Source organism: Syngnathoides biaculeatus, chromosome 23, assembly GCF_019802595.1.
Source record: "Syngnathoides biaculeatus isolate LvHL_M chromosome 23, ASM1980259v1, whole genome shotgun sequence".
Taxonomy (NCBI): domain Eukaryota; kingdom Metazoa; phylum Chordata; class Actinopteri; order Syngnathiformes; family Syngnathidae; genus Syngnathoides; species Syngnathoides biaculeatus.
Window position 1 is genome coordinate 19,124,922 of NC_084662.1, and position 72,089 is coordinate 19,197,010.

The 72,089-nt window shown below is 41.2% G+C and overlaps 3 protein-coding genes across 3 annotated transcripts; 1 reads left to right on the forward strand and 2 right to left on the reverse strand.

Moving 5' to 3' along the window:
- Positions 1 to 24,889: 24,889 nt before the first annotated feature.
- On the reverse strand, positions 24,890 to 35,299 carry LOC133496853 (breast cancer metastasis-suppressor 1-like protein-A). The gene is made up of 10 exons (XM_061812889.1): positions 34,996 to 35,299; positions 34,752 to 34,842; positions 32,657 to 32,784; positions 30,202 to 30,281; positions 29,971 to 30,067; positions 29,105 to 29,194; positions 28,954 to 29,018; positions 28,839 to 28,878; positions 28,635 to 28,755; positions 24,890 to 26,188 (listed from the first exon to the last, which is right to left on the reverse strand). Exons 1-10 carry the CDS (start codon positions 35,129 to 35,131, stop codon positions 26,071 to 26,073), a joined length of 966 nt encoding a protein of 321 aa, XP_061668873.1. The 5' UTR covers positions 35,132 to 35,299; the 3' UTR covers positions 24,890 to 26,070.
- Positions 35,300 to 42,562: 7,263 nt separating this feature from the next.
- Positions 42,563 to 44,639, forward strand: LOC133496465 (NF-kappa-B inhibitor alpha-like). Its single transcript, XM_061812091.1, has 6 exons — positions 42,563 to 42,866; positions 43,316 to 43,421; positions 43,505 to 43,712; positions 43,798 to 43,886; positions 43,967 to 44,227; positions 44,304 to 44,639. The coding sequence occupies exons 1-6, from the start codon at positions 42,637 to 42,639 to the stop codon at positions 44,331 to 44,333; spliced, it is 924 nt and encodes a 307-aa protein (XP_061668075.1). The 5' UTR covers positions 42,563 to 42,636; the 3' UTR covers positions 44,334 to 44,639.
- A 1,502-nt stretch (positions 44,640 to 46,141) lies between these two features.
- On the reverse strand, positions 46,142 to 50,291 carry LOC133496906 (proteasome subunit alpha type-6). Its single transcript, XM_061812996.1, has 7 exons — positions 50,074 to 50,291; positions 49,208 to 49,302; positions 48,777 to 48,858; positions 48,447 to 48,602; positions 47,055 to 47,233; positions 46,826 to 46,920; positions 46,142 to 46,334 (listed from the first exon to the last, which is right to left on the reverse strand). The coding sequence occupies exons 1-7, from the start codon at positions 50,147 to 50,149 to the stop codon at positions 46,277 to 46,279; spliced, it is 741 nt and encodes a 246-aa protein (XP_061668980.1). The 5' UTR covers positions 50,150 to 50,291; the 3' UTR covers positions 46,142 to 46,276.
- Between the last annotated feature and the right edge of the window lie 21,798 nt (positions 50,292 to 72,089).

Below are 72,089 nucleotides of genomic sequence, written 5' to 3' on the forward strand. Positions count from 1 at the left end.
TTAATACTAAATAACTAATTTCCATGAAAATTTGTGGAGGGTTGGTAAATGAGTCAAGAGTCTCGAGGGGAGGGAGTACCATTGGAGATGTGCCCGGTGGAGTGACAATTTGGTGACAGAAAGTTGATCTAAACCTGCTCAAATCACATCCAGGTCTTGGTGCAAGTTAGACTGCTAGTCCAACCAAGCTCCGCTGTCATGTTTAAGTCTTTAAGTCGCCAGCGATTATTTCTACGTTTAATAAAGGTGAAATACTTCACTTACACATGGAAAGTTGCAATAGCACATCGTCCTCTTATGTACAGAGAATGGTGCCAAGTCTCTATGCCAGACAGAGCGAGCCCATTTAAAGGCAAGGAGAAGAGCCAACTTGATTGGTGGTGACTAAAATTGGCTGTCAACACTCCCAAACTGCCCACACTTAAATCTGCAGGCCTACACTCATCTATGAAATTACCAACACCTGTCTAAACCAATGTGTCACTTACTAAAGAGGGGTTACACAGTTTAAAAAAACATAAGCCCCAATGCAGCCCTATGGGGGCACAAACCAGTGCAATCTGTAGGCCGGTCCCAAGCCCGGATAAATGCAGAGGGTTGCGTCAGGAAGGGCATCCGGCGTAAAAACTGTGCCAAACAAATATGAGCGTTCATCTAAAGAATCCCATACCGGATCGGTCGTGGCCCGGGTTAACAACGCCCGCCCCCGGCACTGCTAACCTGCAGGACGTCGGTGGAAATTCAGCTACTGTGGGTCGAAGACAAAGAAGAGGAGGAAACCGGATCCAGCGTCAGAAGAAAAAGAGGAATGCACAGAGCCTACAACTGAGTGTAGGGACTTTGAATGTTGGGACTATGACAGGAAAAGCACAGGAGTTGGTTGACATGATGATTAGGAGAAAGGTTGATATTCTGTGCATCCAAGAGAGCAGGTGGAAAGGTAGTAAGGCTAGAAGTTTGGGAGCAGGGTTTAAATTATTCTACCACGGAGTAGATGGGAAGAGAAATGGAGTAGGGGTTATTTTAAAGGAAGAGCTGGCTAAGAATGTCTTGGAGGTGAAAAGAGTATCAGATCGAGTGATGAGACTAAAATTTGAAATTGAGGGTGTTATATAATGTGGTTAGCGGCTATGCCCCACAGGTAGGATGTGACCAAGAGTTGAAAGAGAAATTCTGGAAGGAACTAGATGAAGTAGTTCTGAGCATCCCAGACAGCGAGAGAGTTGTGATTGGTGCAGATTGTAATGGACATATTGGTAAAGGAAACAGGGGCGATGAAGAAGTGATGGGTAAGTACGGCATCCAGGAAAGGAACTTTGAAGGGCAGATGGTGGTGGACTTTGCAAAAAGGATGGAGATGGCTGTAGTGAACACTTATTTCCAGAAGAGGGAGGAACATATAGTGACCTACAAGAGCGGAGGTAGAACCACGCAGGTAGATTATATTTTGTGCAGAGACGATGTAATCTGAAGGAGGTTACTGACTGTAAAGTAGTGGTAGGGGAGAGTGTAGCTCGACAGCATAGGATGGTAGTATGTAGGATGATTCTGGTGGTGGGTAGGAGATTAAGAAGACAAAGGTAGAGCAGAGAACCATGTGGTGGAAGCTGAAAAAGGAAGAATGTTGTGCAGCCTTCCGGAAAGAGGTGAGACAGGCTCTCGATGGACAACCGAAGCTCCCGGAAGACTGGACGACGACAGCCAAGGTGATCAGAGAGACAGGCAGGAGAGTACTTGGTGTGTCATCTGGTAGGAAAGGGGAGAAGGAGACTTGGTGGTGGAACCCCAAAATACAGGGAGTCATACAAGGAAAGAGATTAGCGAAGAAGAAGTGGGATACTGAGAGGACTGAGGAGAGGCGAAAGGAGTACATCGAGATGCGACGTAGGGCAAAGGTAGAGGTGGCAAAGGCTAAACAAGAGGCATATGAAGACATGTACACCAGGTTGGACACGAAAGAAGGAGAAAAGGATCTCTACAGGTTGGCCAGACAGAGGGATAGAGATGGGAAGGATGTGCAGCAGGTCAGGGTGATTAAGGATAGAGATGGAAATGTGTTGACTGGTGCCGGTAGTGTACTAAATAGATGGAAAGAATACTTTGAGAAGTTGATGAATGAAGAAAATGAGAGAGAAGGAAGAGTTGAAGAGGCAAGAGTGAAGGACCAGGAAGTGAAAATGATTACTAAGGGGGAAGTCAGAAAGGCACTACAAAGGATGAAAACTGGAAAGGCAGTTGGTCCTGATGACATACCGGTAGAGGTATGGAAGCAATTTGGAGAGATGGCTGTGGAGTTTTTGACCAACTTATTCAACAGAATACTAGCGGGCGAAAAGATGCCTGAAGAATGGAGGAAAAGTGTTCTAGTTCCCATTTTTAAGAACAAAGGGGATGTTCAGAGCTGTGGGAACTATAGAGGAATAAAGTTGATGAGCCACACAATGAAGTTATGGGAAAGAGTAGTGGAGGCTAGACTCAGGACAGAAGTAAGTATCTGCGAGCAACAGTATGGTTTCATGCCTAGAAAGAGTACCACAGATGCATTATTTGCCTTGAGGATGCTCGTGGAAAAGTACAGAGAAGGTCAGAAGGAGCTACATTGCGTCTTTGTGGATCTAGAGAAAGCCTATGACAGAGTACCAAGAGAGGAACTGTGGTACTGCATGCGTAAGTCTGGTGTGGCAGAGAAGTATGTTAAAATAGTACAGGACATGTATGATGGCAGCAGAACAATGGTGAGGTGTGCCTTAGGTGTGACAGAGGAATTTAAGGTGGAGGTGGGACTGCATCAGGGATCAGCTCTGAGCCCCTTCCTGTTTGCAGTGGTAATGGATAGGCTGACAGATGAGGTTAGACTGGAATCCCCTTGGACCATGATGTTCGCAGATGATATTGTCATATGCAGTGAAAGCAGGGAGCATGCAGAGGAACAATTGGAAAGATGGAGACATGCACTGGAAAGGAGAGGAATGAAGATTAGCCGAAGTAAAACAGAATATATCTGCGTAAATAAGAGAGGTGGAGGGGGAAGAGTGAGGCTACAGGGAGAAGAGATAGCGAGGGTGGACGACTTCAAATACTTGGGGTCAACGATACAGAGCAATGGAGAGTGTGGTCAGGAAGTGAAGAAACGGGTCCAAGCAGGTTGGAACAGCTGGCGAAAGGTGTCTGGTGTGTTATGTGACAGAAGAGTCTCTGCTAGGATGAAGGGCAAAGTTTACAAAACAGTGGTGAGGCCGGCCATGATGTACGGATTAGAGACGGTGGCACTGAAGAAACAACAGGAAGCTGAACTGGAGGTGGCAGAAATGAAGATGTTGAGGTTCTCGCTCGGAGTGACCAGGTTGGATAGGATTAGAAATGAGCTCATTCGAGGGACAGCCAAAGCTGGATGTTTTGGAGACAAGATTCGAGAGAGCAGACTTCGATGGTTTGGACATGTTCAGAGGCGAGAGAGTGAGTATATTGGTAGAAGGATGCTGAGGATGGAGCTCCCAGGCAAAAGAGCGAGAGGAAGACCAAAGAGAAGGTTTATGGATGTGGTGAGGGAAGACATGAGGGCAGTTGGGGTTAGAGAGGAAGATGCAGGAGATAGGCTAAGATGGCAAAAGATGACACGCTGTGGCGACCCCTAACGGGACAAGCCGAAAGGAAAAGAAGAAGAAGAAGAAAAAAACATAAGCCCAGAATTTGTAATTAACTATCATACATGATGACAAGCTGTTTGGTCCATACAAAAAGGGAAATTTAATTGAAAACAGGGTTCTTAAATTCCTTAATTATTAGTAATAATGTGGTGAAAGTTGACCAATTAGTTTTCTTCATTCCAGTCAAGGTCAAAAAACACGTTTTAGTCTTTATTTTGAGCATAGTCACCATCTTGTTTTTGATGCACAATCCTGATGCTTTCTCTCTAATTACCACCTGGAAAATCTAATGAGATGCTCAATCAACATACTTTGTGGTCTGATTAGTAGTCACAGTGGGTTCTTCTTTGGCAGCCATTTTTGGCCTCTAAGAGATACAAATACGATAAAGACAATTTGGAAGACAAGGGGCGCATTGCTGCATCTTTTGGTTGTAGACTTGCTGTAAACAGAAATAGTCCATCCATCCATTTCCAGTACTGCTTATTCGGCTTCAAGGACCTGGAGGAGGCGTATTCTGCCCTGAACTGGTCAATCACTGTCATTCGCAGGGCATACAAAGAGGATACATTCACATGTACTCCCAATCACTGAGTGAGAATTGAAGCTACGCTGCCTGCGCTAAAGTCAGGGGATGGTACCACAAGAACATCAGCGAGCTCAAGAGAATCCCCCCCCCCCCCCGTTCTATTTAATAGTTGCAGTCATAATAAGCCATACTTTTTATATCACCTATCCTGTTCAAAGTCACGCAAGGGCTGAGAAGATTATGAAGTGTGCATTGAGTGAGTGTTGTTGTACAAAAGCCATCTATGTTAACTGCTGTATAACAATGTTTACTATTATTATTATATATTTATATCATCCATTTTTGACAAATGTACACTAAATTGCAACATCACTTGACCCAACTGTCCTCTTCATGCAGGGATGCAGTGAAGCATCTAATATTAACCACTTAATTCTCATAAATGACCCTTTTTTTTCTCATGCAATACCAACTTCAAATTTGAAAATGAATGACTTTTTCTTCTGTAATGCCAGTTAATCGAATGTCGAGCTTTTCACACATATACGCTCACGCACAAAGCAACAAAGGCCTTCAAACATACACTGAAGCTCTTAAAACACACTGGGTGGTAATGGAGTTGATCCATATAAGGTTACGACAGTCCAATTGAGTCCAGTTCCCGGGTCGGAAGATAAGCGCACACATGGGCACAGTTTGTTCATCTAAAAATAACCTTTTATGCTAGATTCCTCTGGGATATGGAGAGTAAAATTGTAAGTACACAGCGTTCATCTTTCTACAGTCGGCCTCAATCCCACAACACAAAGCACGACTGTTTGCTTCGTGGCGCCGAGCTGAGCGGCTCACATGGTGTCTGTTTTGTATTGGCACATGCACTTCCTCATGGTTGCCGCCAGGGGAACTTGGAAGATAACAACCCGAGACGACACCAATGGACCCTGAAATTTGTCACTGTCTAGGCATCTTCCCATTGGTGTACCTGAACTTAGCCGCCAATCGAGGCCGGTGACTAACAGCCAGCTGCTGATCAAGCGACCGGATGACAGCAGCAGGGGGCGACCCGCCCATGCCACAAAAGCAATATTGGAGGACACTGAATGGGCTCTGACACTCGATCCTAAATGATAACATGTTGTTTATGAGAAGTCACCTGAGATGGCAAATGAATAATGAACAGCCTGCGGCCTGGTCAGGTTGATGGTTAGAGCTCAGATCAGGGCTTATTGTCCTGACATTTGGAGGCTAACAGTGAGCCTTGAGGCAACAGGTAAGACGCAAACATAAGCCAGCAGGTCTATGGCCCGAGGAACACACTAACACGCTCAATGTTTGATCAGCCTGGTCCAGGTAATTAAATTACACATACAGTAAATTTAAAAAGCTTCTCATAACAAAGCATGTTTGAAAAGAAAGTGCAACTTAAAACTAAAACACTGGAAGATCTATAGTCAATTCCAGGATGCTGGGGGACCTCTTTTTTCCCTATTTGAAATCGCCTGTATTTAAAGGTCAAGTGTCATCCCTATAAACATTCTAAAATAGATAGTGAAATGAAAAAAACATATAACATTATTCACTTCAATGTCTACACGAAAAAATAGTTATGAGCAGAGAGCACGTCATCCATGCGCAAAGTTGCAGATGTCTCATTTGACATCCTAGTGGTCGCCATATTGGCTGCATTTACTGTCCATGACGGCACCCCGGGCGTTTGCCATTGAAAACACACTGTGGCCCCTACTGTGAGACACGCCCATTTAGACACGGAAGCTCTTTTTGAAGAAGAGAACGTCTCACAATCGAGTCAAGTGTCCGGGGCAATATTATCCTATCGTTTCGAGACATATTTACATTATATGCGGATCACTTCTAACTAACAACAGACTCCCTGAGAGTATGGCAGTATGTAGCGTACTCAGCCGCGTGCGATGACAACACCGTAAAGTGCCCAAAACATGCATTCATTGGAGACTCTAAATTCCCCCTAGGTGTGACATGAGAGCGACTGTTGTCTATCTCCATGTCCCCTGCGATTGGCTGGCAACCAGTTCAGGTTGTACCCCGCCTCCTGCCTGAAGATGGCTGGATTAGGCTCCAGCACTCCTCCAACCCCGGTGAGGACATGCGGTTCAGATAATGGATGGAGGGATTAGTGGACAACAACAAACGGACTTTTTTAATGAGCCAACAGAGGAACTGTTGGCTCAGTAAGAATTTGCTCTTTGACCTCAGTTACCTACACCACAGACCAGTTAGCATTCAAAATCAAACGTGTTTTCGCCTTTAAAACAAAGAAAGAAAATGTTCAGAAATTTTTCTTCGATACATTATTGTTGCCAAAATTATATATGTTGGAAAGCACCTTCATTTAGATGATGTGGGATTTATTTAAAAAAAAAAAAAACACGATCGAACACTTTCAAGGGGCTATTTATTCGCAATGCATTTATATTCTGGCAACGGAAGTTCGCTTTTAAAATCTGAGCATGGAGAAGATGTAAAAAAATGCTACATGAATAGAATAATTTCACTGTGACGGTTTGGGAAAACAAGGGCTTGTCATTCAAGACAATCTGACGTAGAAAGATGTTGAGCTGAAATTATGCGACCGTTGCCAATCCCACATCACCACATTCCTGAAACTCATCAGAAACCTCTTTTAGAATTTGGGAGTAGATGGATTGGAATGGCCTGCCAAACACGCTGCCCTGTAACCAAGTGAACAGTTGCAGGATGAATTTGGGTGTGCTGTTCGAGCTACAATGAGCAACCCAACTGGGTTTATTGACTTGCGACGACTCCTGCTGGAGGATTTGATTGCCATCTCACACCAGTGTGACCAAACTGGTGAACATCGTAAACTCATAAGAGGGTACCAAGCTGTCGTGGGTGTGTATGGTTCTTCCACACACAACTGAGGATTATGTTTCCTCCATGTTACTCATAAAACTTTAATAATCCAATCTAAAAAAAAAAAAAAAAGTCAATAGCAACAGCAGAATAATATGTCTGAAAATGATATGATTTGGTCCATATATGTAGCATGAATATACTGTTCATCAAGATGTTTCAACAAATCACAGTCATCATCAGTACGGCACTAATATTAGTTAATCTTTGTAGAGGATCAATAATATATGACTGTGACACCTGCTGTTATATTGTGTCTTTGAATATTCTCATTCATCCAAGTAATTTCATCCTCAGGGAATCGAATCGATTGCAACTGGACCATTCTGACTGTCTTAGAAGACGTTTTGCTTGTCATCTAAGCAGAATTCATCAGTTTATGCAATAAGCCTGGTTAGCTGTGACTGTGGGAAAATTCAACTATTTATGCTCAAAATGGAGGTACTCCCCAAACCATGAATGATATAATTCTTTTGGAATGAAATATGACAGTTCTTAAGATGCCTGGCCTCCCTCATTAATTTTCCGTTTTGTTGTAAAATGGTAGTGGAATTTTCTCCTGATCTAGGAACCTGTGTTTTTATGTTATTTATTGGAGGTAGGATTATTTCATTTCTTTGGATGGATGAAAGTACAGGATTCTGTACTGTTGTATTGTCTGTCTACATGTGTAGCAGCAGTCTTTGTGTTCAATCAGTTAAATCATAGCAACATAGAGGCTGTTTGGCATTAAACTAGAAGACTGAAAAGCTAACATCTATGATTGGTTTAAATGTACAAAGTGTAATTCTCTGTTTTGTTAAGTTAGAATAGTTCAGTCGGGACTGGCACTAAACAGGTGAAGCCTCATTTTGAAGCACTGCTTGTTGCGAAGTGGGTCGGGTTGAGTTCACTGCCACTATACAGCGCTCAAAGATAAAATATCAGCCAAACAATGGCCCGAATCTGGATAAACTCATAAATGGAGTTACATATCTGAAGGCGTCACGGTAGTGTATTTACTTGGGCTGAATAGGTTAAAAAAAAGTGTTTCCTGGTAATTCAAAAAAGGCTAATTTGACATTTTGACTTTTGACTAGAACTGTGGCATCTTCAGAATGGACCTTTGAAAATGTTTCCCAGTCAAGAAATGTGAGCTATAAAATGAGAGCGTGGACCCAATCCTGTGTACTGCCGTCCCATCACTTTGCGCATATTCTAATCATCTGGGGTTGTCACCTCGCTGCACATTCACACTCATGAATTAGTGGAGCTGCTCATCTGCTTGCTGCGCAAAGAAACCAAACACCTAAAGGAAACATGCAAATTCTATGCAAGCAAGCAATGGCTCTTGTGAGCCTTGAAGTAAGTCAAGCCTGTGCTGATTGCAGGTATTTATCAGCGACAATGTTCTAGTGGCACTTATCTATGAATCATTAATGAGAGCTGATGCACTCTTAATAACCCTGATGGAAAATCCTGCACTCAACCTTTAACGGAAGTGTGCACTCCTATTATTATCAAGCCACAACAAGGGAGCGTTACATCAGACTGTGTACACTTCTAATCGCCTCACAAGGACAGTGAATTGGTTGCCATAAAAAGCCTTTTGGAATGATTTGGAGTTGAAAATGATTGGATGATGTTACATTCCATTAGTGCCACCTTTTTCCTCACTCGCTCTCACATTCATGCTTCCTCCCTCGTTTCCTCAGTCTGACCCATTAAAAGCCACAATAAAAGCCCTTTTCGCCAGCGCCGACTCCCCCCCACCCCCACCACCTCGCATTAGTTCACTGACAGATAAAAGGAACAGAATGTCTTCTGATAAAGAGGTGCAGGCGCATTAAGCCTATTCATTTGCACTTTAAACATGCGTGTGGATGGATGGGTAAGGGACTTTAGAAGGAGGCTGCGGTTTTGCTCTGAGGGTTCACTCTTGTCTTTATATATGTTCCACTGCGCAGTTTGCAGGGTTTAACATGCACCTCTGGGCATGAGTGAGGCTCAATGAAGCCAGCACAGAAAGACAGCATGATCCTCCGCTTGCCCTCCTTCTTTCAGTTACATAAGAGTGGGAGATGTATTCGTGCAGGGCGGTGAGGAAGCCCCGAGGAGGAAGTAGGCCGCTTAAGCCAAAGGGGAAATAAGGGTGTGTATAGTATGTGTAAATATGTAGATTTCTGTGTCATGGTATTGGGGAACATGTGAGGAAAGGGGAAAAAAAATCTCAAAGTGGAGGGGGCAGGCTGACACAAATGGCACGTCTGTCTGCTGGAGAGGAAATTCTAATTACTTTTTCATAAACTGAGAGCACTCCAGGCCTTATTTTGCATGTGCGAGCACATTTTCATGTAAAGCAGAGCTAATGACACAAGCATGGCAGATAGATGACATCAAGATGTTCGGATACAACAATAATGATTGGTTATTGTCATATATTTCAATCAATAACAACACCAACACTAATTTATCATTAAAAAACAATCTATCTGGGTTTTGGATGGGTAAATGTCACAAAAGAGAGCAAATGGCTGTGGCTCATTGAAATACATTTTTAAGGATAGAAAAGACAAACAAACGTGCATAACGTAAGGACATAAGCAGCTTCATAAAAATCGGGTGAGTGGGATGATTTCTGCGTCGCCTTTAAAATTATGTGGAAACACGTGCATAAATGATCCAAACTAATTATTAAATCCTTGACATTAGATTACTTGCCTTTATAAAATTATAATAATGATAAAGACATCAAATAGTTACAATTTCACAAATTCATACATATTTATTCAGAACTCAGAAATAACACCACTTATTTTGCCGTCTGCTCTTGGATGAACACAAAATGCCTGCCTCATTTGGCCACTTCTGCTCACAGTCCCTCTGGTGTATTGTAACAACATAATCAGCACAATAAGATGCATTTGTGTTAAATTTCAAGAAAAATACAAAAAGAAGAAAAAAATCCAATGCAGCCAAAAATGTCATTTTAGCATCTTTAGAAAACTTAATTTTGGTCATCTATTGCGAAAGACATTTTTAGCATTACAATTTAAAAAAAAACACCTATTACATGATTTCTTTTTTTCTTTGAAACAATCATGAGTTTTGATGGACCACTGGCAACAATTCAGATGATCATATGAGTAAAATAAATTGATTTTCAAAAGTAAATTCAGTTGGGTATGTCTTTACCTTTATTGCTCAAATTGTTAAAAATGACCCAGACACACACCAACGCGCCGTTGCTGTGGCACTTTGACGACGAATTGGCAATAAAAGATTGATTTGCCGCGGCAAGGCACAAGCCCCCCCACCCCCACCCTCCCACTATGGCGTGGAACAACACGAGGCTTTTACAGAAGACAAGAGGACCTCGTGAATATTCATGTCACCACCTCTGCAAGAGGCGGGTGCAGAATTTGCTGAGATCAGCGCTGAGAAATCCCCATTGTGCAAAAAAAGAAAAACACAAAGTACACTTGCGGTACACTTTTCATGCATGCCGGTGCTCTCTTGCTTTCTCTATTTTACTCTACTTCCTCTGGCATCCCATCCGCCCACATGCACCCAAATGTTGAAACACATAAAGCACGCGCACACGCACACATGAATCTCTAAACCACCTACACACACACACACGCGTTCTCATGTTTTCTAATGGTCTGGCTGACAAATACTCTCTGGTATCAATTGTCATTATGATGATCCACATCTGGACCAGCACCACCAGCACCTCCACAACAACGATGGTAACAACCTCTCCACGACCTCATAAAAAAGTGATGTGGAAAGGCTGGGCAACATTTTGACAAGTTCACACAGTGTTCCCGCTCGTGTTCATGAGTCAGTGCTTCTCAGCATGTCCTCAGATGGCTCAGAACCACGTGCTCAGCACCTGCACTTTCAGCTCTCTGTGCCCGGGTTGCCACAGTAACTTTGAATCTACGGAGACAGGCTCTTGATCGTAAATGGGAACGACAACCAATCTGATGGTAGCTTCATAGAGCGTCGATGAGGCGAGACCAACGGGGGCTGGGACGCTGAAACCCCCCCCCCCCACCCCATTTTATTGTAATCCCCTGGTGCTGTTGTTCGGCTGACAGCTGGGACCTTTGCCGCCATACAGAAGGGGCTCAGATGTGGGAATCAATAAAGCAATGGAGAGGATGGTTTTCACTTGGATCTTTGTAAAAACTTACATTGACTACATATGAGTAAATGAATCTATGCTACCTTTTCTGTTTCTCCATTATGTATCTCAAGCTTGAAGTGTCCAAGTCTGATTTGATATCCATCTTTTCATCTATCACTCATATTTTGTACCACTTAGCCTTTTAGACTAGCGGGCATGTCGTAGCCAACACAATCGATCTTTAGGCAAAAGTGCACCCTGAATTGGTCGGCAGTCAATTGAAGGGCACATATAAACAATTACAACTACTCACACTCACATTCACGCCCAAGGGCAACTTGCATTCTTCAATTATTCTACCATGCATGTTTTGGGGATATTAAAGGAAACCAGAGTACCCAGCAAAAACACATGTAGGCTCGGGGAGAACATACAACGCCACACAGGTGAGGGCAGATTAGAACCTGAGGCCTCAGAACTGGACGGGAGATGTCCTAACACGTTGTCCACAATGCCGTCACGTCATTATTTGTAGCTCACTTCAGCAGATGAAATTTTTCTACTGCACGTCCAATTTTTTCATTTGGATTGAAGGTTTGTATCACCATTGAGAGTTTTCTCCAATTTTTACAGATACTACAAATATTTATTTCACCAAATCCCTTCTTAAAATAAATTGAACAATAGTATTCTTATTTAGTTGTCACTATTTTCCATGATTTCTGATTTAAAATTGAATTGAAAAGACTGACTACGATGAGTAAATTGAGCGAATCCCATTTTTCCTTGACGTGGGTCAGCAGGTCTGGACGTGGGCCTCGAATGCGAGCACCTGGTGCCTGCGTCTACACCCATGGGACCTGGCCAGGCACAGCCCAAAAGGGTAACATGGGTCCCCCTTCCTATGGCCTCACCACCTGTGGGAGGGGCCATAGGGGTCGGGTGCAGTGTGAGCTGGGCGGTGGCCAAAGGCAGGGGACCTTGCCGGTCCTATCCCCCATGACAAAAACAGGCTCTTGGGATGTGGAGTGTCACTTTTCTGCGAGGGAATGAGCTCAAGTTGGTCTGTAATGTTGAAACGTTCTGATGAAACATAGTCACACACACACATTGGGCTCGATTACCAGTCCTCTCAAAAGAATTTGGACTCTCTTCCACTTTGGAATGATGAAATGTGAGACGCATTGAGCAGGTGTGGGTATACTTTTTGCCCCCCAGCTCAGTGCCTGTACATTAGGGTTCACACCAGATTCGGAGAGGGTAACCTCCCTCTACCTTTGGATGATGGGACAGCTCATGCCTGTTGTTTGTGGCTATGCACCAAACAACAGTTCAGTGTAGACACTCTTATTGAAGTCCTTGGAAGGGGTGCTGGAGAGCACTCAGACTGGGGACTCCATTGTTCTGCTGGGGGACTTCAATGCTCACGTGGGGAGTCAGTGAAACCTGGAAGGGCATAAATGGGAGTGAATATCATCAGGCTTGACAACAAACAACAGTAAGTCATCAGACTTCCAGCTGCATGTCTGCCAGGAGTCTGATGACAGGTCTGATGAAACTTGTTGGGGACTTCAAAGCTCACTAGGGTAATTACAGTAAAACCTGGGAGGGCATGATTGGGAGGAAAAGACCCCCTTCCCTACCCTCCCCAGACCAGGCTTGGCCTAACGGTTAAGATAATCAAGCCAGCGTAGGGGACCTAGGTTCAAGACCCCGACTGGACAGATGTCCAACTGTGCATTTGGCACAAGGGCACCCGAGGCTGCAGTTTGATGATCAACTTCATGGTGGTGTCATGAGACTTCCAGCTGAAAGTCTGCAAGTCTGATGACATATCTGATGCCGTCTGATGTCAAGTCTGATGACAAGTCAACTTTATGGTGTTGTCATCAGACTTGCAGCTCCATGTCTGCCGCAAGTCTGATGTCAAGTCTGATAAAATTGCTGGAGGACTTCAATGCTCACGTGGGCAATGACAGTAAAACCTGGAAGGACACGAGCAGGATGTCTGCTGCAAGTTTGGAAACTGCTGGTGGAATTTAATGGTGACGAAAGGCGAAAGACCTGGAAGGGCGTGATGGTGAGGAAAAGTTCTCCAGGGGTGGATGAGATCCGGTCCGAGTTCCTCAAGCCAGCATCAGTACTGGTATAATATGGCGCTATGTTAGTGCCAATGGCACATCTGTGAACCTGAACGATAAGGAACATGAGTGCTGAACGATACCTACAGGTTTTGGAGAAACATATGCTGGCATCCAAGCAACATCTTTTCCATGAACATTGATGCTTATTTCAGGTAGAGAATCGCAAACCAAAATTCTGCACGTGTTACGACAACTTGGCTTTGTGATAAAAGTGTAGGTATTAGATTGGCCCACCTGCAGTCCAGACCTGTCTCCAACTGAAAATATGTTGTGGATTATGAAGCGTGAAATATGACAACGGAGACCCCACACTCTTGAACAGGTGAAGCTGATTGGGAAAAAATTCTCCCTATCTTCAACAATTATTGTCTTCAGTTCAGAAATTAGTGTCGTTAGTTCCCAAACATTTATTGTATGTTGTTAAAAGAAAAAAAAGGTTATATAACAGTGCTAAACATGACCTTGCCCAGCTTTTTTTGGAAACTGTTGCGGCCATAAAATTCCAAGTTAATAATCATTTGCGGAAAGTGATAAAGTTGATCAGTTTGAACATTAAATATCTTGTCTTTGTAGTGTATTAAAATAAATATATGATGGACATGATTTGCAAATAATTGCATTCTGTCTTTTTATTTTTTGTTATAAAGCGTTCCAACTTCAATGCAATTTGGAATATACAGTGAAGAAAATAAGTATTTGAAGACAATGCTATATTGCAAGTTCTAAGTTAGAAATCATGGAGGGGTCTGAAATTTTCATAGTAGGTGCATGTCCACTGTGAGAGAGATAATCTAAAAAAAATCCAGAAATCACAATGTATGATTTTTAATTATTTATTTGTGTGATACAGCTGCAAATGAGTATTTGAACACCTATCAGCTAGAATTCTGAACCCTCAAAGACCTGATAGTCCACCTTTAAAAGTCCACCTCCACTCCATCTATAATCCTGAATCAGATGCACCTGTGTGAGGTCGTTAGCTGCATAAAGACACCTGTCTACCCCATACAATCAGTAAGACTTGTAACATGGCCAATACCAAAGAGCTGTCCAAAGACACCAGAAACAAAATTGTACAAATCCACACAGGTGGAAAGGGCAACGAAGAAATTGCCAAGCATCTTGGTGAAAAAAGCGCCACTGTTGGAGCAATCATTAGAAAATGGAAGAAGCTAAACATGACTGAGTGGAGCTCCATGCAAGATATCACCTTGTGGGGTCTCAATGAGCCTTAGAAAGTGAGGAATCACCCCAGGACTACGCGACAGAACTTGGTCAATAACCTGAAAAGGGCTGGGAGCACCGTTTCCAAGGTGACTGTTGGTAATACACTAAGACGTTTGGTTTGAAATCATACATGGCACGGAAGGTTCCCCTGCTTAAACCAGCACATGTCAAGGCCTGTCTTAAGTTTGCTAATGACCATTTGGATGATACAGAGTAGTCATGGGAAAAGGTTTTGTGGTCAGATGAGACCAATATGGAACTTTTTGGTTACAATTCCACTAACCGTGTTTGGAGGAAGACGAATGATGAGTTTCCATCCCAAGAACACCATCCCTACTGTGAAGCATGAGGTTCGCAGCATCATGCTTTGGGGGTGTTTTTCTGCACATGGGACAGGACGACTGCACTGTATCAAGGAGAGGATGACCGCGGCCATGTATTGTAAGATTTTGGGGAACAACCTCTTTCCCTCAGTCAGAGCATTGAAGATGGGTCGTGGTTGGGTCTTTCAACATGACAATGACCCGAAGCACACAGCCAGGAAAACCAAGGAGTGGCTCCATAAGAAGCATATGAAGGTTCTGGCGTTGCCAAGCTAGTCTCCAAACCTAAAGGCAATAGAAGATCTTTGGAGGGAGCTGTTGATCTAGAGAAGATCTGTGTGGAGGAGTGGGCCAAAATCCCCCCTGCATTGTGTGCAAACCTGGTGAACAACTACAGGAAACGTTGGAACTCTGTAATTGCAAACAAAGGCTACTGTACCAAATATTAACATTGGTTTTCTCAGGTGTTCAAATACTCTTTTGCAGCTATATAATAAATCATTAAAATTTCATACATTGTGATTTATGCATATTTCTTTTTAGAATATCTCTCTCACAGTGGACATGCACCTACGATGAACATTTTACCCCTCCATGATTTCTAAGTGGAAGAACTTGCAATATAGCAGGGTGTTCAAAAACTCATTTTCTTCACTGTATTTTTGTATGTTGGTGATTTGTGAGATTTTTCTCATCTGAAATTGATGCCTAAGCACAATAAATTGTTGAAAATACTGCTGTTTCTGGCCCCCACCGTCTGGCCAGTTGACAGGCCTAATGAAGATGTAAAGTATTTGTGCAACCTCCCAACTTGTACTCTTGTTCTCTTGATTTCTATAATTCATCTAATTAATCCCAACATACTTTAGTTGTATAGTGGGCTGACTTCGCAACCCTTGTCCTGCATGCTTCTTCTTCTGTCCCTGACCTGTCCTATCCTGTCCTTCCCTCCCAAGGTGTCGCGCTACAATCCCATGCCATCCATCCATCCATTATACAAGCCGCTTATCCTGACTGGTTGAGGGATTGCTGAAACCAAACCCAGCTATCTTCAGGCAGCTGGCAGGGTACACCATGAGCTGGTTGCCAGCCAATCGCAGGGCACACATAAAAACCCCATGCAACGTCCATATTTAATGTTTATTTGTTATAGATAAGTAATGATTTACTTTACTCATCCTGTTTACAATTAGCGCTTTCTCTTAGTATTCTCCCTGATCGACTGATTCTCAGGTTTGTAAACCTAAATTATAATACTAAGAAACCACAGAGGAAGCTTAAAAACTCCTCTGTGACACAGTGAGACTGTTGTGGCATAAAGAGGATATGGATCCTCTACTTTGCTTGACCTAACACCTGAACAGGACAAAAAAAAAATGCTGTAGACAACACATTGATTATGGCGCAGCCCATTGAGACAAGAGCTATTTGAGATGATACATGACTTGTTGATTATTGTGTGGTCAAGCTCAAATATCTTCCAGGACGTCAAGAATGAGAGGACTATGATGATGCAAAAGTTATATACACTAACCGGAACAAGCCTGTGAAATAATTTTTTTTTAAAGCTGATTCAAAAAATTCCGCCTATTCAGAGATAATAACGTGGTTTTGATTGACACTTCCATTAGTGTGCTTTATGGTACAGACCATGGCGCTCTGTAATTATAGGGAGGTGCCATAGTGCTGGTTGCTCCCTATTCCACTAAAAATGCAGAACAGAAAGACAAGCGCCAGTGAATTTACTAAGCTTTGTTATTTGTTCTTGTTTACTGTAATTTTAGTCATGGAGTTTGAAGAAGAAGAAGCAATGATGAGAGTCATCATTTTGGGAGTACTGTACATCACCGCTTCAAATGCAAAAAAAGCCCAGCTGAATTTTGTAAAGTGGGAAAGGCGGATAGTGGACCTCCTTTGTGTCCACAGGCCAGACGAACCTCACAGGGGTGGTGCCTCTTCAACATCCAGTTAAACCGCTATAAAGGCACTTAAGTGCCACTAAATATACTGTAAGTCCTCCCCAAGAGCCTTCAACACCTTTTTTTTTTGGTCTTCTTAGCAAATATTTCTTAAAGGAAAAGGAGACATCTGCTCGGAACTGACAGAATAAATAAACGATAGACGAGCTTGATGATTTAGTATTTACTGCCCACACATTATGTTTAATATGGTTATTGCTGTAAGACAAGAAATTTCATCAATGGCAACAAGCATGAATTTACTCGTTAATGTCTGTAATTCATCAACGAATTGAGGCAAATTCAGAACTACAATTCAACGTTTAGCTGGGAGGGATTTCGTGGCCTAAACATTCGGCACTCCAGCACAATCTACTGTGATCAAATACAGGAGTCGATATCATGTCCTTTTTCATCATTTAAGGCAACAAATACAGTACCTTTCATTTGGATGAAGTATAGTTCAACAGACTTTAGCTCAACCTTGAAGTGGTGTAACAGTGAAAGTACATTTTTTCCTCACAGAGCCATACTGTGCACTGTCGTGTACACCAATCCACTTACTGGTACTGACAGGGTATGACATAACTTCACAGAAGTTGAAAGTATGCAAAAGTACACGTGAAGGCGTATGTAGACATGTTTACATTTGTGATTGCGAGAGAAGTGCATGAAAAGTAATATTGTTGTGACCCATCCAAGCGACGTGTCAAGTGAAAGCACCCTGGGGGAGGATTCTTCTCCATCTGCAGCCATGCTTCATTTCCAATATTGCATGCGCCCGCCCCCCACCCCCCCACGTCCTTCCTGCCTCTTATTTGCACTCCAGACAGCCAGTAAAAGCGCAAGTGTGCAAGTGCGAGTCAAAACGCATCAGTAATCCCACTTCCACTTTTCAATTTCTCTTTGGCATTTAAGCACACCATCCAAGCAAATATATTTTAAAACAACAGTTTACAAAGTGTGCTACACTAGTAACATCTTATTTGTGAAAAACATTTTTTATTTGTTTCCCACTGTAAAATCTATTGGGGCTTCTAAAAGAACGAATAGAACCTCTAATTATCCATCCCTCCATCCATCCATTTTCTTAGCCGCTTATCATCACAAGGGTCGCGGGAGTGCTCGAACTTATTCCATGAGTCATTGGGCAGGAGGCGCGGTACACCCTGAACTAGTTGCCAGCCAATCACAGGGCACACGGAGACAGACAACAGTCGCATTCATAATCACACCCAGGGGCAATTTCGACTGTCTAATGTTGCATGTTTTGAGGATTTGGGAGGAAACCGGAGTGCCTGGAGAAAACCCATGCAGGCACGGGGAGAACATGCAAACTCCACACAGGTGGGCCTGGGATTGAACCTGGGTCCTCAGAACTGTGAGGCCAACGCTTTACAGCTGCTACACCGTGCCGCCCTCTCTAATTATCAATATTGATAAAAGTTATGTGTAAAGTTACATTTGGACATTCAATACATACTACAGTTTTTTTTTATCTCAACCGTATGAATAATTAGGGCAATAGGTGTCATTTTTTTGTCTTTAGTACCTGCCTGAAAAAATGCCTATGCACGTGCCAGAAAAAAAGATAAGCAAGGTGTAAATTTTAGAAATTCCTCCATGTATTTTCTCCAGGGCTTATCTGTTCACGGTGGAGCCAACAGGTGAAAGAATACATCCTGGATTGGTCAGCAGTCATTCACAGGGTCAATTCAAACTCACATTCACACTGAATGGGAACTGAACAAACATACACACGCATGCATGTGCACCCCACACCCCCTACAGCACCCCACACCCACACGTGCATGCACACGAGTGAAATGGAAGCCAATAAAGACACAAAAGTCTCATTCAGAACAGCTTACATCCAGCATCTCAATTCCCTCTTTGTATCATAACCGTTTTTGTAACTTGTCAAAGGGCACCAAGCTTAAAGTTGGAAAAATTAAAAGCATATAATAAGAGAGAATACCTCTGAGGATAAATTATATACACATATATAAAGACAAAATCAAGAGGGTTGGGATACCTGTGTGTGCTTGTGTGATGTGCTCTGTCAGCATCCTGTCAACAGGGCCCAGCTAATTAGGACTCAAGCCAAATGGCTGGGTGAGCTTTTCCTTCACACTCCGCTGATTGTCTGCAGGAAACAAAGCAGCCCAGAAAAAAAAATGGAAAAGCACATACATTCAAGTGAAATAATATATACTTTACACAGTGCCTGTGTGTGTCCGTCTTGCAGAGGGCCAACAGACTAAATAGAGTCTTTAGTCATCTGAGCACATTTGTAGACTAACCTTGCAGTATTGTAGAGGCTACATCACCAAGACATGAAGGTGGGTCTGTTTTACCACAGATATTTTGTGCCGTAACTATTGGTGGCTGGTATTGGCAGTTTTCACAAGTACATTTTGCCTTAAACTAAGGCCAGTATGTATTCGATACTGATACCTGGTAATGGTCCTCGTCATTCCCTAGTTCAATCACAACAGACCTCTGAGGAATTTGAGTTTCCAAAGTGTATCGTGAAACATCCATCCATCCATTTTCTTAGCCGCTTATCCTCACCATGGTCCCGTGAGTGCTGGAGCCTATCCCAGCCGCACTCACAATCACACCTCGGGGCAATTTAGAGTGTCCAAGTATTGTTGCATGTTTTTGGGATGTGGGAGGAAACCGGAGTGTCCGGAGAAAACACACACAGGCACGGGGAGAACATGCAAACTCCACACAGGTGGGTCCAGGATTGAACACGGGACCTCAGAAATGTGAGGCCAACGCTTTCCAGATGATCCATCGTGCCGCCCTATCGTGAAACACTGCTGAAAATATCACAGAATGCTGATTTGTGAAAAAGAAATTGGAGAGCCAAAGCTAATGTATGGTCAACATTCCGTGACTTGAGCTTGTATATTACACAAAAAGATGGCAAAGACAACCATTCCACGGGTGACCCAGGATATCATCAAGTAAAGATTTTTGTGGAAAAAGAACAACTATATAGTTTTGATCTTTAGAAGTATGCAAAATGCTCAGATGAGTCATCGCTCACTATGCTTTCTACAAGTGGGTGAGTGCATGTGTAACATCAAGAGAACGGCACAAGATTGAGTACCACTACTTTGAAGGAAGTTTATGGTGATATGGCTTGGTTCGCACTTTGGGTCACAGTAGAGAAAGATGCCCTTAGTCGTACATCACTGAGCGTTCAGGCCGACATCATTAAGATTGGACCTGAAGGTGCCCAGTAAAACTATCCAGAATGTTGCAACCTGATCGGACAAAGGTGTGAACGCTGTCGTTTTAACACTGGCTTGTCTCTTTGATTTATGTAGCGTGATCCAATGATAAACAATCAATTCCGGTCAGTAGTCATGGTTTGCCTCAGAGGGCCATTATGACTGTGAAAGCAGAGAAGTCTTTAATCGCCTCATCATATATATACAGGAAATTGATGAACTAGTTTTGGAGTCAGAAATCAAGGGTAATGCATTTTTCAACCATTGTTCATGTTTTGTAACACAAAAAGGCTTATATCTGATCGTCATTTACAGATTTTCACAAGAACAGAACAGCGGTGAGTTGAGGTGTGCCGTTGGTGTGACAGAGGAATTTAAGGTGGAGGTGGGACTGCATCAGGGATCAGCTCTGAGACCCTTCCTGTTTGCAGTGGTAATGGATAAGCTGACAGATGAGGTTAGACTGGAATCCCCTTGGACCATGATGTTTGCAGATGATATTGTGATCTGCAGTGAAAGCAGGGAGCAGGTGGAGGAAGAATTAGAAAGATGGAGCCACGGAGTGGAAAGGAGAGGAATGAAAATTAGCTGAAGTAAAACAGAATATATGTACATGAATGTGAGGGGCGGAGGAGGAGTGAAGCTTCAGGGAGAAGAGATAGCGAGGGTGGATGACTTCAATACTTGGGGTCAACAATAGAGAGCAATGGAGAGTGTCGTAAAGAAGTGGGTCCAAGCAGGTTGAAACAGCTGGCGGAAGGTGTCTGGTATGTCATGTGACAGAAGAGTCTCTGCTAGGATGAAGGGAAAAGTTTATAAAATTGTGGTGAGGCTGGCCATGAAGTACGAATTAGAGACAGTGGGACTGAAGAAACAACAGGGAGCAGAACTGGAGGTAGCAGAAATGAAGATGCTGAGGTTCTCGCTTGGAGTGAACGGGTAAGATAGGATTAGAAACGAGCTCGTTAGAGGGACAGCCAAAGTTGGATCTTTTGGAGACAAGGTAAGAGAGAGCAGACTCAGATGGTTTGGATATGTTCAGAGACGAGAGAGTGAGTATATTGGTAGAAGGGTGCTGAGGATGGTGCTGCCAGGCAAAAGAGCGAGAGGAAGACCAAAGAAAAGGTTGATGGATTTTGTAAGGGAGGACATGAGGACAGTGAGTGTTAAAGAAAAAGATGCTCGAGGTAGGATTAGATGTAAAAAGATGACACATTGTGGCGACTCCTAACAAGACAAGCCAAAAGGAAAAGAAGAAGAAGAAGATTTTCACAAGAATCACGGGAGATGACACATGATTTGCCTTCGCAGGCCACATAAAAGTCATGTGGCGGGCCAGATCCGGCCCCTGGGGCTTGAGTTTGACACCTGTGGTTTAAGCAGTCCAGACCAGTAAAGCAAAACACAACATGGCAGAATAACTACTGTGTCACTTTGATTTGTCCTTCTAATTTGTCACCTGTGTGTAATCTATTTCAGTACACGAGCAGTCACGCTTGTGTTTAGAACTGCTCCTATGTAGCCAGAACATGCTGACGTGCACTGCATTAACATAACCATGATTTTGGAGCGCTGAGGTAATTATTGATAATCAAGGTAAATATCCTCATAATCCACATTTGGAAGACAAAGTGAAGAGTAAGAGAGAAAGTAAAGTGAAGTGTCCCTCGAGTACTGCATTAAAAGCTTGATGTTTGTGACAAGCATCTTTATTTGAACAATCCAGCCATCCATTTGATGAGCTGCTTATCCTCACAAGGGTCGCAGAAGTGCTAGAGCCTATCCTAGCTATCATTGCGGACGAGGCTGGATAGACCTTGAATTGGTTGAACATGCAAACTCCACACAGCTGGGGCCCGGATTTCAAACCCAGTCCTCAGAACTGTGCGGCCAAGCCTCTATCCAGGTAGTCCCCCATCCCACCAAAAATAAATGCTGCAAGAGTTATGAGTTATATTATTAGGGGGAACGTTCATCCAAACTGGTTTGCGTTCCCCACAGTTTGAATCACTTATTTGTAGCTGATAGTAGACATGAAACACGAAGACAAGTCACAAATACCTGGTTTCCCCTAAATCACAAAATACATAAAACCCTCAATACACTGTAAATTCCTGCATACTAAGAGTTTCAATTCTGAATCAAAAGGATCCCTTCTGGGCTCAGAATTAGTACAATGGAACTTGTTTCAGGTCAAAGACAACCCAGTTGCTGTATTTGGCACCTCCTTCATCCCTGCAATTGTTTAAGCAAATTTTTACACAATGAAAGTAAATTGAGTATTCTTAACTGTCAGACAAATGTAAAAACATAACCACCATTTCAAGCGATCTTAAATTAAATGTATTTCATGTACAGTGTTCCCTCGCGATATCACGGCTCATTGATTCTGGATTTCAGATTTTTTTCCATATTCATATCGCATATAATTTGCAGTCTTGCAGGATTTTGTATTCTATATCCATCCATCCATTTTCTTTGCCACTTATCCTCACCAGGGTCGGGGAGTGTATTCGATGTGTGTGTAAAGTAAATGTAAGTGCTTCTTATCCTGAGATTTTAAAACTAGAAAGAAAAAAGACAAACATTAAAAGACATTACAAGAGAAAACATGTACAGTACTACTGTGTATTATTGTACGTGTAAGAGTTTGAAAGGTGTTTAAGAAAATAGAAGGGGGTTTGACAATGAATTAAAGTATAGACATTCATTGCAAACGTTCTTGTTTTCTCTGATTTAAATTACTCAGATGATTTTATCTATGTTAGAAAAAGAACTGCGAAAAAAAAAAATTTCATCCACATGTTGCATGCAGGATGGACAGCAAAATGAATGTCAGTGTCATAGAGTGACACAAGTTTATTAAGGACAGATTTCTCATGAAGTATATCTTTGACACTACAGTATTTACGGTAGCAGCATGACAAAGTACCACACCTGCTGATTAGTCGATGCTTAAAGAACACAACTGACTGGTTAAAGTGTGCCGATTCAATTACCGCAAACAATAATGCAAACAAAATCACTTGTGTTATGATTTTGCATCTTAAATTCCACTAAATGCCGCTTCCTCATTTAAGTATGCAGAAAACTTTATCCGAGCACTGTGACTAATGTCATCTCCACAAAAGGAGTCACGGCTGGTCCACCATAATTACAACCCCCTTAAGTAGGTAAACGGGTATTGTCATGGCAATGGTGGATGCTTTATTGATATAATATGCCATGAAATGATTTTGAAGGCTAGACCGTTTATTAGTCATTTAATAGCACCTAGTTAAGTATAACTTTGTTTTCACGTCGTTTTACAGATCAGTCAAGCATGCATTTACAGCGGCTGCAAGAAGAAAGAAATGGTGAGCGGGCAAAATGCTCCCAGTGAGCTCCAAGCCTGTGAAAACAACACCCCTTGGCGAGGGGATTCCATGTTCTTGACTAGAGCCATGTGGCTCCATATGGACATGAATCCGCCTCTCATCTTGTTCTACTTCCTCTCCCTCGGCATCCAAACTCATCTTTCTGCATGTTAACTTGGAGATGCATGCGTTGACTGTTCTCTTACACAATCAGCATCAAAGGTGCAAACCCACGCATGCATAGGCCTGCAGCGCAAGCACACTTCACGCGTGCTCCAAGAAAACCACATAAGGAGTGAGTCTCGCACACACACGTGCATCCACAAATGTACATCGCGCACTCAAGGGGGGAGCGATAAGTAATTCAGCATTGTGTGACACTTTCACGGTTTAATTAGCCCCACTGTTGCAGTAAACACGTCCCACTGACCCTCCACTTCTGGATACTCATTAAGAATGGATAGCGCCCATGGCCGGGCCTGCCGCATCCATCATGAACTGATTCATCACATGACGACGTCCCTCAGAAGCGTCAAGAATGTTCCAAATAGATGAAACAAGGAAAGCCTTTCTCTCTGCCAGTGTGTGTGGTTGTTGTGGTGGTGGTTGTGGAGGGAGGGAATCGGGGCATGTTTTAGAGAGGTTTTCTTGTCAGGACCACGTTGACAACAAGCAGACTGAAGGAATGCTCTGGAGAGATGCTGCATAGCGTGTAGAGATAGACAGCTCTGTTGCATACTGTCTTTGATGGCTTGATGGGGATTTTCCTTTCTCTCTCGCTCCCTCGCTCTGTTTCTCTTGCTGCAGCAGTAGCAGCAGATGCAGACAAGGCCGGCGAGCTGTGATCAAGCTGTGGCTCCGTCCTCCCCACTCGCTTTCTCTCTCATCAGCTGGATGGCTTCAACAGCAGGGTGCCCCAGATTCAAAGAGCACCTCCCTCCTCCCATCCTTTGCGAACACCTGCAGCCTCTCCAATGTGGAGCATCGCTGACGCCTGGTGGTCAAAGGCTGCATTGCAACTAGAGTACGAGATTGCGTTGGGAGGCAAAATGTGTGTACACGTGCACACACAGTTTTGATATTATACATACACAAACACAGCAATTCTTGACCGGATTTTGAAAGCTGCAGTTTGAATAAAATGTATTATTGTTTTTAAATTAACATTTGTTAGTTTATTGTTTTCAACCATGAAATTGGAGACCAGGCAAGCGAGGGCCTGACCAACTAGATTGATGGTCAGGCCTTTGGTGTTTATGAAAGCTCAATTTAGTTTCATGGGCACAGCGTGGACAAGAAAATCTGATCAGAAACCTGGGAGAGACTTTTTTTCTCACAAAGGCATTCTCCAAAATGGGGTAGGTCGAGTGTAACAAACGGGACGGTGTGTAAGCTTGTGACCAGAGGGTTGGATCCAAAAATCTAATTCTCTATAAATGATAGCAGCAAAGTCTTTAATCAGCCGCAACATGCATTGTACAGTGGAACTTCTGTTTTTCTTCTGATGTAGAACGTAAAAAATAGATGTACAAAATTTCCAATGGATAAAATGTAGAAAAAAACAAAAACAAAGGGGAATTTTCAAACCTCTACACATCAGCCTTAATACAATTTTGCTGCTTTTATGTTCCAGCCACTTGTTGACATTGTAAAAGGTACAGTTATGGTAATAATAGGCAATAGCAAGTAATAGCAAAGTATGTATCCAATTGCAGTCTGCAATTCTAAAATAATGCCAGTCTTTTTTTAAATTATATGTGTATACATATAAATACACGTCTGTGTGTGTTAAATATAAGGTTAAATCAATGCAGCCTGACCAGGTAAAGCCTGGATAAAGCCTTATATTTTCAACCCTGGTCACCATCAGGCACATGAACGGAGCATCACAGTGACATTTACTCAAAACAGTCTTCCAAATATGGGGAACAGGCTGCAACTCATCTCTTACCACTTGCTGTGCTCAGTGCCATAATTCAGTGCTACAAAGACATCAAAACAAAGTCATAACCTCAAAATATGTCCAACAGTGATTCCTCACAAACTAAACAGCTTGTTGCATGATGTTTCGGTTCATCATACAGCTTTTACCTTGTGCATCCTTCGTCACACCCTCAACATGAACTCAATGCAGGCATCTTCATGTATGTTGAAAAGACTGGAGGGAAGTCCTTGCTGGTTGCAGGATAACAAATTGACCCATTTTGACCCACTTCCAGTCCTTTAAGAGTGCTGCCACATTCCACAGTCAAGACCTGCTGTGTAGTTGTGGATGTCGTTTTTCAGTCAAGGCTTTGTCCCGTCTCAGAAAGGCACACGACTGAGCTCCATATGTCACAGTCAAAGACAGGTGCGCTTTACCCGCCTTTGTTTGTAACAAGTGCGTTGCAATGATCCTCCATTTTAAGTGAAGGCTTAAATGTCCTTTTATATCTACATAGGCACACATTTACATGGATCATTGATAGTTGTCTCATTAAGGACCAAAAAAACAAAACAAACCAAAAAAAAAACCAAAGGGTGTGACGTGAGGTGTATCGTATTTTAAGGACGTATGCAGTAGCATAAAAGGACGCGTGCAGAATTTTCTGGATAGTTTCCTGTTCTTGGGTTTTCACGAGTGTTTGATGGTGTATTTGCCTTTCTGCAGTTGGGAGATGTACAGCTTGGACTTGGTGCCATCCAGTCGTTTGAACCACACCTCATCATTGTTGATGGTGGTGATGATGGCACTGTGTGGACAAGACAAAATAACATGAGAGAAATACCACTTGAGTGGACATTTCCACTGCCCCAGAATTCACCAATACGACAATTGGCATTGTGCTTGGTAACACTGTATAACACTGGCATCTATCTGCTTGTGCTTAGCCGTGGTAATCAATGTCATGAAGCTCTTAACACAACATTTTTATGACCTCATTCTCTTTTGAAGTCTTTCTGCAGTGGCATGTTGGCATGGTCTGACCAATTTTTTCAAAAGAGATAGTGCCCAAATGTGTCCAAGATATGCCCGAATAATTCAGCAGATGTAAAATAGATCACAGTACACTCAACAAAGAATTAGAGGCCTGGCAACAAAACCTTGAGGATGGAAGCCCCAGTAGTAAGAACAAAACAGAACTATGCCCGACAACACAGTATGTTTGTTTGTATTGCAATGTTTTCAACACTTTGTGAAAACTATTATGATCATGTTGTTGGAGGTGAACTGACCTCGTCTAGCATTATAACACGGGTGTGACCTCTGATAACAATGTCATGTGACAGATGCTACAAACAGCTGGAGGTGAATAAAAAGCTTGGTGCTTTGCCAATGTTGTCACAATCCTCCCTGTTTGTGTCCTTACGGGAAAGCAATAAAAGTACTACTTTGGCACCTTATTGCTGCATCTTAGTGTCAAGTCAGTTAAGGACGTAGATATAGCCATCCATTTTCCAGACCACTTACCCTCCCCAGGGATGTGGGTGTGCTGATGAAAAAAATGAACACTCCACACAGGGGAGCCTGGATTTTTTCCTCTGAACTGTGAGGCAGTTATGCTAACCAATCGTTCATCGTTCCACTAAGGAGATACAATTGAAATTCAAATAGCGCTTCGCTGCCATATTTTGGCATCTACAAGCAATTGTGCTCGCTATTTGCAAAAGAGCTCTGGCTACATTGCAATTGAATAGAGGTGGTTATTTCAATGTGCCATTATACACTTTCTTTTGAAGACCTTTCAGTTTGTGCTTTCAATTCATCACTCATCTGTGAGTAAATTGTTGAAATACTCCATGGTCCACAAACTATAGCCCGTCTGGGGCATAGAGTAGTAATACGTGTAGGTATGATCCTTTAATGTTTAGCTACTATTGTGTCTCAATGATGTGGCTGTTCTATGACCTCAATATAAGACCTGGAAGTACATGGAAAGTCCAGAAAATACTAATTGCTTTTTTTGTTTTCAATTTTTTCAATAGTAGTAATAATAATAATTTTGGTGTATATGATTTTCTGTCATTATTAAAATAGAACATTCTATTGTAATGTCTGATGTAAATTATGTTCTACTGCTCCATAGCAGGCGGCACAGTGACAGTGTGAATGACTGCTGATCAATCCAGGATGTATTCTTTCACTTGTTGGCTCCACCCTGAACAGATAAACACTGGAGAAAATAGATGGATGAATTTCTAAAATTTACACCTTGTCTTTTTCTGGCACGTGCATAGGCATCTTTTCAGGCAGGTACTAAAGACAAAAAATAACACCTATTGCCCTAATTATTCACATGGTTAAGAAAAAAACTGTAGTATGTATTTAATGTCCAAATGTAACTTTACAGATATCTTAGAGAGGGCGGCACGGTGGATCAGCTGTTAAGCGTTGGCCTCACAGTTCTGAGGACCTGGGTTCGATCCAGGCCCCACGTGTGTGGAGTTCGCATGTTCTCTCCGTGCCTGTGTGGATTTTCTCTTGGCACTCCAGTTTCCTCCCACATCACAAAAACATGCAACGTTAATTGGACACTCTAAATTACTCCTAGGTGTGATTGTGGGTGTGGCTGTCTCTATGTGCCCTGCGATTGGCTGGCAACCAGTTCAGGGTGTACCCTGCCTTCTGCCCGTTGACAGCTGGGATAGGCTCTATCCAGCACTCCCCGGCACCCTCGTGAGGATAAGCGGCAAAGAAAAAGGATGGATGGATGGATGGATGGATGATAGCAAAGTGTGTGATGTACAGCTCAACAATTAAGTAACCATCCATCCATTTTCTTCACCACTTATCTTGAGTTTAGGTTCCTGGGTGAGCTGGCGCCTTTTCTTTGACTTTGTGTGAGAGGCTAGGTCTACTTGGATAGTTCAGGATCCAGTCGCAAGGCACATAGACCATCATGAACAATTTAGTTTTCAATTAAGGTAAAATGGATGGTTGCGGAATGTGGGAGGAAGGCAGAGTGCCCAGTGAAAACCCACGCAAGCAATGATAATGTGCAAAGTGCACCCAGAAAGGCCAGAGTCAAGGCTATAACAGCAAACATTAAATATGTAAGTCAGATGTGGGATGTGTGACCAAATGTTTTTTTTTCGTCATTCATTAAGACAAAACCTGGAACAACCACTTCCATTTGTATATTGCACAAACTAAAATGTGGTGAAGTACATCAAGAACCTATCCTCCTGCACACAAACCTGGTGGGAAACTCATCTTTCATGTTGATACAGATGGTCTGGCCCCTGGAGTACCACTGGCTGTCATAGAAAAGCCGTCCATCTTCAGACCGCGCAACATGGTGGTGCCGTTCTGTTTTGGCTGTGGGAGTTTGGAGGGAAAACGTGAAAAATGTGCATCTTAAAAAAAATACATTACAGTATATGGTCTTGTGCAATCCTAACCATCAGCCTTCCCCCTATGCGGCCCGAGAGATGCCATCGCCTGAGAAGAGATGACACAGCAACACATGACATATCTTGGTTAGACACTTCCAACTCATCTTTTTCTGAATATTACTTTTCTTATTGCAGTCCAGTCTTCTAGAATATCCAGATCCTGGAGCATGTAAACAATATAAGGCCGTGAATGAGCAGTTAAAGAAAAGGGTGAGGCAACATGGCAACAGACATGGTGTAACAGTGAATTGCAAGATGAACAAAAAGGATATCAGAAACAACGACAGGCTTCTTCTTCTTGATGGGGCAGAATGGGTCTTTCTTCTTATTTTTCCGGGAATGCAATCCATCATTCCACAACTCTGAAAGAACAAAGTTACCCGGGTCAGCTGGTTTTATAATATTCTACAGCAAAACTCTTCAAAATTCACCATCTATTCACATACTATTTTTCATTTATTCCAGACAACGACAATCACAGATGCACAATAAAGACAAAATATTAAATTGAATAAGCTATCAGTGGTTTGGAGTCTTTTGTTCCACTTAAATCAACCTTCTAAGACATTTTGAAAAAAGTTTTGAAGTTTGTGGGAAAACGATTGGGAAAGGCCTTTTATGTTCCCAGGTCCACCAAGCAGGGTCCATGAAGGAATGCTTGCCGTTTGGTATGAAAGGTCAAACCCCACACCTTAACCCCCTGAAAACCTTTGGGATGTTTTATTTCCCCCTGGAAGTACCGAACAAATTGTTACTATTGTTAAATTTCATGTTAAATGAAAATTAATTTTTGTTTGATAACCATTCTTTGCTGCCAGAATGAGCATGTTCTCAATTACATTCATCAGGCAGAGATGAACTATGTTCTATGTACAGTTCACGTTCACACAAAATGTGATGTTGTTCATAGGTTTTTGTTTCACTGTAGGTTTGTACTGAGCAAATCAAAGGGCAATCATTTCATTATGATTTTCATGACCAAGTAGTGTTTGAAAACTTCATCCAGGAAAGTGATTAATATGATCGATTGTAAGATTTTTGAATGATAAGGACTAAGTGATAACGTTTCACTGACTTAACAACGATTGACTAAACATGCTGTAATAGTGTAGTGTCCTGATGGGTCACTCTTCAGTACCTGAGGTAATGTCGATACTGTGTCGATCTTCCTCCAATCGTCTTATCTTCTCCTCCAGCTCGGTCTGCACGGTGTCAAACAGCAGCAGCTTCTCGCTCTGGGAAAATACATGGGAAACACATATAAGGAAGCGTTCATATAATGCCACAAACACTGAGAAAAGAAAAAAATCTATCGTGTATTGCAAAATTACATATTGCCTCATTTTATCAGTTTTTGTTTTTTTTTTACCTCCCAATGCTGGGAGGCTGCCTGGATCTCACAGTCATACTTGTTCTTCACCGACTCCAAACACAACTCTTTATAGATGCCTGCAAAAAAAAAAAATCAAATCAAACATTTTGCAGAAGAGAAGAGAAATTCTTTCAGATCTGTTGAGCTACTGACACATGACCACATTACTTTTTATATGAAATGCAAATGCATTTGTTTTGGTTTCTTTTTTTTGTTTGCTTTTAGCTCAATTTTACTCTGCTTGGGTTTCCTCAACAATTGTCCAGTACTTCCATAGTTTCATCACTGCCATTGTCATATTATCAATTGGGGAATACATTGTGTACTTGAAGTTTTGAAAAGTGTTGTAAAAACCTTGATTAATTTGACCATAAGAAGATAGCTCTGTCAACCATGGCATTTGTAGAATACAAAGTTCAACCATAACGGGGTGCTTGCATTTAGTTTAACAAAGAGCAGAAAAGGTTACAAACTTTCTCTTATTCTTTCACGACACCTTTTTAGGCGGCGCACGCTGGACGACTGGTTTAGCACATCTGCCACACAGTTCTGAGGACTGTGGTTAAAAATAATGGCCCTGCATGTGTGGAGTTTGCATGTTCTCCACGTCCCTGTGTGGGTTTTCTCTGGGTACTCAGGTTTCCTCCCACATCCCAAAACATGCATGGTAGTTTCTAAATTGCCCGTAGGTGTGAATGTGACTGCGAATCATTGTTTGTTTGTTTGTTTAAATGTGCCCTGCGATTGGCTGGTTTAGGGTGTACCCTGCCAATTTCCCAAAGAAAGCTGGGATAAGCTCTGGGTCATCCACAACCTGAGGGAGGATAAGCAATACAAAAATGAATGGATGGATAGATGGACTCCTTTTCACCGACAGGAGCCAATAACTATGCTGTACTGATCCACACACAAACTGGCCACAAAACCAAGTTCAGCTGCGTAATGTAAAATGATGAAATAATTGCTGAATCCAAATAAATCCAGTATTTACAAAAACAATTTTACTCAGTTTTGACTGGCCATGGCAGTATTTTTGCTTATTCATATGGTGCAGATATCACCTAACAGAGTTGACTTTGGGTTGATTTGTGTATAATTAAAACCAACGTCAAGAATGTGATGCAGATGACCATCACACTGCGGGTTTGGGTGGGGAATAACCGTTACAAGGGTGAGGCTGGAAATTGTTTGAGGAAGATGGTGGATAGTCAGTCTGGGTTGCAGCACAAAAATATGAACTTAAATAAACTTGGATGGTGTCGGTGGGGAACTCTGGAAAGGAATATTTGTTTCCCCAGGCCTAGCTAGCCAAGAGGGAGAAGGTTAGGCTACATTAAGTGGGGCCATTTTTGTCCTGTCTGTCTGTTATTTTTCCCCATGAGTCACCTAACTACCTGTAACCACACTTGGGCAAAGACACAGTCACTGCTTGTCTCAGAGGTTCTCATAGATGTTCTTTTCTTTTTGACTAAAAATCACATATATTCATTTGGACAAATTCGAGCTGCACCGTAACTACGACAAAAAGAAGTGAGCTTCCCGCTGCTAGCATTACTCCTGGAGAAAAAGTAAGCTTCACTCTCCTGTCCACTTTACGGGGCCAGGGAAATTTGTTCTCCATGTTGATTGTCAATACACAAGCACACATATTGCATATACACATTTTTAACCTTTTGTTGTTGCAACCGAGCACTTTGGAAATTAAAACTGTTGTGGTTGTAGTTTGTAGAGTTGTAAAACTTGAATGCATTATGGTCAAAGTTATTCAATTGCAAGTTGTTTTTCCAAATATAAAACACGAGTCTGAGAGGGTGTGTGTATCTGTGTACGGGTAACATTGCAAAAAGTGTCCTACCGCCCTGACATGCAGCCCGTTCGCAGTCTCTGATCATTATAAAATCAAAGTAAAATGTAAAACACGTTTGATTTTGTTTTGATAGTAATGCTTTCATTTTGAAAGTGTCTTACCTAATTAATACAGAAATGACAAGGTTATTTATGTGTTTGTGTATGTGCATGTGCATGCGTGTGGGTGGTTGAACAAGTGTTAACAAAATTGTGTGTCCAAAACTGACAGCTTATGTTCTCATGTTAGTCACATTTTTTCCCCTGCACCATGGAGGAGGAAGATGATTTTCCCTAACAATTTGAATTTTAATATCACTAGTTAACATTGTGTTTCAATTGAATTTTATTTTTGCTGGTTAAAATTGTGTTGAATATGTTCATTTCCTTAATGTAACAACATTCTATACACCATATTTACACATGTAGCAGGTCGTGAAAAGAGTACAATTACAGTTTTACTTTAAGACTGTCAATTAATATTGAACACAAAGGTTACTGCATTGGCGTGGCCCTTGACAACCACTCCAATTTTTTACGTGACCTTGGAAAAATTTATGGCCCACTCCTGCTCTAAAATTAACTGCTCATGTCAACAGGTCCATACCTGCCACTTTGGTTCTGATCTGCATGTTCTCCTGTAGGTTGGCTAAAGGTTCCAGGTATTCCTGGGCACATCCATCCATCACTTCCTGCAGCTTCACGTCCACCTGGCTCAGACGTTCCTTATACAATCTACACAACATTTGAAAGAAAAGCACCACAACATGAGATTCAAAGGATGGTTGGATGTTTATTTTTTGGTACCATTTCATTCCTCTTTTGCTGTGGCTCAACATTTACAGTTGTACTCATATGTTTACATATCCTGGCAGAATTTGACTTCTTGGGCATTTTTCAGAGAATACGAATCATAAAACAATTTTTTCTCTCACTTATGGCTAGTGCTTTGGTGAAGCCATTTATTATAAAAACAACTGTTTACTCTTTTTAAGTCGTAATGACAACAGAAACCACACAAATGACTAAGACGTTAACGTACCCAAGTTTTTATATTTGGTGTATTGACCGATTTAACATCAATGGCATCTTGGAGTCTTTTGTGATTGTTGTGGATAATGCTCTTAATTTTCTCTGATGGTAAAGCTGCCCATTCTTCTTCCAAAAGGCCTCCAGTTCCGTCAATTTCTGAGCTGTCTTATATGAAATGCACGGTTGAGATCTCCCCATAGTGCCTCAAAAGTATTGCGGTCATGGTGAGACTGTCATGGCCACTCCAGAAACTTCACTTTATTCTGCTGTAGCCAATGACTTGGCTTTGTGTTTTGGATCATTATCATTTTGGAATATCCAAGTATGTCACGAGTGCAGCTTCTGGGTTTATGAGTGCAAATTTTCCTTTTGTATTTTTTGACAACATGCTGCATTCATCTTGCCATTAACTTTGACTAATTTTCCCATAACTTGTAGCCCACATATCCCCAAAACAACACTCCAGGTGTTTCACAGGAAGAAACTTTCATCATAGGTCTTTGTTGATTCCTCTCCAAATGTAATGTTTATGGTTGTAGGCAGAAGGTTCAGTTTTGGTCTTGTCCCTCCAAGCGACTTTGTTGCAGAAGTTTTGAGGCTTGCCGCTGAGCCGTTTGGCATCCCAAAAGCATTTTTGTGTGTGTGTGTGTGTGTGTCATTGGGATAGTAATGGCTTTCTTCTGACAATGCAACCATGCAGCCCAGTTTTCTTCAAGTGCCTTCTTATTGTGAATCTTGAAACACCACACCACTTTTTTTCCCCCCAGAAGGTCTTGTATTTCAGTTGAAGTCATTTGTGGGTTTTTCTTTGCATATCAAACAATTTTCCTGGGCGTTGTGGCAGAAATTTTAGTTGGTCGAACTGATCGTGGTTTGGTTTCAACAGAATCTGTCATTTGCCAATTCTTAGAGTTTGAACACTGCTGATTAACATGCTCAGTTCCTTGGATATTCTTTTCTGTTCCTTTCCAGTTTTATAGAGTTTAGTTACTTTTTCTTGCAGATATTTTGACAATTCTTTTGCTTTCCCTCTGACACAGAATGCAGGGATATCAATAAAGATTTGTCAACTCACGGTACCTTTATACACACACTGATTATAAGTAAACAGATCATGCATGTGGATGGTTATTTGTAGTAGCCATTCAAACACATTTGCGTCAACTTGTGTGGATGTTACCAGGCCAAAATCTGAAAGGTACTTAGACTTTTGATCAGGGTCGTTTGTGTAGTTTCTGTTGTCATTATGATTTCAAAATAGTAAACAGTTGTTTGACAGCAAATAGCTTCAACCAAGCACTAACCATAAGTGAAATAAATGTTCATCATTCGCATTCTATATTGATATAAATTCATATTCCAAGAAATCATAAATTCTCCAGGGAAATGTATGTAAACTTATGAGCACAACTGTAAATATCCTTTATCAGATTTGACAGTTAAGTAACAAGTTTTCCTAAAACTGTTGCTTTTTTTTTCTCTCCACAGAAATATTGGAATAAAATTCAGTTCAAATGTATACAACTGAAAATTATCTTCACTGCTCGGGCGTTCCACATCCCTAATAGCTCTGACCCGAGAATTACCCCTGCTAACGTGTAATAAAATGGCATTAAAACAAAGTAGGAAATGCCTTCCTCTCATTTCTGACACTTGGAGAGGAAACTTACTGCTCCTTCAAGTCTGTGAACTGTTTCTCAAGAGTGGTCATCTCGTCCAAGCACTCCATCCTCCTCCTCTCACAGTCTTCATCGTCCATCTCTGTTCACACATGAAGTAGACATGGCAGGTTGGACATGGGAATTCAGCCATTGTAACAATAGCAACTTCCCACAATGTATAAAGAGATTTAGAACTCAAGGGCTACATAGTGACTACGACGGTAGTGTGTGAGCTTTGGGCCTTTATTCCTACCCGAGCTGTCTCCATCTTCAGACACAGACGTGCTAACCGTGTCCTCCTCGTCTGTACTGCTCCCGTCTTGCTCCGGGAAATCCACCTCCATTTCCTCGTGGTTGCTTTCTTTCTTCTCCCGGGAGTGAACCGGCATTACGACTTACAACCGACGCACTGTAACACCGTGGCAAATCTTGTTGTGAGTTGTAACAGCGTTGTGAGGTTACCTTGTAGCTCAGACAGCTAACCGGTTAGCAATAACGCATCAAGACAGCTGGGAATGCAAACACGGCCCCAGTAAACCAATCGGAAGACGTTTTACTCACACTGTCCAATAACATGGCTGTATGTGAAACCAGTGGCAAAGGCGTTTGTAATGGGATTTGTAGTTTAACGTACACGTGTGAAGGGACGTCGCCTAAGTCAAAAATTCCTAGCCCCTTTTACAAAAAAATAAAAATACGCCCAAATCAGCATAAAGAAAACGTGCACACATAGTTTAATACATTCATTCGGAGATTAATGAGACTAATACAAATTAGTTTTGGCCACTACAATTACAAGAGTAGTAGTGGCCGTTAGCTCCATACATTTAGAGTGTCATGAAAAGTATTGGCCCCCTTCTCAAGTTATTTGTTTTCGCATAGTTTCTCCCACTTTAATCTTTCAGATGATCAAAAAATGTAAATATCAAATATAATCCGAATGAAATTAAATTGTTGTTTTTAAATGCCGATTTAATTTATTAAGGGGGGGGGGTATCTGGCCCTGTGTGGATAAACCTAATACCTTGTTGGGTCATCCTCACCAGCAACTAATTAAATCAAGCATTTTCTATAACTGGCAATGAGTCTTTCACATCACCGTGGGGATAGTTTGGTACAATAGACCTTACAGAATTAATTGTATTCATTTATTCATTATTGTTGTTATTATTTTTAACATAAACGGCCTTTTTAAGGTTCTGCCGCTGCATTTCAATCAGGTTCAAGTCAGGACTTTGACTAGACCAGTCCAAACCCTTAATTAAAATTGTTTTAATGGCATTCAGAAGTTGAGGTACTGCTCTGTTTTGGATCATTGGCCTGTTAGAGAACCCAAGTAGGCTTAATCTTAAAGTCCCAAACTGATTGCTGAAGATTCTCCAATAGGATTTTCTGTTAAAGAGCAGAATTCATGGTTCCATCATTTCCAGAAAATTGTCTAAGTCCTGAATGAACTAGGCAGCCCAAGACCATCATTCTACTACATACAAATTTAACTGTTGCTAGTATGTACTTTCTGGCGATTTGGTGAGAGTGCCAGTATTGAAATTCACCAACATTCGGTAGGTTGCCAGGTGTTCACGTCAAAATCTGATCATTTATCAACAGCAAATATCAAAAATACCAGTAAGACCAAAGATACACTGTCAATAGTTAAGAATCAATAATTAAGAATAAAATGAGAATTTTAGGACCAATTATTTGAAATAGAAAAATTTCCAGTGATAATTTCATAAATTTGGTGACTACATCAAACTACAACTGTTCCTCCTCACAAAATAAGTGCATACATTCATAATAATAAATGTATAGGAGAACATTATGAACCACAGTGGAATTAGGTGCAGGTGGATGACCCATAACCGAAAGCAGGAATGTCTCATTTTCAGCGATTGGTTTCAACAGTCGAGTCATACAGATTACACAAATAGCTAGCAATGGAAGCATGAGGTAATTTTGTCATTGTACTTTCTCCTACAGTATTTTCAATCCAGTACTAGCAGACTGACTTGATGAATGCTTCAAGCACCCAAAGGCAAAAAGGTGTAAAATTCTGCCTCTTCATTCCTTCCTACTTATCTAGATCTGGTCGTGATGTCAAGATGGAGGTGAAAAGTGATGGGTGAATTATCTACGGTAATCTCTTACAGTGACAGACAGTGAAAAATTTTAAATGTTGAAAATATTTTTGTAAAACAAAATAAGGGTCAGACATCCCTCAATTTTGAACCACACCCTTTCATGATACAATACATATTTTTTCATTTTAAAAATATTTTAATAGGTTGGTTGGTGTGTACACATTTATTACTTCATCAATTAATGTTATGTAATGTTGTTTTTGTACAGTCAAGAACAAGTGTAAAAATGACAAACTGAGATAAGTACCATAAAACTGAACAAAAGTCAAAGTTCCACTGCGAAAACAATGAAGGGAGGCTCCCGTGATATCATCACCCATTAGAAACCACAGTTGCGCAAGCATCTATGCTACCAGGCATAACCTTTAGCCTGTAGATAAAAAAAAGAAAAAAAAAATAAAAAAAAATAAAAAATATATATATATATATACAAATCAGGGTACATTTGATGCAGCAAAGCGAGTTAGTCGTTGGGTTGTTGTTTGTCACGCAACCCCAATAATTCCGTGTTGTGTCTGCCAAAGTGATCCATTTTCATTGCATGTGGGTCAGGAAACTTTGCTGTCTAATCTGTGTAGCATTACAGTGCGCAAGCAGAAAGTCTGAGCTTTCACAACCCCAAGTTTGCGTCCTCTCAAATACCTGGAGGTAAAGTTATGTCGACATGGACTAGCACCAACTATGTAGATGCGAACAAAGGAATGTTAAATGTCTAGATGAGAGCAAACAGAAGATGAGTTAACCCACAAGTTATACACTAGCCCCGCCAAAACAGTGAAACCGACTTCCTACATGTTGGAAATTGTTGAGATTATTATGCGGTTCTGCACGTAGGTTTGATGATACACCTCCAAATTCCATCCATAACATTACAAAATCTTCAGTGCTACCCGAATTGCTAGATGGAGCTACAGTAGTTAATCTCTGTAGGCTACGAATATTATGCTTCCACTCAAGATCTAAATATACTGTAGGATGATTGACGTCAATCACGGTCAACCTCAAAACTCAATTGAGTTTATGCGACTATTTACGACACGAAATCAACAATTGGATCAGTTAACGATGACTGTGAGAGATGCCAAGAAGTAGTAGGTCAACAGATCATATTGCAGAGAATAAATGTGTGTACATGTAACACAGCAAGAGTACCTCAGGATGGAAATACACGGGGATTGATGAAATAACTGAGTGGCACATCCCTACAGAAAACAAGAGGGACAGTTTTAGAACTGATACACACGCATTTGGAGAGTTGATGGTACTTTCAGTCAGATAAGGGATATATATGTTTGATGTATATTTCAGATGGACTTCTGACCTGTTGACACTGACAGGTTCCAAATTAACTATAACATTAGAGCCTTTTGTCATAAATCACTGTAGAGAGACAATAATTAAAGATGACAAAATACAAACTGCACTTGTTTTTAAAAATGAAAACTACGTGACATGAAATAATAATCATTATATTATGGATGTGGTCTTAACAATATCAAAGATAAGTTTTGATGGCCGTAACTTTATTGTTTTGTATTTCATTGGATGCTAAATTAATAATTAAAAAACCGGTGCTGAGAACCAAGAGGAATTGCCGAGGTCCAAACCAAACATTTGCAAAGTATTGATTTGAGCAATTTTGGCTTGCTATATAAATCAAATAGCAAACCTGTAAATATGTCTTCCAATCAAAATTAATCATGAATTTATATTAAAAGTACTCAAATTCTCCACATTTTTTGTCTAATGAATAATGAACACACGTGTTTTTACTTTTGCTTTTTTTTCCTATTCAAAACACAGAAACAAACCACGAGAGAGGATATTTTTGGGTCTGGAACTTTTTCTGCATCAAAACTCAGTGGTTTCAACTTTTCCCCGTGACCAATCTTTCTTTTGGAAATCAGTCGTGGAGCATTCACGATTGTATATTTCTCAAGTCTCAGGATTTATTTGGACCCATGTGAGACCTTGGGTATCCCATTTCCTGTTCCACGTTGTTATCTACCCCATACCATATTTGCTACTTGTCACTAAGTGACTGAACAGGAAGTAGCTTGGTGCTTCTTCCAACTGGATTGGATGAAAAATAGACCACTGAGGTCCAATATACATTTGTCACTTATCATGGAAATAAATGACCTGACTAATAATTAGGAGGAGGATGAAATGTGATAGAAGTGAAGCATGTGTATGTTTTTGTGTGTATGTGTTTAACATATTGTTAGAAAAAGCTAAAAGAACTCTTTTCTACCCCTTTCCACCAACATGGTAGATGCAAATTAGTGGTGCCAATAATACAGTACAACTATATTTGGACGAAACATTCTCCAGTAAATGCATTAATGACTTGCTTAACTGAACTCATAATCTCCGACGATGGATTAAAATAGCATCAGTAACAGGAAAACAAGAGTCTAACCTGGAAACAGGTCTAGCTCTCGCGTAAAGGTGAACAATGACTGTGAGAGTGGAGAAGAGGGAGGGAGAGCACAAACGCTGCAATACCTGATGCAGGGTTTGGTTGGTGTCCTCGATCACTAATCACAAGTGCATGGAAATGGAAATTTGAGCAACAGTAGTCAAATCATCCATCCATCCATTCATTCATTTTCTTTGCCGCTTATCCTTACGAGGGTCGCGGGGAGTGCTGGACCCTATCCCAGCTGTCAACGGGCAGGAGGCGGGGCACACCCTGAACTGGTTGCCAGGCAATCGAAGGGAACATACAGACAGACAGCCGTACTGACAATCACACCTAGGGGCAATTTAGAGTGTCCAATTAATGTTGCATGTTTCTGGGCTGTGGGAAGAAACCAGAGTGCCCGGAGGAAACCCACGCAGGCACGGGGAGAACATGCAAACTCCACACACGCGGGTCCGGGATTGAACCCGAGACATCAGAAGTGTGAGGCCAATGCTTTACCAGCTGAGCCACAGTGCCGACTAGTCAAATGAAATGAAATAATAAAAATTAAAAAAAAACATGACAGAACAGTGCTTATTTGGAGTGATGAAAAATTAATTTACCACCCTGGTTGAAACCTGCACGGGCTGTTTCTATTTAGAGTGACGAGAAAGGGTTTTCTCTCCTTGTATTCTCACAAAAAAAATGAGTACTTTGAAAAGTTTGACTAGTTTTGAAGTGTTACCCCTTAAATGGCCCCCAGTCATCGGCAAGATGCTGATGGGTAGTGTCTGGACAGGATGATGAAAGGATGATGATGATGATGATGATGCCTAGTAATATACTGTTTTATATTTAATACATGTTTACAGCAGGACATTACAGCGTACTTAACACAATTGCGCGACACCACGTTTTTACACGATAGCACCAAACTCAAACATTTCCCCTTAATTAGGACATACGCAAAAAATTAGCACCACATTTTAAGCAAACTTTTCATGACGTCAACACTAGGGAATGTTATGAGTGAATAGATTGTGATGCCCAGACAAGTAGAGATTTGCTGACGCACAGAACGCAATGTATTTCACTTGACATTCGATCGGCAGCGTTGGACTCCATAGCAACAAGATGTAAACACACAGCAAAAGTACTTGCTTGCGTTGTCTTTGCAACAACCCTCCCAATTTCCAGAGTTGTAATTTAGTGGGAGTTCCAGTATTTCATGTATCGTGTCAGACCAGACGTTTTATCAGGGTTAAAGCCTGGAACTCAGTGTAGGGCTGCAAATAGAACAGAGACAACATGCACACTTTTTTTTTTTTTTTTTTGCGTTATAACACTTGGCAGAGATTAAAGATTGCTTGGAATTAAATGCCAAAGGCGAAGATTGCGTGCATGTTTGTACGAGTGGCATTTCCCTGATGTGACTCACACTAAAACAAAGACACACAACACCCTAGTGGGTGTGTATGTTCAGTGTGTTTTGTTGTGTAGAAATCCCACTGTGTACTGTAGCTATGAATGCTTGGATACCGCTTTTCTTGTATCTTAGCAGAAGTAAATCCCCGGGAAAGGTACAGCAATTCGAACACCTACTACATTTCGATATTGTGCAACATTCTGCATCTATGATACATCAATTTTAGGATTTTTGCAAAAAAGTAATCAACACCCCTATCCATTTTCTGAGCTGCTTATCCTCCCAAGGGTTGCGGGAGTGCTGGAGCCGAACCCAGCTCTCATCGGGTAGGAGGCGGGGTACACCCTGAACTAGTTGCCGGCCAAAAAGCCGCAATCACAATCACACCTAGGTACAATTTACAGTCTCAAATTAATGTTGCGTGTTTTGGGGAAGTGAGAGGAAACCGGAGTGCCCGGAGAAAACCCACGCAGGCTCGGGGAGAACATGCAAACTACACACAGGTGTGGGGATTTGAACCCAGGTCCTCAGAACCCGTGAATCCAACCCTCTACAGCTGCTCCACCGTGCTGCTTGTGTGAAATATATTTAAAAAAAAAAAGCTGCAGTGTGTTAAACATTGACAAAGACAGGCAAGTCCCAAACATCCTCTTGTGGCGGATGAAGTGATGTGTTGGTTTCACAAGAGTTGCACTGTACAAACTCAAGAATTTTCCCTCGTCTGCAGATACAATGTGCAGACACAGGAGAGTTTTGAAATGCTATATCGCTAATACCTTAATCCCACGAATTTGAAATTGAGAGCTGTAAAATCAATGTTGAATAAAAATAAAAAGTAGATTTTGAAATTGATGCCTAATTAAATTGGAGAAATTATTATTAAGTACATTCAATCCCGCCCACCGCCTGTGTGGAATTTGCATGTTAGGCTCCAACATTCTCGCAACCCTTGTAAGGATAAGTGGCTCTGATAATGAATGGATGAATTATTAATTATACACACACATTTATATATATATATATATATATATATATATATATATATATAGAGAGAGAGAGAGAGAGAGAGAGAGAGAGAGAGAGAGAAGAGAGAGAGAGAGAGAGAGAGAGAGAGAGAGAGAGAGTCTATATGATGCACTGTAGGTTTTACACCAGTAAAAACTGCAATCACAATATTGAACATGTTCAGTTACTTTCAATCTTGTGTATGCTTTACTGGAGTAATAAAGCGCATACATTTGAACAAGATACCTAGCAAAGTAAACAAATACATTGGAACCATTTGGTCCACTGATACCTTTTATATTTAATTCATAATCATTGTAATTAACAAAAATTAAATCCGCTTTTTTATTATTCCAATTGCTATTATAACACACAAGCTATGGTAAAGAAAAAAAAAAGACGTAAGTGAATTTGCCATACACGCTTTGGTGCACTTTGTTAGAAATATTTCAAACATACGCATTCACTTTAAATCGTTGAAAAAAAGAATTGCAAATATTACTGAAAAGTAACTCAAAGGAAACGTTTTTGTTTTTTTTTTAAAGCCGAATTTCCCCAGGCAAAAGGGAATTCTTGAATAGACTAACAGAGGTTGTCCCCGTTTCATTCATGGCCATCATTCACAATCGAACACCCCCTTCGATGGAATGAACGCGCTGTAGGTGTCTAATAGGAAACTACAAGTTTTTATTTTGACTTTAGGGTTGGAGGGATGAAGAGGGGGGGATTTTTCTCTCTCACACAAAAGCACAGCCCTGCCTGTGTGATTTCCCTGTTTTAGATAAATCAATTGGAAATCCCCACGCAGGCTCCTCCCAGCCGAGCGCACAAAACCCAGTGCGCCTGCCTCCTCACAGCCACACTCGTTTCTGACCTTTGGACTGTACGCGTGTAACTTGTCTCGTGACAGCCATCATGGACGTCCACGGAGTATCAAACTGCGATCGCATGGATTACGGCGACCTCGACCACATGGAGCCCAAACACGGGAAAATGTTACCCTGCCAAGACGACCGCTTCGACAGTGGCCTGGAATCGCTGAAGGAGGATGATCTGGTGAACGATTTGGAAGAGTTGCGCGTGCGCGAAGATCTCGTTCACGAATACGAGCCTTGGAGAGGTGTCGTGACCGACGACGGCGACACGTAAGTGGATTCATTTTTTATATATAATAATGGCCGTTTGCAAAAGACAGTCTTGCGCATCTTAAAAAAAAAAAAAAAAAAAAATCAAAATGGCCCACTCGTGCAACATAACCTTTGTATGACCAGTTTCAAAATAAATGCAACAACAAAAAGCATGCAACTTTCAAAGGGTTGCACGAAAAATGTCCAGAGCGTTTGCGTGAGTTGTGTGGATTTCAGGCTGAGTCTGGGCGGTGCTTAAACTGAGCTCTGTGGGCTCAGGAAAGTCCCTGGCGCAGTGCCAGTAACTGATAAAGCATCAGATGTGTCAAGCCACAACTGGTGGAAACAACCCAACAAAAGTCCACTCTTGCGAAACGTTCCTGTTGCACAGGCCTTGTTTCTTATGACTTGACTGGAGCTACTTCCTCAGAGCGTTCATTTGACTAAAATCTTCCTTTTTCTGACAGGCTTCTCCACTTGGCCATCATTCATGAAGCCTCCGATCAAGCCCAACAGATGATCAAACTGTCTCACAATCACCCCTTTCTGAACGCACAGAACCACCAAAGACAGGTACTAATCCACTCACATTCTCTGAAATCAAACACGAGGCTGACATTGAAGTCAGAGACCTAACGCGGTAAATGTTTCTGCAGACGGCGCTGCATTTAGCTGTGATCACCGAGCAGCCCCAGCTGGTGGAACGGCTCCTGAAGGCGGGCTGCGACCCGCGGCTGACCGACGACTGCGGTAACACGCCGTTGCACATAGCCTGCAAGAGAGGCTCCCTCGCCTGCTTCGGCGTCATCACTCAGACAAGCCAGCGCTACCTCACCTCCATCATCTCCTTCCCCAACTACAGCGGTAAGCTCGGAAGTCCGCCAAGAAAATTATGCAAATCCGGTTTTGGGTTTGACTGACTTAACTGAACTGTCTTTTTGCCTTCCAGGACATAACTGTCTTCACCTTGCGTCAATTCACGGCTACATTTCATTAGTGGAGAATCTAGTTGGGCTGGGCGCAGACATCAATGCCCAAGTGGGTGTGATCGACCGCAATTAATGTTTGCCAGTTTGGAGCCATTTTCCGACGTAACCGTTCATTTTGTCTTGTTATAGGAACAATGCAGCGGGAGGGCAGCTCTCCATCTGGCTGTGGATGTCCAAAACCCAGCACTGGTCCGTCGCCTTCTTGACCTTGGCGCTGACGTAAATTGCCTCAACTACGGTGGTTTCACGGCGTACCACCTCACCTACGGCAGACAAAATGATGATATACGCCAGCAGTTATACGAGAAAACAGCACAGGAGCTGAGGGCCTTGCCCGACAGCGAATCCGACGAGAGCGATATGGACGATCTGGACTTGACTGAAGATGAGGTGAGTTTCCATCTCGGAGAACTGCTAAATATTGGACATGTTCTAATGTTAACCAAGGTTTCCTCTACCTATGCAGTTATATGATGACATCAAGTTTGGAAAGTAAAGTCCAACGAAATCCTGCCACTGGGGGTGTCAGAAGAGCTGCTAGTGGGTCCCCGAACCACGGCCCAATGAAAGGACAAACACCTGCCTAGGATGTCCAAAAAGTGCTGGCCCGGGATCACAAGAAGGAAGACGTCGTCTGCGCTGGTCTAATTGATCCAGAAAACAGAACTCAATTCCCAGAACACACAGCGAGACCAGCATATATGTTCATGTGTTCTCTCTGCAATACTGTATAAGGATACCATGATGTGAATATACCAGACTGGTCATTTGTAGTAAATTGTAAATACAGAGATATTATTTTTGTACCTGTAAATATGTTGTGAAATGAAACACTATCAGTTAAATAGAATAAAAATAAGCTTATGAAGAATGAATTACGGGCCTCTTCTGTCTGAGGCATTTTTACTGGAACACAACCACAGTTAGTCACTACACATAAACTGACAGGGCTGAGAATTATAAGCCACACTTTCAAAGACATGGGCCAAAATGATCCCATTCAACCCTATGGAACAGTCTGGGATTTCCTTGCATGAGGTGAGGTCAGTGTGTGACTCACATTGTAAAGTCCCACGGCGCCACGCATAGAACATACTGTGCTGAATATTCCAACCTACCATTGAATGGATAGCACAACACAAGCAACACAAGACATACTTTCAAAGAAGGAAATGCCAGTTTTACACAACTGATCCACTTTTTAGTCACAGTAAGCAGGAAGTATTCAATGAAAGTACAGTACATCCAAATCTCTGTCATCTGATATGCATTCCTCCCTGAAGAATGACCTCAATTAACCAGTAGAACTATGAACCCTGCCTTTAGTTGGCACCTTTTGGAAGATCCCAGAATGATTAGGTTTAATAGCAGTGTACACATTACCTATAATTGTCCCTAGGGGTGTAAACCTTGGGGCTGTACGGTCATATAAATGTGCGTGGGACTTCAGGGGGTTTTCCACAGACTCATCTGCTTCCTTTTAAAATCACATCTAATTGCACATGACAGGGGAGCTCCGATGATGATTCCTTGATTTAGGAAAACATGACATCTGAGAGGGGATTTATACAATTTTGATTTGTGATTCAGAGATAGGTGTGGCAGATGATAAATTCGTTGATGACTGGAGGAAACTGGACTGGGTAACTGTGATACACTTTCTGATCAACAGTGCATGACGAAAGCTTTAGTGTAAAGCTGTCATTTCCCCAAAATACACTATTACTACAATGTAAGTGCAAGATTCCCACAAGCAAAGGACGCAAAAAAGTATGTAAATCTGCTGAACTGGAATTTAAATATTGTGGCGAAACCTGTGTGGGATCCAATTCATGTTTTACCAGCTACCTTACCCTTACAAGGATAATGCTGCTGATTTCTTATATAAAAGATGTTCTTCATTCCCGCCCTTCACATTTGGTCTAAGAAACTACCAGAAACAGCTCTCACTATGATCCATTCAATGCACTACCATAATGAACCACAACTAAACTTCTTGGATCTCGATTGAACAAATTACTGTGCATTGACGAAATAAGGTCAAATCTGCTCGTGTCGTGAAAGAAACAAAACCACTGTATACTGCTTCAATGAGTCATGTGATACATCAGGAAGCAGCGTTGTGAACTGCTCATGTTCCCATAGACACCCTACCCTGCCGCTTCTAAATTTGACACATGAAACCAATTCTGATGAAACAGGATGCAGTTATAGGACCGTCACCTTAAAAAAACCCAGTTTTGAAACTGCAAACAACTTGCATGGAATTCCCTGAGGATAAAAACCGCATTTGACGTTATATTATTCAAAAACATTTTTATTGTTCAATGTATTGGTGAGTGCAATGTACAGTAAACCAAGATAATGTCTGTTTCCATGTGAGAATTGCTGATCCCATCACGCTCTAACTTAATTCAAAAAGGGCACACTTTCTTCGGCTTAGTCCCGCTCTGCCAGAGACATCAGGTGAGTATCGACTTCAGCCTCAGTCAGAATCCTAGAAAGAGGAAATATGTTGGTAACTGTAGCCCCTCTTCAAACAGATGTCCCATTTTCCTTTTCTGTTCTGGTCTTTTGCATACGCTCTTTTAGTGTATGATCCTATTGGCTGTCAGGCATGAGCGCACCATTAGTAGCTTTGGTGTGGGATTAACAGCCTCATGTGGTGCCATATTTTTTTTATTGCTCTTGTTAGCGTACAAAACCAGACATTTATATAGCTATATACATGGGTATATGGGTTTTTTTTCCTTAAGGAAGTAGCATTCTTCCAGTTTTCTTAAACTGTAGTCATACTTTCAAATGCAATGTAAATTCCACACATGCCAAAGAAATAAATCACATCCTCCTTTGTAATTATATCTTACTGCTTGATTCAGGTTCCACCCACACATGGCGGATAACCATTTCTGACTGATGGGTACTCATTACTTTGCGTAAATGCCTTTCCCTTTGTTTTTTTAAAGAGAAATAATGAGCCACCTTTACCTGAACTTGTGGTCCTGTGTTGTGACCACACCCACCTCAAGTTCAGAGGGCTTAAAATCAATGGAGAGGACAGTTGACAGACAAGCAATCGCCGTCTGGAGCAGTGGGGAGGGGGAAGGAGAAAAAAAAATACAATAATTTCTAGGACAACTCAAGTGGTGGTGAGAAGATTAGAAGATTGTAATAGTAAGTCGCTTGATATTTTAAAGGCCGCTTTCATATCACATACCTCGATAGTTTGTTCGAAGGTCCAGTCCAATTTCTTTTTCACCTTTTTCTCTAGGAAGCTGGTGGCTTCTGTCTGCTTCACTCCAGCAGCAGTGGCTTTGAAGCCACAGTAGTAGCCTGCTGGGTCACATTTGTAGACCTGCGGGCCGCATTCTGCATCAATGCCGATCACAATCATACCTGCGGGTTAGAAATGACAAATGCACTGCTGCTCTGGCTACAGAGTATTGTTTTTAGTAGCAATGGACCAGGAGAGATTCCCAAAGACTTATTTAGTGTTTGCTACAATGAACCTGATCAGCTACAGGACAACTTGTTGTTGTATTGGACCTTGGCTTTGTATACCGAAGTCTTCTACTGTACCAAAGCTGTCCATTACTATAAGCAATCTAAGAGTAAATATTCAGCCAGTCACACACCTTCATCCTAGCAGAATTCTCACAACAAATTGGATTGGCTGACAGTTACTTGATCCATTCTATTGTCATTCCTGTGTTGTTTAAACCGCCTTCCATTGGTCGCTTTTATTTGTGCGTCACTTATGATGAGGTACTAACTTAACTGAATAAAGTAAATTAATACATATGAGATTATGCATCTATCCATTCCTTTTCTACATTATCTATATTAGAGACTTTGATGTGCTGCTGGACCCTATCCCAGTTGACTCTGGCAAAGACGGGGGTGGACCCTGGTCGTGTCCCCAGTCTTTAATGAACCTAACAAGCATATTTTTGGAATGTGTGGGGAGGCTGGAATACCCCAGCAACCACCCACACAAGGATAGAGAAAAAAAATGTAAACTCCACACAGAAGGTTTAAGGTGAAATTCAAACTCCAAACTACAGTACTGTCTAGTATAGACAGCATACAACAATTAACTTCACATTTATTTACCAGCAAAAAGTTTGTATTCACATTTTCACATTGTATCACCACAAGAAAGCGTAACCTAATCTATTAACTAATTATAATAATTGTGACTAAACTAATTACATGATTTGTTTCTTTTAAACCCAGTTCTCCTGGTTTGTTCTTTCAAAAGAATAAAGCCTCTTTTTTTTTTTAACCAAGACTTTTAGATTTGTGAGCTACTTGAAAAATATTCAGCCTGCAAGTGCAATCCTTCATGGGATTAACAAAAAAAAAAAAAAAAAAAAAAAAAACGTTTGTTGTTTACAGAGAATGTCCAGTTGTTCTCCTTTGTTTAATTTACTGGCAAGTTATCGGTAACAAGGAGTAATGATCTCACATTACTTTAGGGTGTAGTGTACAAGAACAAGTATAATACTTTGTGCTACCTAGTGTTTAAGTGGGTGACACACCCAGCAAAGACATCTATTAGACGGGTGGCAACTAGTAGACGACTTGTTCGATTCTAACCTATACTTACAGCAACCCAGCGGTCGCATCTCAGCATTCTGTGTGTAGACTTGAGAGATGTCTGCAATCCTTTTACAAAGCATGTCCACTGGGATCTCATAGCCGTACTTGTACTGCCAGTTAGCTGCTTCATAGCGAGCGCGCTGAACTTGGGAACGGCTGTCAGCTGTCGATGTTGTTTGGTGAGGGGAGAAAAGAAGTAATTAGCCTGACAGCATAGCTGTTTTTTAAATATTTGATGGCTAGCACTCATTTAATTAACGGATTCATTAATTATTATTCACACCGTTTCCTGCATCTTCTAGAACAAATTTGTGTTGATAGTCGCTTGTTCGTTTACCTGTCATTCCGGACATTACACATCCAATGTTATCTGTTATTCTGAAAAGGTGGGTCACTGTGGAGGAATCTAGAAGCTTGTCCTGTTAAAATGGTTCAAAAATGGTGTCATAGATAACTAATTATTCATAGTAAAAAGGCATTTAATAACTCACAAAAAAGTGGAGAAAGGCTAAAGCAGTTACGCTAATTAACCAGAGTACGTTCATGTACAGCTCTAAACACTACAGCACACCGTAGCATCAATGCTTAGTCTACAAGTAGTGCAAGCAATGCACCTGGGCTTCTCAGAAATACTGACAATGGCCAATATAATATGCCTCAAGTTGGAAACCAGTGAATGTACAAAACAAAGTCATAAATCACTACTCTAATGTTAAAAGTTACAACTCGAAAGACATAGAGCAGTACAATACAGCAATGTGAGCTTACCGGTACTTTTTTCTGTGTCACAACAACTGCACAGTCCCTTCCACGAACAGCGACTGATGTGAGTCCACCTTGATTTATAGCCTTGAAAGCATATTCTGTGAGAAAAAGGAAAATGGTAATATATTATCATATATAAGACACTTGTTTTGTATGGTTTACATGTGGACAAAAATAAAGCATGGCAAATTGAAAGTTTTTAATGAGTTAAGGGTGTCACGACCCCCACATCCCCTAAAAAAAGTTCATTTTTGTGCCGCCTGAATATGGATTGCCTATATAAAATACAATGTCATAGATTAACACAATAATGACCACAGACCTATTTATTTTAGTAAAATTATCGTTAGTTGATAAAAGGACGAAACCACAATATATCAGTGTAATTACTCAGCGCTATTTTTTTCACTACATGCGTTCAAACTGGTGATGCTTCCACTTTCAACTTCCTTCAAACTAGTAAAGCATTTGCCATATAACTGAAATTTGATATCGTCAATCAAAAGATCGGCACTTTCAACATGTTAACGCCAATCACAATGCGTTTCTTCTTTTCCTATCGTCAATCCTGTTAAAAATGCAACAACAATGTAGTCAGTGGTTGCCTGACAGGCTAAAGGTTAGCAAGTATCACAGCAGATAGCCATTAAACTGCTGGTTCATGGGGTTTAACTTTCTTAGGAATATATAATCTTTCAAAACACGACCCTGTCAAGGAAAATTAGCTTCATATGGATTCATAAAATACATTTATTGCCAGGTGGTGATGTGCTATCAGCCAGCTAAGGGTGCAAAGCGAACCATGACAGAGCATTTCGCTAGCTAGCTAGCAAACAAGACGGACTTTATCAAAAACAGTGCATACTGACCGACTTGATAAAGCCTTCCTTCAGGAGAAAAGATGGTAATGTGGCGATCAAACCCTGCACTTGAGCCTCGGGACATTTTGCAAGATACACTTGGCTGAGGAGTTCGTTCGAAAGAAAATGCAAGTAACTAAAAGGTGACGCTCCGTGTCGGCCCGGAAGCTATGATGCCTTAACTAAAACTACATCCGGTGTGAGAAGTCCCCATGGTAACGGTGAATGCTTTGACGGGAGGTGGGGTCATCATATAGATAATACGTTTCCACACCGGTGGCAAAAGTACGCACCTTCTTTACTTGAGGACAAATATAGTATTGGTAGAAGTAGAATTACTGATTAAAATTCTCAAGAGTAAGCTAAAGAAGCACAGTAATTTTTTTTCCTGATACAGTAACTTGGCAGAACAAAAAAAAAAAGCAAAAAACAGCGGACAAAATAATCCCACGATTTTTTGTATTGTGCTCATAATTAGAAGAAAAAGAAACAATCACTGGATTCCATCAAAACCAGTGTTTTGAAAGCTTTGTCAACATTTGCCCCCCCCCCAATACTGGCTAACAATATCGTAATACTGCAAAATTTTTGAACACCAGAAGCTATTTTTTGTTTTTCCCCAAGATATTAATCTATAAAAATCGCTCTCGATTTACGTCTCTTTTTTTGTTCCTTGCGTTGTCATCCATGGACGTTTAAATAAGCAACAAGTTGAATGTACAGATATGTGTCTGCAAATGTAGGAAGTAAAAGTAAAAACTCATCAGAAAAATAAATCAAGTAAAGACACCCTACTGGTACCTGAAATATCCTACAGTAAGAACGTATTTCCACATCTATGCAATATAAATACTGCATAGATTTGCTCATTGGTGCATGGTGGCCAACACAAAACAACCTACCTGTACAATCCAGTGTGTCTGGAAAGTATTCTCACCGCTTCAATTTTCCCACATTTTGTTATGTTTGCAGCCTAAACTGAAAATTCAGACTTGAATTTGACTGAACATATTTGGAGAGCTCACCCCAATACAATCTGATGGGGCTTGAGACGTGCTGCAAAGTGAAACAAGTGAAAGTGTCCTGAGATTGGCATAACAAGCGTGCAACTTGTATTCCATTTTGGAATAAGGGTGTTGTAACATTAAAAAAGATGAGATAATTGAAAAGCTGGGAATAATTTCTGAATGCACTGTACATAGTCTAAAATATAATGGCAAAAGAATGCGTTCCAGTAGTCATGAACTGGTTTCCAAGTGTTATCTCACCTCTAGCACTAACCTATTTTAATTTTGGACTGTATGCAGGATACCCAAACAAAACCCATGTAAGCATGTGAAGAAAAAAATTCAACTGGTTATATTTTTTTTTCCTTAGGGCTAATTCAAAATTTCCCTCTCACTCTCGGTGCATGTTTTACTCCTACCTCTTATTGGTTACCGAACCCTTTTTCATAACCATGCAAAGAGCTACTTGCTCAGTGCAGTTATGTACCACTTAGGTTACCATTTAAAACTACTTATGCATGACTTTATACTGCACAGCACAAATACAATCCGAGACACACTTCACCCATGAAAGACATGAGAAGGTAATAAGCATTTCAGATTTTTTTTTTCATGTCATAACGGTGTGAGGAGAGTGAGATAAAGTAATTACAGACCAATGTAATATGGTATTTTGAAATTGGAGTCCAAATGTTTCTCGTTTGGTTGGAGTCCTAATCAATCGTTAATTTCACTGGACAGGAAACAAATGATCATCTAAGATTTAGCTTAATGATGTGGTGGGGGAGGATGGTGGGGGTTGAGAATCATTCACTTGGTCATATCTAGCGTACTGTATTCAGATTTTTAAGAATGGATTTGAATCATACTCATGAATGGAGTTTTATGACCCAAATGGTGAACCCCCTCCACCTGTGCTTACTACCCATTTGTTGACTCTATACTTTCCACACAATATTTTAGTATCGCTTTGCGTCCGCCCCTCCAGTTTCTGACCTTACTCCACGAAAGCGTCGCTCATTCATGGTAATACAGTGTTTCCAGGCTGTGTGTGAAAGACCCCCACCCCCGGGTCTGGTTTGATCATGTGTGGGATGGAGTTTTGGTGTCACAGGTGCTATCCCAGCACAAAACCTTAAATGTCAACACTATATTTGTTCCACTTACTGTATCTTTCTACAGTAAGTTTATTCATTGAAATATTATACAACTTTAGATGATTGTAACTTTAACCTTAAACATATGTTTTGGTTTGTTTTAGGAGGAGCATACATTCAGCTATGTGGAGGTGTGCAAATTACAATAACAAAAAAGGTAAAGAGAATGTCCACACATGCTGGTAACAATGCTGTACTTGCTTCTTTTAATTTTGCCTCAAATACAAGGAACTTGCATTTAAAAAAAAAAAAGTACTCGTGGTCTGTCATGTTGCAAGCACACACACACACAGCTACAATGTCACTTCAAGATGTGTTTCAAAGAGTAGTGCACCCTTTGTCTGCCTCCATAAAAGAAATGTGGGCTCAGCAAAGAAGGAATACATTTGATTTCAGTTTTGGAAATCTTTTGTACAAATATTACAAGGTATGAATGTCTTGCATGCTCAGTATGCATGGCTGCATCAAACTAGAAAACACGGAAAGTCAACCTTTGCAAAAGCTTACTTCTCTAAAAAGAATGGAACCCTAGTAAATGTAATTATAATTCCTGTATGTGTCCAAGAACAATGTACAAATTCATTTTTAAATGACACCACCCATAATATTTTGGGTTTAATAATAGCAAAGTTTGAAAATCTGACAAATGTGATGCAATTTCTGGAAGTATGCTGCGTGACCATATTGACATTTTGAGGTTACCAGTATTGTGCAATGAGCTAATTTGAACAGCAGTATTGGAATACTTGGTCATGGGGCACAAAATGTTTTCTTTTTATGGCCACAACAAATATTTACCTTAATTGTGACTTTGTTCGAGCGTATTTATATCTATACAACAATAACAAATTAAATATATATTGCATTTTTCTCTGCAGTCAACGCTTTAGAATTTCATGCATTATTCATTTACTCCTCAGTCACACCCTGAGGGTGGTAAACTACTTGTGTTGCCACAGCTGCTCTGGAACAGACTGACGGAAGCGCCATCAAACATCCAACCACATTCATTCGTTGGCAATGTGGGTAAAGTGTCTTGCCCAGGGCCACAATGATGCCATGCACTCGATCAGGGATATGAACTGGTGCAGGGCGTACTCTTAACCTAATTACAATACCATCCATTTAACGTTTACTGTATATAACAGAAGGATTGCATCATGCTTTCTACCATGGAATATTTGGAGAACTATGGCAGGCTCAAATTGAAGTTTAAAGGTCCCCTTCTATCAAAATTTCTTAATGTATTTTTTAAATATTTGATTTTCACTTAGGGTGGCACAGTGCCTCAGCTGGAAAGTGCTGGCCTTACAGTTCTGAGGACCCGGGTTCAATCCCAGCCTTCCCTGTGTGGAGTTTGCATGTTCTTACTGTGCGTCCGTGGGCTTTCTCTGGGCATTCTGGTTCCCCCCCCCCAAAAAAAAAAAAAACATGTAACATTAATTTGACACTCTAAATTCCTGAAATGTCCTTTTTCATATTATTGTAGTTGGTCTTTTCTGCTTGACATTTGAGAAGGCCAACAGCTTGGCTCTGATTTCTCCATATTATAGCGTTTGCTAGCTTCGAGAAGGCAATTTGGTGCCACCAAGCAGTTATATGATGTCACATCCTTCAATATGTTTCTATCATTGTGAAGCAAAGGTCCAAATGTGATCGGAAAGGGGCCGTGGGTGGAAAACAGAGAAGGGGATTTTTTTGAGGTCATGTTGATCATCTGCTCTTTTCATTTGTATTGAACTCGCCTTGACGATCAGAGCTGGTGATGATTAATGCAAGCTTTGCTATTTCGTCTTCTGTTGCATCATAAATTAGGTTTAGAACTATTGAAAATCAAAACATGCGCTGTACAGTATATAGATTGTACTTTAACAAGTCGGCAGCGGCAAAGTCTGAGTGGGTTGCTACCAACCACAAATTGGGCAGGTATTTGAAGATTATTTGACAAAACTATACCACACTGTCAGCGAGTTCAAATTCAACCGATTTGTCATCCTTATGCCATTTAGTGCCTGATGTATTCAATTGACAAACTGCATACATAGATGTTAAACCATGTAAGATATTTTGACCTGTGTTATTGATAAAAGAATGGAAAAAATAAAGAGGCTACACAAGCCTGCCTTTGGTGCGGGCAGCGTGGGATCGATTCCTGCTCAGTGATGGTGTCGACATCTGTCCTGTGACTGACTGGCGACCAGATCAGAGTGTAGTGAAGCTAGCTGAGATATAGGCTCCATCATTCCCGCAATGGTCGGTATGAGGATAAGCGGCTTGGATAATGACATGACACAATAGAGAAAATATTCTGATGGATAGGGACCTTTACAGTGATGGAACTGGAAGTGTTAGCAGAAGACAAAATAACATTACTGAGTTAGAGTGAAGATTGCTTCGAGATTTGCCAGCACCAACTGTCACATGACATGTTCCCCTCGCGTGAGTGGCAAAGAAGTCAGCCATTGAATCCTTCCGCAGCTTCAAAATCGCATTGTTAAATAGACAATATGTCACAACACTGGTAAATTTCATTGCCATTTCAATGTTTACGCAAACAGAAACGTTTTCCCCACCACTTCTCCTTTTGACTGCTTTGGGCCTACCTTCCAGATGCATATTAAAAGACAAAAATAAGCAACTGCAACGGTTATGGCCACAAAAGCTTTACTCAGGGTTTGCACAAAACTGCAGCAAAACCGAGTGGAGGAATGTGTCAACTCAAAATTAAGTGTGTTATAATTCTTCATCTTATGTGTCGTTCTATTGAAAAATGTCAGTAGGACACCTGACAACTGTTTTAAACTGTGTGTGTGTGTGGGGGGGTAGTGTAGTGTACGGTGTTGCAGTGAAATAACAGACCCATTCTATCAGTATTTTATTTAGTGCAATTAAAAGTTTAAATTAAAACAGAGTATAAAATAAATCACCAGAATATAGAAATTGTATTCTCGGACATCAATCTCAAAGAGTAAGAAATTAAAACGAGTCTCAAGATAGTTCAAAAGTGTGTGTGAGTGAATCACTCTCTTTTGTTTGCTTCCATTAACCTAAAATGAATACCGTTGGTCAACCTTAATCATTTAGAACAATAATTCATCGTTATTCATGGGCTACACTACAGCACAACTCGTCAGGATCCACGTGACTTGAATTAGCCTGATTTAATTTCAGAAGAGGCAATGTTAAGGTCATATTAAAGCATTTTATTCAAATAAGTTCCCTGCGTAAAATGGAACATTTAAACTTTGGCAGTGTGCGTTAAACCAAAGCCAAAGGCATGTGGTAGACACCAGGAACATGTCACTGGTAGTCATGATGACGATGCAGTTCCACAGGATTCCACACGTGTCTGTATGAGTCATTACTGGTACTTGTCATGTACCTGTAAATCTCCCGTTTGTCTCTTGTTGTGTTTCCCAACAATTAGAATGCATTGAAGGCTCGTAAAGAACAAAAAGGTAATAGTAGATTAGTCTCGCTGTCTATGTTGCTACTATACAGTATATTATGGGGAGATTTTTCACCCAAACTCAATCTGCATTTTATATTCCCAAAACAAGTAACACAAAGACATAATTCACATCTGATTAAAGTACATGATTCACAATACTATAGATGCCCTTCCTGTTTGAACCATCTTAATCTTATACTTCCTGTCATTCCTGCATCTGACCACACAGCAACTGAACTGTTTGCTGTACCTTATTAAAATAATCTTGGCCTTGAAGAAACAAGAATACTCCATATCTTCCAATCTTTTCAGTGAACATCAAAGTGTATTTAGCTTGGATTTAACTACAGAATTCTATTGGTGAGGTTAGTAAGCCTTATGTCATTCCTTAAATACTTCTTGCCATTTCATGCTATCTCATTGCGGCAGATGAGATGATCTAACCATGTGGTACACGAATGCTCATCTTTAAATAGCAGTCTGCAAATCATACAGGTCAGCACTGACAAAGTGCAATTTTAGCCTCTGAGCAAAACCTTCTGTTCCGTAATCCTTATGCTGTTCATGGTTTTTTTCAACTAAAATTACTAATTACATTACACTGATGGTGTAATGGTTTGTTCATCTGACTTGTGCGCAGGCGGTGTGCATTCAGTTAGCATGTTAAATGGTAGCATCTCATGTATTTCTGTAAAATTAGCGCCTACAGAGTGAAGATCTCAAATGAGGATCAATTCTTTTTATTCGGGGCTTATGTCATAATTTTAAACACTGACTTTGAATTATTACAGAAAGTAGCAAAGGCCCTTCTGCTTCAATTAGCTTACTAGTACGGGCACTAAAGTAGATTGTATAGTTGCAGTGCCACACATTTAGGGACTAACCCTTGAAAGTTTGAAACAAGTCGTTGATGCAGCAACACGGACAACATGTTTGCTTGATCGTTTCCCTGGGAAACTTGTTAAAGAGCTATTTCCAATCATGGAGTCCTCTATTATTTCCCTTATTAGTTTATCTCTTGGCGGGACGGTGTTGCAATTGACCCCTCTGTAGAAATTGCATCATCCATGTCGCTGACCAATCAGAGGCCAGAGATCTGCATAAATGTTGGCGTCCGCCATTACCTCTGACAAAGTCGCATGGTCCAGTATAGCTTTTGTTAGCGTAGTGTCACGTATTTGGGTTCCTTAACAATAGATATGGTTAAGAGGTGTAGTCACAGACTTTGTAATAGTGACGACAGGTATCCTGATAGGCTAGTTGGTGGAGTTCAATTCGTACCCTTTCCAAAAACGAAGACCGAGTACGAAAAATGTCTTCGATGGATCAAACTTTGTGGAAGACGGCATGATCAACTGGATCCATCTAAAATCAACCGGAACAGAAGACCGAGTACGAAAAATATCTTCGATGGATCAAACTTTGTGGAAGATAGTATGATCAACTGAATCCATCTAAAATCAACTGGAACAGATATGTTTGCACGAAGGTAAGCCCTATATTTGATTTTCAATACATGTCTCATATAAATGAATTAGCAGTTCTTCGCTTGCATAACATAGCTACGTGTGAATGATTGACACACTTGATCTGTGTTGAGCGATATTTTGCTATGATCTGACTGCACAAACGTGTCTCTGTTGGCGGCTACCGAGCTAAGCTAAACCGGACTAGAGAGTCCTAAAAGCCTTCGACGTGCACCGAGACACCAAGACTGAAGGAAGGATGTTTGAGGACACTATAAAGTAGTGATTGTCGTACTTGGTCGAGACTTAGGTAGGTTCGGCACTAATTCAAGAATAATTATTGAGTGGAGCGCGTGACGTTACACAAAGAAAATGAGACAAACAACTCGTAAATCAAGCCTCGCCTTGTTTTCCTTCATACGGCGGTTCACAAATGGCTATACAGATACACATACAGATTCTGCACACAAGTGTGATATGTAACACGAAAATAGGAAACTGTCAATGACGAATTCGTCTTTGATTTATAATATATTATATTATGTGGCTTCTCGGTCTTCCTCTGACTCCGGAAAGATCTAATATCAATGGTTTCTCCGTCGATATGCCTGTAAATACCATTGAAATACCCCTCGCTGAAATACTTGAAGCCCTGCTGTCTGCTTTTCAACGATATTTCACTATTCGCTAAGAATGCGAGTGAGAAATCAGCTGGTAAATCAGACAATTTCGCTCTAGTCTTTTCTTCCTGCGCCTCCATTTGTGCTAATTGTTTGTCTGAGGTTAGCACACGTGGGGTGACGTAACTTCAGGAGGCGTGGTTAAGTGTCCTGTATGGAGGGGTCAAATGGTTAGAGCGTTGACCTCAAAGTTCTGACGACTGGGGTTCAAATCCCAGCCCCGCATGTGTGGAGTTTGCATGTTCTCCCCGTGCCTGCCAGGGTTTTCTCTTGGCACTTTGGTTTCCTCCCACACCCAAAAAAAACGTGCATTAATTGGAGACTCTAAATTGCCCTTAGGTGTGATTGGGAGTGTGACTGGTTAGTTGTCTCTACAGTATGTGTTCTTTGATTGTATGGCAACCACTTCAGGGTGTACCCTGCCTCCTGCCGATGACAGCTGGGATAGTGTCCAGCACTCCTGCAACCCTAGTGAGGATAAGCGGCTCAGAAAATGAATGGAGGATCTTATGTTTCTCCTCAGGCGCTGTCTTAAGACAGACCGGGACCGGACTTGAGAGGGGAGATGTCAACCATGCCTATGAACTGCGGTCCTGTGAAGCCCTCTGAGACTCTTTTCTGATTCAAGTAAATAAACTTGACTTTAAACATTCATCTTCCGCTCCAGCTATTAAAGGTCTAACCAAGACCCACTACAGGCCCTTGAAAGTGAACTATCGGGTTAAAAAAAAAAACAACCCTAAACCATCCAACAGCATAATTATGGGAGTTTGTATTTCCTAGTGAAACCAAATAGAAAAGTCACTATCCTTATTCCCTTAGAAAAGAGGAAACTTTGTAGCAGTGCCAGATGTGACACATCAATTGAACTATGAGTCTGTAATGAATACTGAAAGTGATGCAAAACAGTATGATAAATTCTAAAAGGAACAATGATACCACTGTATGACTAAATACAGGGAAAACATGGATGGCAACAACAGTTAGACATGCTTGTCGTACGCGATGGCGACTGAATGATCCACCAAACAGCATGAGTCATGTTTTATACACTAATATACGCCTATAAAAATCCCCCCCTCACAAACACTTTTGCATTTATTAATTGCATGTCCGCACTGTCCCTGGATGGAAAAAATGTTCTCATGGATCATGTTTGTTATGTCAATGTCAAAAGGGATAATAAATAAAGAATGACATTGAGTTGTGATGTCATTGCGGGGAATGTTGGGGGAATTTGGAGGGACAAAATGTCCCAAAAATTCAACAGCTGATACACTTCTGTATTTGAAATGTTGATACTGTTCTTTTATTTTTTTTATTTTTTGGGGGGGGGCAAGACAATTACTTGATTTAGAGATTTATAACCAGTTAATGGGTGGTATTTTGCTTTGTGTTAACACCTTAATTCCCACATGTCATTTTTGCCTGTTCCTTCACGCTTCCCATATTTCCAAAGTGCTGTCAAGAAACCTAATCTTACTTCCAATATCCCCAGTCAGGGGGATTTATTGCTAGCTTGAGGGTTCTGCTCAGGACTTTCAAAAAGATTCCATTGCAGTGAATGTGACTTTCATTTCAGCAACAAAATGTTCTAAAAAACACAGGAATGTCCTCTCGCTGCTCGGGCGGAATTTTTGTCGGGAATTTCCCGCTATTGTGTGTGTGCAGTGTGCACGTTAGTGCACTTCTAGTCTGTGTGCAGCGCCTGAGCGACTGCAAACAAGTTTGACTGTCTCACATGGGTGTTGTATTTTGCAAAGGTGAACAATCAGGAGGCTCTAGATGACAACAGCAACACCTAAGGAAACCTCTTGAACTCCTAATTACAACATCTGGCCAAGTAGAATCTGAATCAGATTTGTTGATAACAGTTAGGGGAAACACACAAAAAAAAAATGAAATTCTGACTTCATGCATTGCATGATGTAACTCAAAAATTCAACAAATCACGGCAGTTGTAATTTACAAATATTGTACATTAATGTGGAATATTGCATAGAACGCTTTTTTTTTGCAACTGGAAAAAAGGTCAGATGTGGGAAGAGTAGCCAAAAATTGTCATTACTTTAGAATACCATGACTCCAGTAAATTTAAAAGTACTCATCTGAATAATTACTTAAGTAAAAGTTAGCATTGAGTGACAACACTCCCCTCATTTAGTAAGGGGCTTACATTCAATTGGAGACTCTAAACTGCCCCTCGGTGTGATTGTGAGTGCGGCTGTTTGTCTCTATGTGCCCTGCGATTGGCTGGCAAATAGTTCAGAGATTACCCCCCCCCCCATCCCCCTGCCCGTTGACAGCTGGGATACGGGACACTTGTGAGGATAAGTGGCTAAGAAAATAGATGGATGGTTGGATAATATACTCTGTTGCTTCTATAATATGCTGACTGTACTTCTTCGACCACATCTTGATCCAAAAAACACAGTTTTTTTTTTAACTTGACAATATGTTTTGTCACAGTGTCATGTGTGACACTCATCCCATGTTTTCGGTTAAATTAAGTAACGACTTATATAATCATACTACTTACATAAATGCTGCTTGCTGAACTGGCTACCGGGATGATTTCACTTTGTTCCTCTTTATTCATATGCATTCTTTGGACTATCTGAAATAGAAATACATGTTAGAACCATATATGTATGAAATGTATTATATCTCCTATGTATGGTCACACAGTCTCTCAAAAGCAATGGCAAATGCCTTTAGTGTTGTCTACCATAATATAGGTGCACCCGTGCCGATGCGTAATCGAGCCCCCACATTCCCTGGGAAGGCTGAATCCGAAACCCCGCTGGCCCACATTAGCTATGTTTTTCACTTTCCCGAGGTATCTACAGTTTCGGTGGTGCTTCATCTTTTTAAATGGAACTATATCTGGTCTTAATTAACATTGTACCAGCGTCATTATGCCTCTTCATACTCCCGTGCTCGTACTGCATCATGTGACCGATGCATTGAGGTGTGTCGCCCGCGGCCCATTTGCTCTTTATGCGCACAAATTGTCACCATGCGAAGAATGCTGGGAGAGATCTTCTCTCTTGATTGGTCCACTTTAGTCACATGGTGTGATGACATACTCAAGTTTCCCCTTATTTCAACATACCACCTACGCCACCATCTTCTTGATCGATTTTGAAACATAATTAAATGCATCTGGTCATCTAGGACAATTTGTTCAATCGCAGGCACTGTTCCGTGGTTGCCGTTGTTGTTACTTTGTAAGTGTAAAAACGACCACTAGAATTGGCCATAAAAGGCAGGGGAAACTCTACCCTGTGGAGTCCTAGCCAATACCAGCCGTAGCAACCCCCCCCCCCCCGACTTGGATGATAACTGCAATACATATTCAGAACCCCGCTCACGAGTTGTGCTCAAGTATAAAGCCAAACTGCGGATAGGATAGCCATCAGCGAGTATAAAGTAGCCTTTACTATGTGATAAATGTTCCCCACTCAACAGCCATTGCAGCCTGAAAGGGGGATTCCTTCCTTCATCTGTGGTCCCTTTTCAAGGTTTGTTTTCTTACAGTTTTCCCTTAGCCAATTGGAGATTGGGGATTGTGTACTTCTTTTCAAATGTGGGGCGATGAAACCCTTTAAAAAACAGAATAAGAGTCTCTCTTTTCTAATTATGGCTATAAAAATAAACTTGATGCTGGATGCCCCCCCCCTCCAGGAACCAGGCTGCCACCATGCCCCCAAGGTATGCATCCACATTAGACCAACTATTGTTGTTGGAGCCCCCCCCCCCCAAAAAAAAAAAAAAAAACACGATAGATGAAGACTTATTGCAAAATCTCGTTATTTTAGTACTTTATACACAAGTTTGCTCATGAGATTTACCCTCAGGAGTTTGCAATTTAATGTTTAATTTTAAAGATCATTAAATCTGGTCCTTTTTGCACGGTAGATAAGTAGTTATATATCTTGCATGGGGCTCCTTTACTGTATCGAATTTGAACTGAATTGTGATCTTAAACCAAGGTACTCATTGAGCTGTGATATTTGGCAGACAGTCACCCGCTCAATAACTGCTGTACTTACCTGCAATACATACTATAAAAACTCAGACATGAAAATATATCCTCTTCCTTTGTCCTTTATGGTTGGTGGGGGTTATGTAGGAATACAACTTAAGGAATGTACAAATCTTGCCATTATGCGCGTAAGATTTGCGAGAATGCTGGACAACCGCTGACCTCCAGCAGTAGCAGTTACTTGGAAGCTGGGAGTAAAAATCCCCCGAACTTTCCCTCAACACAAATCTCTCCTTCTGTTGCCAATATAATGGTCTTCTCAGGCTTCCTATGATTCGCACTTTGCTACAGATCCTCTGCAGCTGACTGAGTGACGGGCCGCCTGACTGGCTCGTGTGCAGCGGTCGCCATGTGTGCTCCTAAATTGCTTTTCCAGGGTAGAGCAGAGGGCAGTGTTACACAGACAAGGCACGGCGGAGAGACGGCAATGGAAATGGGGGGAAGAGGTGGGGGTTCCTCGGGATGCTTTCACCAGATGTGTACAGTAGCGGTTGGCCAGACGCACATCTGCAAACGTTTGAACTTACTTAGGGGAATTCCTCACTCACTGCTTCTCTTTGTTAGACTGGATCCTCAGCGCGAGACAATGAGCTGCTTGACTACCTCCCTCCACTCGTCCTTTCAAATTTCCCCCTATGTGTCACGAGCTGTTTCCCCACACAGACAAACAGGCCAGTCTAGTTAGCAGCCCGAGCGGCATCTTTGTTTCGAAAAAAAAAAAAAAAATCAAGGGCAGATGAAAACGAACCACAGACGTGACATCAGGAACATTGAATTATTTTGCTGAGCAATCTCTTTCTCACATTCTGAGTGCGCAAGGCTTTTGCCACAAGACAGGTAGTGGACAATGACGGTGCTACGTTAAATTTAGATAAATGGCTAAAAATATCTATTGTTTTGCATGTCTGTGGGGTTGGCAAAGAAGAGCAGAGGCAGGGAGTTTCCTTTCCTCCAGGATGTCGGGAGATTTCCTCATTGAAGAATTCCAAGATTTGGGACAATGGACTTCATTCAACCAATATGTTTGGGAATGTTTTCCCAAATTTGTCGCTGAATAAATTGTTGGTCTGTGTCAGAATTATCAAAAAGTGTTCTTAAATTTCCCTTCATCATTTGTATGCATTTGCTAGTTAAATGTCCACTACCATTATGGATTTAGGGATGAGAGACTAAAGTTATGACAATCAGTAACACTTAGCAATTGTTAAAATGATGATGATGACTAAATTGAAATTTAGAACAAGGGGGCATTGCTGAGGGGTAACACCTTGATTTAGAAGCAAATCACACTACATGGCAAAGATTACATTGAGAATGCACTTTCTGATCAATATATTTGGAGCTACTCCTCCAAAATTAATATGAATTGTTTTGGTTTGTAAATAAAAGTTTGCTGATGGGGTTTTTGCCAGTCCGTTGTATTGTACCAATTTAATCCACCTGGAACATTCACACAGCCATGTGGCCATTATTTGAGTGTAAGAAAAGTGGCATTCGTCCCAAATTTCTGAGTGAGCGATGCGGTACAGCCTGTTTTGGTCACCAGACCTCAAGTCCCAAGGTCCCAGCACTGATTTAAAAAGGCAAATGTGAATTGCACTAAGGCCCACATAAACTAAAGCATGAATTGTATTATCATTTTTGGCAAATGTGCCAAATGATGCTGAATAAATTAGTCCGCGTGTCCGGTTATGTCAGATATGCACATCTGAACCATTGCTAAACCTAAATATGGTGATATCATAGTCTGGCCAAAATCTGAATGGTGTGCTTATAGACAAATGTTATGACATTTCTCATTATTAAAATCGATAGTATTTCATTGATTAATTTCACACTCGTTAGTTTGATAGGGGCGGCACGGTGGCTCAGCTGGAAAGCGTTGGCCTCACAGTTCTGAGGTCCTGGGTTCAATCCCGGACCCGCCTGTGTGGAGTTTGCATGTTCTCCCCGTGTTTGTGTGGGTTTTCTCCAGGCACTCTAGTTTCTTCCCACATCCTCAAAACATGCAACATTAATTGGACCCTAAATTGTACCTAGGTGTGAGTGTGTGTGAGGTTGTTTGTCGCTATGTGCCCTGCGATTGGCTGGCAACCAGTTCAGGGTGTACCCCGCCTCCTGTCTATTGACAGCTGGGATAGACTACAGTACTCCCTGCGACCCTCGTGAGGATAAGTGTCTCGGAAAATGCATGGATGGATGGAGGGAAGGATAGATTGATAAGCACTGCATTAACCCGATTGTTAGTGTAAAAGCAATTAAAATATAGATGTATGTCTACTTTGCAATCATCTGTTTTATCAACTAAAATATTACATCGTCTCTTTCATAATAATTACAATAAAACATAATTCTATTATAAGTGCTGTCAAGAGTGAGAATATTTATATATATATGACATATTTCCTGTTTCCTTGTTCACAACTCTTGGTTTTCATGTCAGAGGTGGGCGGCTATTTATGAAGGAAAGTACTCAAAATATTTGGACCTAAATGTGCATTACCATACCTGCCCCACGCCCAGACACATTACTGTGAAGGGGATGTTTCACTCCAGTTCAGCGACCAGCGGTTACATAAACCATTGCAAAGAAGGAAGCAGGCCTCCTCCCTCCAAGTCACAAGCTTGGTCAAACTAATCATCAGCATGTTTTGGAAAAGATACGAGAGGTGACCTCCACCAAGGCATACAGGGTTCACCTGCCGAATTAATTTGATTGTATTCTAATGTTTTTTATGCGCAGCACTGTGCCCTAGTGTTAAGGATGCCTTCCTTCACAGTTCTGTGGTTCGAATCTCGGCTATGGCCTTGCAGTGTGGAGTTTGCATGCTCTCCACAGGCTTGCGTGGGATTTCTCTGGGTACTGCGGCTTCCCAACAAATTCTCTAAAACATGCATGTTAGGCTCTTTAGAGCCGCTTCTCAAAAAAAAAAAAAAAAATCAGTTGGGATAGGCTTGAGCTTACTCATGACCATGAGGATAAGCGATATAGAAAACTGATGGACAGTTGAATTTTTGTTTTTTTAACCAAATCCCAACCTGATATGATGGGTTTTAACAGACATCTAAACATGTTATTTTTAAATTGCTTCGAAATGCAAAACTGGATCAGACACAGTCAGAATGAAATTTGGTGGGACCCTGTCTGAAAATTCATCAACATTTTACACAATACATACAAATGTACATTTTGCTGCAATCATATACGAAAGAGAAAGATAGACATGCTTATTCTAATACTTTATTAATGCAGGTTGACATTGTCTAGATTTTTGCTGCCATTGTTGCGGCCACCTGCAAGATACAAACTGGCAGCTGAAAGTAATAACAGCTCGGGAAATTCCAAAACACATTGTGCAGTCTTTTAATGTTGCGTAGATGCTTGCGAGCGTTTCACCTTGTACAAGTGGCCTGAGGGAGCAATACTGAGTCTCAAATGAGTCGTAGTAGCAATATTGCTTGTAGTAGTTGTAGTCATACTCATCCTAACCCTAACCCTAATAGTAGTTGAAGAAGGTTAGTTGTCAGTTTATCTAGTAATTCCATTCAGGTCACAATTTTTCTTGAGGTCATGGGCTGTTCAATCCAAACGAGAACCTCAGCATCTTCATTTCTGCTACCTCCAGTTCTGCTTCCTGTTGTTTCTTCAGAGCCACCGTCTCTAGTCCATACATCATGGCTGGCCTCACCACCGTTTTATAAGCTTTGCCCTTCATCCTAGCGGAGACTCTTCTGTCGCATAGAACCGCAGACACCTTCCGCCAACTGTTCCACCCCGCTTGGACCCGTTTCTTCACTTCCTTACCACACTCATCATTGCTCTGGATTGTTGTAGTATTTAAGTATATAAAGTCATCCACCCTCGCTATCTCTTCCTCCTCCACCCCTCACATTCATGCACATATATTCTGTTTTACTTGGGCAAATCTTCATTCCTCTCCTTTCCAGTGTCTGCCTCCATCTTTCTAATTGTTCCTCCGCCTGCTCCCTGCTTTCACTGCATATCACAATATCATCTGTGAACATCATATTCCAAGAGGATTCCGGTCTAACCTCATTTGTCAGCCTATTCATTACTACCGCAAACACCACGGGGCTCAGCGTGGATCTCTGATGCAGTCCCACCTCCACCTTAAATTCTTCTGACACACCAATGGCATACCTCAACGCTGATCTGCTGCCCTCATACATGTCCTGTACTATTCTAACATATTTCTCCACCACACCAGAGTTGCGCATGCAGTACACCATCAGTGACTGCTACTTCTGAAATGCAAAAAAAAAAAAAAAAATCAGTTGCTCAAAAATTTTGAGGAATGCCAGCAACCGCTTAAAAGCCATGTGGCAGCAACCGTTGATGAATGGATTTCCAATGGAAAGTTATCATCCATGTAGAGGGAGACGAGGAGCTCCTCCATCCAACACTGTGGTGTGCCGCTATGTTCAGCATCAACTGGGTTTTGAGTTTTTCCCATGTTGTCATTATGCATTTAGATGCCAACTGGAACTTAACATAAATACTTATACCAAACACGGAAGTGCTGCTTGCTTGCATTGTTTATTAAATGTTCAAGTATTTGTAATTCTGCATAACATTGCCCAGTATCAATTGTCACCGTGTGCCGGAATGACCCAGAGGCGCAAAAATGAGTTGAAGGAATTTTAGTAATAGGTGATATGACATGATTCCTTCTCATGGCTGGCTGCAGGTCAGCCCTAAGATCATTCAGAAGCTTAAATTTCATTGCTAAGTAAACCATATGTTGCAATAGTTTACCGTGACATTTCAAAATATACATACATGAGTGGAAAAGTTTAAACGCTGCCTCTCATTACATGTGACTCTGTGGCTGGTTTATACCTGTCTTTAGACACACAGACGGAAAATCAGCCAGGAATATTTGTTTTTGGTTTGATAAATCACGCAGTGCATGTTTACTTCATCTGTTTGCATTCAGTGTACTCCTCCCACAACATGCAAAATGAACGGCGTTGCAATTTGGCTCATTCGCAAGTTTAGTAACTCAGCTTCTCCATCTGTTTGCCTGTGGCTGGTTTTGCGCACGCAAGCCTCAACTAAATCAGGCTCTTGGATGGCACATTATACAATACAAACACTCAACTCTACAAGTTGGTCTTCCATTTGTGAGGTTCAGCAGCAGTGGGCTTCATGTTACTTTACCGATTGGCCGTCATTTTCATTCTTTAAGCCCGTGGCTCAGACGTTGTCAATGCTGATGTCACACAAATCAGTTTTGTTTGGAAATATTGCTATGATATTTCCAAATGTCACCTCCATCCATCTTGGGAGCTGATTGGGGAGAAATCAAATCACTTAACACACCTTACACCACAGGATAAGAACTCAATCAAGCTTTGGACACTGTTCTAATGACCTATAATGTATATCCCTCCACAGCCTGACCTCACTGTACATAACCTACCTACTCCATCCTGACAAGCTGCTCATCTGATTCCGACCTACGCTCCATCCCAAATGTCAGCAGGATGATTGTGGTTCTGTTTATTGTATTGAAAGAGCACAAGCGGCTATTTCCATCCCCCCTCCATCCAAAAAATCAGATGCACTGCACTTGCCAGAGGTCAACCACAACATAACGAGGAATGATTGAACAGTATTTCTCATTATTAATCATTGTTTTTATTCCCAGGATTTAAATGCTACTTGCAATCTTTTGTAAAACTAAGTAAAGCACAATAGAAGCATTTATTTTTATAAAGTGACAGGGGAATTCGAAGGTATGCACTAAAAACAGACTCCTTCAGGTGCATTATCTGTTTTCAGGTCTAAAGAACAACATTATTGTGGAGACTAAAAACCAAAACAATACAGTTTTTGTCATGAAAAACGACCTCAATGGTCTTTATCATTTCATTTCTTGTGGATCCTTTGTGATAAAACGAAACCACTACCAAGGTCAGAGAGAGGCAATGTTAAGAATCTCTGTAGCCCATCTAAAAAATGACATTACCTGTTCTTGTTTTTATTGTGCTGTGCATAGAGACGCTCTCTTTTTAAACTCTAGTGGCTGCAGAGGATGCAAAGGCTGAGGGGGTGATACAGGAGACCAGGCAGTGTTGGAAATCCCCTCCTCTCAGCAGGTCTGCCTTATGTTGGGCCCCACTGAGGCCCACATCAAACGAGCTGCTGTCCGCATTATGTTCCCTCCTCGACTCTTTCTTTATGTCTAATTTCCTTTTGTTTACCACTCACCCTTATTCCTGCTATTTTTACACAGGTACATATGTGCCTCAAATACCACAACAGAGGTGTGGTAGTCTCAAAACATCCCTGCATCCATTTTCTATACAGTACTCCAAAAAATAGGGCATTTTCAAGTTATTAATTCTTGCATGGTGATTTTTTTGTGTTTGCGATCCAAAATTTGAGTATCAAACACGTACCAGCTCCAGTGAAGTGGAAAAAAAAAGGGAGAACGATAGTTGCTCATTCACTTACAGCCGTTTCTTGATCACTAACAAGCAGCCAAGCATTCATCCATGAGCTGAGCTGCTTATCCTCACAAGGGTCGTGGGAGCGCTGGAGCCCATCACAGCCAACCTCAGGCAGGAGGCTGAGTAAACTCTGAACTGGTTGATAGACAATCGCAGGATACATAGAAACAACCAACCATTGGGACTCAAAATCACACATAGGGGCAATTTAGAGTCTGCAATTAATGCATGCTTTTGGGATGTGCTAGGAAACCGGAGTGCACAGGCAAGGCCGTGATTTGACCCCTGCAAGGAGCATGGCACAGACATCGATTATGGCCAACCGTGCTCCATTAATGGCACAATGACAAACAAAAGCGATTAAGAAGACAAAACATTTTTGTTCTTCCGGGCTGTTGTGGAGTTAAAGTTTAGGAGGAATTACCATAATTTCTCGAGTATAATGCATCCTGGAGTATAATGCGCACCCCCAAAGTTGATCTGAAAAATCAGGAAAACCCTTCTACCAATTTACAATGCACACCACCAATTTGCTGCTACACATTTGCTCAAAATATTGGGAATTATCTGTATTTATGTTTTGTTAGCTTTGTACTTGTATTGTTTTTAAAAAACTGACTGTACAACAATCATTAATAATAATCATTGTGCACATGCTGATGTAGCCGTAATATAATCTCGGGACAGGCCAAAGGACATGCTTGTCCTGGTCCCTGCAATTGTCAGAACAGAATCCCTCAACCAACTAAAATAAATCCTCAATGATAGCATAACATTTTATTAATACTGTTATTAGTTATTAGTACTGTTTAGACTGTTATTAGAGTCTTGCATAAATATTTAACACTGTTTGACTTAAACATTTTTTGCATGAAATATTTCTGCATATAACCTTTGTGTGTAATGTAGTTTATCCTTACATTTCACATTCTTGGCCAAGACTTCAAAAGCAACATCTGGCTCATCTCCAATCTGAAAAATATCCATCGTTAGCAACCTTTGGTGACTTGGTCCAGTTTTGGTGCCTCCTGAATTCATCAACAGTGATCCTATTTTGCTCCCACAGCATGTCATCCTCTGTGCCATCCATGGTGTTTGTGGGGAAACATTTTTTGAATCCCAAGAGTTTTTGGTTCCGCATCACAGCCTCTCGCCCACCTGACCCCTAACTATAAAAACAACGTGAGCTCAAACTACAAAGAAACGAGGGTAACAGGCACATTTAAAAAAAAAAAAAGCGACCATTTCAATGGACCTTTCCGACTTCTCAATCACTCGTACAATAATAGCCAATCAGATAGCTGCATTGTCTTTTTTTTTATCCATACCTAAATATAACACGCTCTATTAACCTTTTTAAAAATATTTTTGAAAAAAATTGCACTTTAAATTCGAGAAATTATGGTACATGGACAATTTTTAATGTGACGATAATTTGAAAGGAAAACAACAGAAACCAGCACATTGCAAAGTACTGAGTAATGTATTTTCTGTGGTCATGGACGGACAGACGGACACAGACAGACACAGACAGACAGACAGACAGACAGACAGACAGACAGACAGACAGACAGACAGATAGATAGATAGATAGATAGATAGATAGATAGATAGATAGATAGATAGATAGATAGATAGATAGATAGATAGAGCACAGTAAAAACATTTGGAAGACATCCTCGTGTGGAAGTTCCAAAAGAACATTCACATACAATTGGGGCGTAGAGCTCTGAAAACCCTGTGCATTCCTACACTGATAAAAATATTTATGCAAATTAGCATGGTGTCAAGATTGTTGTGCAAGGAATTAGGCAGCGCAAATAGGGAGTGTTCTATTACAGGTAGCATATAAATTCTGGTAAGTCAGGTGTCAGCAAAAATGTCATTTCTCCCACTTCATTACTGGAATCCCATAAAAATGCCCAGTATGCTTAAAGAAGCTGATAAGTGGATGCCGCTGTATACAAATAGAGGCTCGGCGGTATTGGAATAGAAACACATATGCAGTTTGGGACTTCACAAGCAGGCAGAGGTGGAGTATCAATGGAAAGCCTTCACCTTTTTTTTTTTTTTTTTTTACTGTGACACCGAATGTGGATAAACGACAACAGCAAGAGCCACTCTTTCCAATAAAGTGATGGATATGGCAAACTGCATTAAATATTGATTGTTCTTACCAATTACAGTAAAACAAGACGATTCACTTAAATAATCCTCTCGAAGGACTTTACGTAAAATTGACACTTTTTATTTGAGGATAAAATGGATGGTTTGCCTTAAATCCACAAAAGACTTAAGTATGGGCCTGCTGCTACAGAATAATGTACTGCATTTTTCACAGGCCAGTGTAGTCTGAAATTCATGTGTTCAGGACAAGTGTGCTCTCTAACGGAAGTTCTGGGTACTGCAAGTTACATGGTCATTTGGATCCATCATTACTGTGTACAGCCTATTCTCACTCGGGTCGAGGTTGTGTCGAAATATACCCAAGCTGACTTTGGGTGAGAGGCGAGGTACACGCAAGACTGGTCATCAACCACAACCCAAAAAAGCATTCACATATAAATTTGATTTTACGTTCCCAAATTTCTAGTGGAAGTGTGTAAGGCGTCAGGCTATGTTTCCATTCCTATTTCCGTTATTCTTCCCTCAGAGGGCCATTATGACTGTGAAATCATATTATATATAATTGGCTCATGTTAATATAAATTCTTACTTTACATTTACATGACAAAATGAGTTTTCATCCTATACTTAAATGAAAAATGTGCACCTATTATTCAAAACATACATACAACAATTACCCAAGCTGCCTATCCTCACAAGGAGTGTGGGAGTGCTGGGGCCAATCCCAGCTATCTTCAGGCTGGAGATGTGGTACACCTGCAACTGGTTGCCAGCCAATTGCAGTTATTCAAAACAAACTAACACAAAAAAAATCATAGCAATTCTCAAGTATGTTAAAGGTGAAAAAAAAATGGTTGATTTGAGTATTTTGGCAAGAAACATGAAATCAATGCACATGATTTGCTTTAACGCGTACTAGATTCTTTAAAAATGATGAATACATAATCAAATTGGGGATTCACATGTCAATTTCTGTAGTATACCCACCAACTTACATACAAAAATAAATTCAGTCGGGAACAAGTCAGTCCCATGTGTGTTTTAGAAGGGAGCAAGTAAAATGCAAATGTTTAACCAGCCAAAGAAATTGAAACAGGATGAACGCAAGCCTCCACAGTTGACCATTTTACTGATCCAGATCTGTCCTATTATGCAAAGTAAAAGTTGTAGCAGTGGTAGTATGATGACTAATCAGCAGTGTTGCATGACATTCCATGTGCAGACTGTTAGTGGGTGGTACTGTCGGTCAGTGATAGCGTTCCTGGCAAATGTGGCCTGGCTGCATCATGGGTTGATTTTACACCCGACTACTGTGCAGATGAGCTGTTGCATCATGGCACCACTACAACGATCTGTGGCAACATTAATTTTACACTGATGATATTGCAATGATTTAATTAGCCATCCATCCATTTTCTACGGGAGTTATCCTGCTCTGGCTTGCTGCATTCCTCGCAGACTAACCAAAAGGTGAAACTCACCCGAGACTAGTTGCCAGTTTATCAGAAGCAACATATACACTATTTCTCATCAGATCCGCAGTTACACTAAAAAGTGGCTGGCGAGTGTACTGTTGCTGCATGTCTATGGCAGAGGTCACTCTGGACATTTA

What these genes read in the sequence shown, in the direction of transcription:
- LOC133496853 (XM_061812889.1), bottom strand. Translation starts at nt 35,131, where the DNA reads ATGCCGGTTCACTCCCGGGAGAAGAAAGAAAGCAACCACGAGGAAATG. An exon ending in TGAAGATGGAGACAGCTCGG is followed by an intron (nt 34,843 to 34,995) that starts GTAGGAATAAAG and finishes ATGTGTGAACAG; the next exon opens with AGATGGACGATGAAGACTGT. An exon ending in ACTGGACTGCAATAAGAAAA is followed by an intron (nt 28,879 to 28,953) that starts GTAATATTCAGA and finishes ATCTCTTCTCAG; the next exon opens with GCGATGGCATCTCTCGGGCC.
- LOC133496906 (XM_061812996.1), bottom strand. Translation starts at nt 50,149, where the DNA reads ATGTCCCGAGGCTCAAGTGCAGGGTTTGATCGCCACATTACCATCTTT. An exon ending in TGACACAGAAAAAAGTACCG is followed by an intron (nt 48,859 to 49,207) that starts GTAAGCTCACAT and finishes CCATTTTAACAG; the next exon opens with GACAAGCTTCTAGATTCCTC. An exon ending in CCTTCGAACAAACTATCGAG is followed by an intron (nt 46,921 to 47,054) that starts GTATGTGATATG and finishes CCACTGCTCCAG; the next exon opens with ACGGCGATTGCTTGTCTGTC.
- LOC133496465 (XM_061812091.1), top strand. Translation starts at nt 42,637, where the DNA reads ATGGACGTCCACGGAGTATCAAACTGCGATCGCATGGATTACGGCGAC. An exon ending in CACAGAACCACCAAAGACAG is followed by an intron (nt 43,422 to 43,504) that starts GTACTAATCCAC and finishes ATGTTTCTGCAG; the next exon opens with ACGGCGCTGCATTTAGCTGT. An exon ending in GCGCAGACATCAATGCCCAA is followed by an intron (nt 43,887 to 43,966) that starts GTGGGTGTGATC and finishes GTCTTGTTATAG; the next exon opens with GAACAATGCAGCGGGAGGGC.